This window comes from Cydia fagiglandana, chromosome 20 (genome assembly GCF_963556715.1).
Source record: "Cydia fagiglandana chromosome 20, ilCydFagi1.1, whole genome shotgun sequence".
Classification (NCBI taxonomy): Eukaryota; Metazoa; Arthropoda; class Insecta; order Lepidoptera; family Tortricidae; genus Cydia; species Cydia fagiglandana.
The window spans coordinates 2790222-2842786 of NC_085951.1; the positions used below are offsets into that span (position 1 = coordinate 2790222).

Here is a 52565-nt window from a genome sequence, read left to right on the forward strand (position 1 = left end):
AGTTTAAAAGCGTGAACCCCGTCAATTTAAAACTATAATATTTGAAGTAGTCGAGTAATGCTTGAAGATCCAATTACCAATTAATTATGATCTCCAGCACCCTCAAACACTTGAGCTAAATTGTAACAAAGTTGTTAACAAAGACATAAGACATTGAGGATTGTTAAAACATTTGCTGTGTTCAATTTGTGTCTATGGCTATGCTTTAGAAATATCGATCAGTAGGTACGCTCAGTGCCTTTGAAGCGATCTCGACATTAGAATGCTATTTTATTTTTAATCCCTTGTTCTGTACATCCGGTCCCTTGGGTTCACCTTGCATAGTACTTACATACACAAGTTATTTTAAAAGAAGTGGGATCTAATTGACTACATTTATTTAACATGGCTGACATGTTTAAAGGTATCGAGGTGTAGGGCCTCCGGTGATACAGAGGACAACGAACATAATTTACTTAATTGGTTGGAAAAGAATATCAAGACAGAGAAAGAAACATTGGGTCTATACGTCTGGTTTAAAAAACTACTCATAGTGAACTAGTGATTTTGTGTACCTACTATGACATAATTTACTTACAAACATAATTTTACGTTTGTACAACGTATCTTTCACTTTTTAGACACAGTAAATTAGTACAACAAACTAGTTTACAAAGCAGGATTTGAATTCAGTGATCACTTTTTTGATATCGGTGGTCAAAAAATCCACCGAAACCAGGGAAATCAACACCAGCGATATCAAAATTAATCGCTTTTTAGTAATTACAGAAATAGCATGAACGATACAGAGGAGATGTAATAATGGTGGATTTACGTACTTTCGATGACTTCTTAATCACTTACATAACGATAATTGCACTAAAACTTTCGGAGTAAATTGCACCACCGATCTCAAAAAAACATAGGACCAAACCCAGCGAAGGACGGAGAAACGTTTAAAAAATCACTTTATTGTACTGTGACTGTACCTCTACTTTATTCAACGGTTAAGGCACAACTAAAGCATACTATGTTTGAGACACTGAGTTCCTGGTCTACAACTTTGAAGGAGTACTGACATGTTTTGCAAATTACACCGATATCAGTCACTAGCCCGGGACACATCGTAAATTTGGTTTTATTCAATGTGTTGAGCAAACACATTATTGTGATATAAAGAATATGATAAGCTAACTAATACCCTATGCGTGAATACCCATAATAACTCCGATCTAATGCCCCATCTTAAGTAATAATTTTTTGTTTCATAAAATCTGGGTGCGGGACACGCCCACCGAACATCATTTGACCGTAGTTATGCAGAAAACAACCAACTCAATTTTTTTATCAATGCAGAAAGCAACCAAAGCTACTGAGTTAGGGTGTAAGTCACTTTGACAAAAATAAAAAGTTGGTCGCTTTCTGCAGAACTACGGTCATTTTTGGCATTTGAATTTCTTTTTCTTGTATTATTTAAATAATAAATAAATAATTTAATAGTGTCCCAGACAGAATATAAGTTGAAGATCATGCCTAAATTAATTCAGATTTATTGAACAGTAAATTCAATCAATTACTGCCCCGGACACGTAAAAACGGCCCTCCTGAGAAATGCCCTTATTTATTCTGTGCTATTGCAGAAGACTGGTACTGGTACACCAGTACAGTTGACTGAAATAGAGCGCTACCATTGTTTGTTTGGTCACACACGAGGTCTACAGCTCATAGAGCTACTATTTATTTATTTAAGGTCAAATGAAACCACCAACATCAACATTAAACGTCTTTATTTCTCAAATATCTAGTTAATGCCCTTTTCCAAACCCGATATCTTATAATAACGCTATAGAAGCCTACAGCCGCTAAGGACCTAACTCTAAATGCAAGCGCTTCGATGCCTTCGATAGCCGGTGATTTAACCTTTTGGACGCCAATGACCGATACATCCGCACCGCACGTTCAACGCCAAGGGCCGATTAAACGGTCACAGACCACAGAGCAACATAGACCTACGTGCATATGCATAAAGTTCAATTTAAGTTTTGACATTTCGGTGACGTGGTGTCCGCGTGACATCTTTTGTTTTTGACACGGCGCCGGCGTCGAAAAGGTAAAACCTGAAAAACGAATATATTAGTGAAATGATCCAACAGTGTTGGATATTTTCATTCGGCAGTGTTGGATATTTTAATTCATCCATGAGATATAATACAGTTTTCGAAATTAAAGTTTCATGAGACATATTTTAAATTATTTATACAACGGTTACACTCACTTGTATTTTTCACAGACATGTTTCGGGCCTCAGGCTCTATATATTATATATTTTCTAAATATTTTATAATACAGTTTGTCCCGATCTGCGACAATTTTGAAATTAACCATTACATTTATGACTTATTACCAAGGAAATTTTCATCAATTCCTCATCAAACTTTGAACTAGTATTAAAACGCCATGCCAAATATCGTGATACATTAACGCATTTTCTTTCGAGAATATAACGAAAGAAAAGCTATGTGATATTCATCAAGAATTCCCAAACAAAGCTTAGAATTGATTTCTTTGTTAAATAACAAACTTACATACATTTATTTTAATATTCGGTTTTGAAAAAGGGCGTAAATATGTTATACCAATCAACATGGACCGATAATGACAATAACATACAAGTAAATATTACTATTATTGTCTGCAATAATGACTCATTGCTATGTTATGCAGGGTCGGTGTGGGGAATTCAGTTTTCTTCACATTTCAGAAGAAAACCAATTCTTACTCCTACTTACTTTACACAAATAATTTAGGCGTTTTCCCAACAGTATAAGTCTAAACTTTACTCAAACATTTTCTAGGTTTCGGATAAATCTACCTTACGTTGGCTCCAAACGTTAACAAATTCAATTAATTAATGATGACAATTCTGTAAGTTGGAAGCCACCTATCGCAGTTTTGAGTAGCAAATTATCGATGTTTACTCTATTAGAAGTAATTTAAATTTAATTTATGGAAAATTACCTGGATGTCATGTTTTCCATCTTGCTCAATGATGAGTAGATCCTACTCAAAAGTAAAATAAACTTCTTCATACCGACCCCGATATTTCAATAATTATCAAATTTAAGGTAATCTCGAGTAGCTTTGTTATTTCATTAACAGGACATCAGGTGTTGTTCAGGATTGTGCAACATTATTGGAAAAATTGGTTGATCAGTTGGACTTCTCGAGTCAGTTTAGTTTTACCATGCAACGCATTTGTTTTACCATTAACCTTTTCGCAGCCACCTCAATGAAGTAATAAAGCGTCATCAAAGCCATGTCAAAAATTGCACGACTTGATATGAAGTCGTGGCGTGTGAGGCAAGAAATGTACTGACTTTATAACAAAGTCAATGGCGGCGAAAAGGTTAAAGTTAGGAAGAGATCTTTGAAGGATTCTTTGTAAATGCAGTAGAAATGAGCACACGTTTTACAGTCAATAGGACTTCCATAGGTACTATGATGCAAAGTTTACACTATTATAATGCAAGGTATGGTTAGTGTGTTGAAAATAATGAATGTTAATAAATAATAGAAAGGATTAAAATAAAAATAAATTATCAAAACGAGCTTATGTCTTTATTAAATGTCTATTCGTAAAATAATCTAAAAATAGCATCACAATTATGATAATCGACGGTAAAGAACGTAAAACCGCTTACAAATAAATCGAATTAAACAACATAATACGAAATTAACAAATTTAGAAAACCCCGACGTAAACTTTAATACTGAAAATGCAATGAGATTCGATAATTTCATATAGTTTGCACAAGTTCTTTAACCTACATAAATTGGACTTATTCAAGGCATTGGACACTGAACTTGGGCACTCACACAAAAATCCAAGATAATTATATCAAACTTTTTTATTCTCTAAAGGGATATATATTATAGGGCTATTCAAGTATTCATGATCCCTTTCACTTCATTATATATTTTTGTTTGAAAAAGTAAGTAAGTTTCCATTTGCATTAAAGTAAAGATGGTGTGCCCCGAGGAGGTAACTTAGGACACATATTGTATATATGCAAAAGTTATGATTTGCAGCATACCTACTGCTTTCAACTTTTCAACCATATAATATTATATTTCTTGTACGTGGAGCCCTGTTGTTATATTTATAGGTGTTATGTTATATTTATAAGTATCCTTTACGGGTTCAAATACTTGTGCTAAATATGTCATTACTTACGTCGAGGCCGATATTTCGATTGTAATCATATGGCTTTGCAACTTAACAATATTTTTACAAAGCAAAATAAAAACAAATAATTTCAAATAAAATTGAACCTAAATCAATGAAGTAGGAACTGATTTGAGGTGGCAATAGGAGAATATAAAAGTGCTCTGCAAATAATAAAATTTGCAAGCCTTTCGTGCCTTAGATATCGCCTTAAATATGGGTTATAACAGCGAACAAATCGTAAAACTTAAAACAAGCATGTTTTTCGTTTTTTGCCACCATTTTTGTACAAAGATGTAACTTTTCCTATTCCTAACAGTAGTTTTAAATATCGAATCCAGCTCAAGAAACTTAAGACCACTTGTAGCTTACAATCTTTAAAAGAAATGTAGCATCGCTTGCATATAACCCATATTATCGGAAAATAGGACAATTCATTGGGCCAGCTATCTATATTAGGTACATAATTTACATAATAAATAACATGAAAATTCAGATTTCTAACTTAGTTTATAAACTGGAACACAATGAAATGCATTCGTATTCGATTTAAGTAAATAGTTGTTCAAACGCGACATTGATATAGCCTAATATTGCAAAGAAACTTACAACTGCGCGCTACTTTAACAGATGGCGCCACTTACCGGTGGTAATATTAAATCCTTTTCTGATAAAAAGAGGGTCGGTAAAAGCAAATGTGGCGCGAAAAATCCCAATTACATGAATGCTAAACAACATTTTAATGTTATCGAGAGATTTGAGAAATTAATATTAAAGTAGCTCAACTCAATAAAGCAGTCCTCATGATTCACAAACGGCACCAACAATAAACAAGAAAAAACTAAACACATTTACAATACGAGGAGAGTTATCTGTTAAAATAAATTATAATAAAACAATAAGTTAAACAGTTAGTCAACTTTATCAAAACTGCAACACGCAGCATATATTATACGACACTATATATAGAGTTGTAGTTTTGACAAAATTAAATCAAAATATAATCATAATGGACGCAGGCCAAAATCATTCTTAATTTTTGGGGTTTTGAAAATAGCTTATTTCGGATTTTGTGAGACAGAACTCTTTAAGAGTATCTGAGCTGAGGTATAATTTAAATTGTAAGTAATACCAAAAGGAAACAAGCCATTTAAAAAATCACTTCTCATTTTCCATCATTTTCTACGTAATTCGTTATTGTCTAAATAATAAGTTTAACATCTCCGATATACTAGTAACATACAGACACACTTTTAGGTGATATCTTAAGGCAAGTAACTTACTATACATGTATAAATATATATTAACAAAATAACAATGTATTTTACATGATATAAATTTGTATAGTATATAAATCGGTTTTAACAATTCTTCTAATTTGATAAACATACATATTATACGATGCTTTTGATTTTATATAAAGGGATACAATTTATATTTATCATACATATAAATAAGATATCAAATAATAGATATGTATATAAACAGTTATTTTCTTTATTTTATCAAAGATACAGGCCTTAATATGTCACCAAAGTTTATACATGCACCAGACTCGTGAGTGTTATTGTAAAACGTTGCTTGAGACCGAGTCATAATATCTAAAATCATATGAACCATCATACAAAAGAAATGGAACAAATTTCAATGACAATCATTCAAATTAAACACAGTAACAAGGACTCTAAGAGCCAGTAATAGGACACATAATTGATTGCATTTGTAAAACTCCTATAAATATAGCACAGAAACAACGCCGATTTTGTAATTACAACTGCCTGTAAATAAGACATGTACAACTATTTAAGTTCATTTGGACTTTGTTTCGACTACGTAAAGTCGATTACCCTTCCTATTACAATAAATTAAGCATTAAAATAAATACTATTAATTTCCTATTAGGTATGACAAGCGGGGTACATTCACTTTTGTAACAACATTAAATTTGATCCATTTCGACGTAAACTTTATTTTACAGATATCCTCGTGTACTGCTGAATTGACCCGTTCACACATTGACATTAAAGGTGATATTCGAAAATACTGACCGTTTCCATTACGTTGACTAGTAACATTATATCTCAAAAACCGTACCGCCGGTGTCGAGCCGCCATTTTTCTACACTTTCTAACGCGTTGAATTATTTTAATCGTGAGTGAGATGCACAAGTCAATATCTAAGTATCTCACTTGAGTTCTCGGTAGGCAAACGTCAAACCTTTAAAAAAATCACGGTAACTTTTATGGGGTTAAAACCGTCCTTTACTTATAGATGGCGCTAGTAGTTTTGCCACCTGCAACTATGTTTTCACTACAGATGTCACCACTGTTATATTCGTAGGAGCCAATGTTGCCAACTATAATACAAGTTTAGTTACGTTGACGTTTAAGCCTCTCATAGACATTCCAACCGGCCAGTATCCTAAACCACCTTCACAACAAACCCGATGATCCATATCACAATCCGCTCCGAGTTACACTACTTTCAACTCGAACCGAAACACTCCGCAAAGGAAATTAGACTACAGCACAAGGTGTTAAGGTGGTTTTTACACCGGCTTGTAGTTGCCGACGGGCTTGTAGAACATCTGTCCGGTGAGGAGGCGGCGCGCGATCTCCTTGAGGAGGAGGCGTTTCTCCTTCTTGATCTTGGAGAGGAAGCCGCGGTTCTCGTTGGCGCGCCGCGACAGGTACGGTAGCACCTCGTTCACGGGCCCGTACGGCACGTACTTGTACGCCGAGTAGCCGGCTTGACCTGGAAAAATTAAATCATTGTAAATGGAATGTCTCATACACAATGATATACAGTATCCGGCGATAAAAAATTGGATATCGGTCTTTGGAAAGAGACGATTGGCCTTTTACATCGATTTCCTAACACTGGTTACCATTCATCGATCACCGAAGTACAACGAGTGACAATCATCACACAGGTAGGTTGGACAACGCTTAGCGAAGCCGAAATTAGCAGTCTCTTTCCAAAGACCAATCATCATCATCAAAATTTAACAGCATAGCTCTGGTCAGTGGAGTATGCGCCAAAGACCAATATGCAATCTGCACGCCAGGAATCTTCATCTCATCTCACACAATCAGTGCTCACTGCCTATCATGTAGGCTTCAACCATGGCATGCCACTGAGCACGATCTTTAGCTCTTCTCCAATCCCTGCTTACTACCTTGCGAATGTCATAGTCAAAAACTCACCTAGCGGGAAGGTGACATGGTCGCACATGCCGAACAGCTGTCCGAAACAGACCACCTTGTCGCCGGGCCGGATCCCGTGCTGCTGCATCAGCTCGATGGCGTAGCGGACCGTGTCCTCGTTGTGGCTCGCCACCATGATACCCAGCTGGGACGCCTTGCCCTCGCGGCCCTGGGGAAGATAACATTACAGATCCGTGAAAATACGATGGAAAATAATTATGCACTACATCTGTAAGATGGTTTATGATTGATGTGCATGACATTTAGGTAATTTTCTACGTAAGTTTAACTAATATATACTTCAGACCAGGGGCCGGAAACCGGTATTTGCTCCATACAAAAATACCGGTATTATTACGTTCGGTTTCGTTCTTTGGTTTATTATTTCATTTTTAGTGAGACAATCTAATAATACGAAGTTGTTACCTAAATATATGACTCAGTCCTTCGTACAAGGCATATAATAATTCAAAATATTGGGCTATTTCGGGGTTTTAAAATAATACCGATTCCGAGCCCTGCTTCAGACTATCTAACTCTCGGAGTAATTAACAATGGAGCCGCCATTAACAGGCGTCCCCCTCTGTCGAAAATAGGCGGCCAATGGTCAACCATATGTATGGACTGACGTTTATCTGACATGACGTACCTATACATTTGATGTGCCCCTCCCCCGCAAAAAACGGCAGACTATTTTGTACCGAAAATTTTAGACATGGCGTCTCCATTGGTTATTTCCTCTAAGATCTAACTAGTCCAGGGGCCGTAGATCATCATCGAAAAATTAAAATGTCTGGTGATCATTTTCATACGTTACTGAAAACATCCACATTTACAACTATTTCTTTGTATCCTCCAATGGGAAAAACTAATCAGAGTTTTGTATATAATTAGGCCTTTTTTGAAAAATAAATAGAAGATCTTTGTTAATCCTAGTAAGCACGCAGTATGTACGTCGCAATATTTACTCTTGACTCTTACAAATGTCAAGTTTTTGATAGTGGAACTCACCTTGACCCTGGAAAGGATCTCCTTGAGACACTTGTGGAAGGACACCGTGGTAGCCTCCACGCTCTCACAGGTGGGGTCCTCGTAACCCATCGCCGCAGCTCGCGCGCGCTCCTGTTTACATATTCAAACAACGTTAATAACTGTCATTTCGTAATATTGTAGGCTACGGTCACTTCTTACCACGGGCCTAGTATGCTTACTTGCCACCAAAATATTAGTATAAAAAATGACTTCTAAAGAGTAATCTTGTGGCCTGAATCGGAAACATACCTATACTGTGCACATGTACATTGCCAAAGCAAATGCTACCATCTACCGTTCTCATAGGTACGTTCCTGGTGCATAGTAGGTTATGCCATCTTGTGGGCTACATCGGAAGCATACGCCAAAAATCTGAAGGCTCCTATGCTGCCCCCTATAGTTCATGCTCGCTCCCTATAGAATAATTTCTCAATTTGACTATCAAGTCACACTTTATTGCAGTTATAATGTCTTAGAATAGATGCCGCTACGTGCCTTTTTATATACCGTGTGAAATAGGGAATTGAAATCAAAAAATCACCGAGGAATCCGAGGATCGAATAATCGTCGATATCGCTCAGTTTTTAAGAGCATTCGGAGCGATATTCTGAAAGGTGACATTGGTGACAGATTCTGTATTCTATTTTTCGTTGAATTAAAAATTGTGATTTCGCCTACGTCTTTGCATAGTACATTTAGGTAGAAAAGTTGTGGTACCTGCTCGATGTAAGCGCCGCGGACAAGCTTGGCGCCCCAGTAGAAGTTCTGCCGCTCGGCCTGCTCCAGGTCGGTGAGGATCTCGTTGTAGGTGTTCTTCAGGTAGGTCTGGTACGTGTTGAACACGAGGAACTTGTCCTACAACACGATTACCAAATAAATAATAAATACATGTTATAGGAAAAAGGACATAGATGGATAGATGGGCTAACATAGCCACCAAGTGGATGCCGACGAAGAAGCGTGGGCGGGGCACGCCCAGGCGGAGCTGGAGAGCCGACTTTGACGCCTTCCTTAACAACTGGCTGGAGGAAGCGCTAAATCGAGAGTCATGGAGAACCAGGGGAGAGGCCTTTGCCCAGCAGTGGGACACACAAATAGGCTAAGAAAAAAAAGGACATTTGTACACACATTGACTAAGCCCCACAGTAGCTCAATAAGGCTTCTCTCAAGATAACTCGTCAAAAGATTGTCCATTGGACGCTCGTCACTGGGACCGTGCACTTACTACTACGTTTTGAAAACTAAAGGCAGTATAAGATAATATCCCTTAACTGTTTTGGGTTCACTAACCCTTCGTATATCTAAGCACAGATCAGTGCGCACAAAATTAAATCCTGTGTTTAATATAATAGGTTTAAATTCGTTTGCACTGATCAGTGCTTATACATACGTAAGGCTAGACGTACATCGACATTATCGACCGGGATACAAGTTTGACACCTATTAGCCGCTATCTTCAGTTAGGTACCCGTGAACAAGGTGCATGTAACTGCGTCGAAATATCGGGAGCTCGAAAGCAATACAAAAGGTAATCACGGGCCATATCCCGGTCGATATAAGTCTAAGATAATATACCTTGTTGTACCGACGCATCATCTCGAGGCAGATGCGACTGATGGCCGGCTGGAAGTATGTCTGTTCGGCGTCGATCATAATTCGCACGTCGGCGTCGTTCGCGGTCTGGATGATGTGGTTCAGCCGCCGGAGCATGTTCCGGAACATCTCCTCTTCCTGAAATATCAAGGGGAATTTTAACCAAAGGTACCTATACAAGTTACTTACTTTGTTCTAAATGTAAAATAATAAGATTAATAAGGCTCGCTCTGGTTCTTTCCTTGTCCAATAAATATCACTGGCCATTCAGCGGGGTAATGCCGCCAGTATTTTTGGCACATTTGATCCAGGAGACAATCAGAGTGAAGGGGAATATTTTATTTGTTAAGTTAGTTTTACTCATTCTTAGGTTTATTTTAGTTTATAATTTGTATGTTTAATCTATAATCTAAATGTTTTTAATAATTACTTTGAAAGAGAAATAAAAATAAAGCTTATACATAAGGCTCGTGACTAGACGTGCTTTAGAAAGTATTCTGCTAGTAGGCGCTGGAGGTATGTCTGTTCCGAAAATTTCACTCACGGACTATTTCACAAATATACATTCTCATAATAAGGGGGAGGCCTATGTTCAGCAGTGGACGTCTAATGGCTGAGATTATGATGATGATGATGATGATATATTCTCATTCAGAATCATAATTAGACAGAGTTACACACAAGAAAGTACATAATTTATGTATTTCAGGTCCCCAGTCGCGTTATTAAGCGCTCGATAATGTTGTTCGTTGTTGTTGTTCCATAACTTTGTCGTGGATACTTATAGAGTAAAAAACAATTAAATACGAGTTAAAGGAAACTTTGGGCAGTAAGTTATTCCGGCCGTCCTGCGTCTGATCCATATTGAGGATACTACACTCGCGAGGAAAAAAAATCGACTCAACTTGCAGGTCTGGATTTCCCGCTCCATATATTTTTACCTATTGGAAATGTAGCTCAACGAAAAATTTCAGCCAATTCTGTTCTCATTACCAAGAAAAATGAAGGTAACGTGTGTGGGATAAGAATGATAGAGAAACACACCTTAGGCAGGATCTGTGAGATGAGCCGTCTCATCTGGCCGGTCTTAGGGTCCGGTACACGGAACGAGTCCGACAGACCCATATCCTTGTCCAGGATTCCCGACCAGGGGAACAAATGCACGATGCTGTAAAATAAATAAAAGTCATATAAACACAAGCTATTAGTAGATATAGAACAGGATACACAAGGCGAGCATGAGCTGATACAGAGGAATGTATGATTATTGGATATTGTAAAACTACTTTTGGCATTATTTTTAGCTATGAACACTTACTATAGTTCTTTTTTTTAGCATTAGAAAGAAGGAGCGAACTTGACATGTCTTTTAATTGAAAAAAGCTTTTTAATAATCAATAACTATTACTTATGAAAGCAGAAGTATATAAAATGATCGTATTAGATTCATAAATTGTCACATATTTACCGTGACTTATTTTTAAAAAGTGTTTTTCAATTAAGACACGTCAAGATTGTTTACCTTATTTCTAATGCTAACAAAAACGAACTATAAATTGCAAGTAAGGTTTGACGTTAGGTTCGAATTAAGTTGTTCATTGTGACAAGGACTTACACACTTAAACAGGTATGCTACGGGTGAAGAATTCGATAGTGAACTAATTTGCAGTTTGCCTTGATAAACAGAAAAAAAAAATCGAAGCAAAACCGATGGCTGCATATTTTATATCAAATTCAGACATTCAACCATTGTTCTTTATTCCGTTGTACCAACTAGCACGTTTACGAACTTAGGCAAAATACTACTTAGTCCCCAAAAGTGGATTTCTGGTGAAATAACGCATACCTAAACAGGAATCAGTTTCCAACTAAACCCAAAATTAAATAGGGCATGATGTATTAAAAAAACTAGCGCCATCTATTTGTACCTAGCAGTAAACGATAGTTTAGCGACAACGCTTACGAGTTACGACAATAGGTGGCGCCACTGACCGGTCCCACGGGAATATGTGCAGCACGCTGGAATAACACACCTTTATATACTCTCAGGCCAGACCGATAGGTGTCGCTGCAAATTTCTTTAGTTATCTACTGTTAATAACGTCCTATAAAAGAGTTGTAAAAATAAAACCAACTATTAGAACACTTTGCTGTGTTACAAACAATGAAGGTTGGTTCTTTTATTATCTTTTGCTGAGCGAATCAAATCCAAATCACATTCGCTAACATTTCGCTTTCAGACAAAATACCATCATTATTCTTTTGAACGATTACGAATTCACAATAGAACGAGAATACAGAGAACCATTATCCGTGCCAATGTCACAAATAGTCAAATAACGAACAGCAGTTACTTAGTAGGTCGAACAATGTAGGTGTCATTAAAAAATGACAAGCCAAGCGAAAATACACCTTAAGTCATTAACACGGAAAGGTCACAGGGATGTATCGTAAATTTTACTTCATACATTAAGTAAAGATAAGAAATCCTAGATGATTATTGGAAAATTATGTAGAAATTACAAGAATCAAAGAACAGGAAAAGATATCCCGCCGCGAGAAAAATCCTATGCGCCACTTGCACCATTCCACTAACCCGGGGTTAACCGGATAAACCTGGAGTTAACACGGTTACCAGTACTATTTGACACAGGGTTAACAGTTTAACCGCTTAACCCCGGGTTAGTGGGATGGCGCAAGAGGCGCTAAGCAAGCTAACACACACGAGATATTGCTGAAATATGGTTAAGATAAGAGGTAAGTTATTCTTCGATCGAATAATATTGTAATGCAGTGAAAGTTTTAGAAATCTGCTTTGTGCTACCTGTAGATACGATTGATCACAAGTTGTTGAACATTTCAACAGCTTACCATATTTGAAATTTGAATATTTTATAAAAATGCACCAAAATATTACAGCAATTTTCAAGGTAAACTGTAACTAATAGAAACAAGCTGGCTATATAATAACAAGATTTATCAGTTTTGGCAGCGTCACACCACACAAACTGACATTTCTCATGTAGTCATGTACATACAGGGTGATTCATGAGACGTGAGCAGGACTAATCCTGCACACTCAGTAACTGATAATTGACCGATCACCGTCGTATTTAGGTGAAACAACCACACTTTTTCCTATTTTTTTACTTTTTGGCGAAGGCAAATTTAATTCTCTACAATCATGGTCACCCTACAAGACCTAATTAATAAACATAACCTCTTTAACCGTAATGACAGCATTATGATTACGAAGAAAATAAACTGTCAAACTTGAGTGAGATACGAGTTTTCAAAAGTAACCAGACCGTGATGACATTAAATTTGACACAGAATATCGATAGTTTACTATTCTAATTGTAGGGTGACCATGCATGTCGTAAATAAATTAATAACTTTTTTTTTTCAACACGACTAGAAAATTAACGTTAACCTCACTAATACTGATACGAAAGAGTTGCTTATTATAATTTACGAAATGCGCAGTGTTAGTCCTGCTCACGTCTCCTGAATCACTCTGTATGTTGTCATGTGATTGAGATGAGCTAGACATACGAGTAGACAGCTGAAAGCTATTAATGTTGTAGTTTTTGTTGGACTGTCCTTTCGAGAGTCCCCTTGAGGGGAGGGAGGGAGGGGGGAACATTCTGGCGATCATGAAAGACCCTTGATTCATGTAATTTTTGTTCAATTCTACGCAGAAATGGAAAAAGATGTTCTACTCGTATTATATTTTTTCAGATTAAGGTTTGTCTACGACAATTACAGGTGCCAATTCAAGAGTCACACCCTCTCGTTTGGCAACGGTACAAAGAAATATAGACTTCTATACTATACCGAAACCCGTCTGTGGAAAGCACACATCTACTATTAAAATATTATATAACTTGGCATTCTTTAAAAGACATAGGTACACGTACCTTTTTGTAATGTAAAACCTATTAGAACCAGCCAGGGGGCCGATTTTTGAATTCCGATCGCTTGATTTCGGCAATCGAAAATCGGTGGAAACCGGAGAAATGCTAATTTTTGAAATAGCTGTAGAAAGCAAGCTATAGAAATTGAGAATCCAGTGGTTTTGACCACTCGTTTTCAATTCTATTAGTAGAATTGAAATGCCTAGTAGTGGAGATATTATTGAACGAAATACACGAAATCGAGCGGTCGAAATTCAAAAATCGGGCCTCAGAATCGACTGGACTCTGGATATTATTGTTAATGGCAAACGGTTGTTTGATCGAACGTTAGGTACGTGACCCCTTTGATGTTTCCACTCCCAGCCAAATCTTACAACGGGTGACTTCTTTGGCAGTCCGATCCAATTTGTCACCAAAAATGACAAGGGACAAATCGATATTGCTAGTATATTTTAATTAGAACTAATGACACACACGTTAACACGTGTAGGTTACTACCTACATAATACTTCGATTATATTCTGACCGTCGCTTTTAGTAGAAGTAGTAGATTTGTACAAAAAGACATATTCAAAATAACATACCGCAAAAATATGTGACACGTTCTTATTTGGAGCGCAATAAGAGCGCGTCATATATTTTTGCGGCCCTAGTTGTGTAAGATACTATTGCTGATCACTGTACAATTAGTAAGAAGTACAAAGGCGAACTGATCCCTTCGAGGGATCTCTTCCACTGCGAATATCGCCATTGGTGTTCAAATTTGCTACAAACTAGTAACTTGAAAGAGAAACTCCATTGATTATTTTAAGTACGAATTAAAAGGAATTTATCATTAGAAAGATCTCCACAAAAGTAAGATTGAACATTAATTTATTGCACGGCTCAATAAAACAAACAATATAGACAAAAACAATTGATAAAAGATAGAGAAAACCAATCGCTAGATAGAGAAGAACAAATAGCCTGTTCCATACAATTTTTCGGTGACGAAATCATTGCTGCTAGTCAAAAAAGAGTAGTAGTTGCAAAGACCAAATCTCTGCGGCTGACATCTGCCGAGTTCTTTCTATTCTTTCTAACCCAAAAAATGGTAAATTATTCCTTTTTGTCCATGTCACTAACAAAGAAAAAGGCGTCCATTGGAAGGCCGCCAGGGTGAATCAGTGTACTGCGAACAACTGAAATAGTTTCAGCGTTTTTGGCAGACGTGTGAACCGACAGTTATGCAACGGTTATGCGACAGAGGTCGGGATATCCGACGCAAGGCTAATATTAATGGAAGAGTTCTTTACAATAGACTTTCGTATATAATCCTACGTATTTATGACAACCCAGATTGAAAGGGGTTCATTTAGAAAACAAGTATAAAATCTCAATTATTTTTTCACCACACCAGCTCGGAAAGGCTTACTTTGCACTTCGAAAACGAATAGCAAAGTTGCATTTTATCCACATGTGAGGCAAAGTAATCAAATGCAAATTTTGAGTTGTTTTCTTATGTTTGCTGGTAGAATTGACTTTAAAATAATAATTTTGGATGGTAAATATTTAATAACATTCATTTGGATTTGATTTTGTTTGATATTTTACATTTAATATTTGCTTCGGGTTGGTGTGGTGAAAAATTTTGTGTTTCACTCGGGGGCAAATTTTGTTTAACCCTCGTGCTTTGAAACCCTCGCAACACTCAAGATTCCATTTTTCGAACCACTCGCTACGCTCGTGGTTCAATTTTGGAATCTTTCGCTTGCTCGGGTATCAATATTAGCACGAGCGGTTAAACAACAACTTTGCCCCCGAGTGAAACAAATAACTATTAAAGTACAAGAGTAAGGTAAAGAATAAGATATATTTTTATGTTTTACGGGGCATTACCCTTCGAAGTTTTCTGACATAAACTCCTGTATTTCTCTTCTCTTCTCCTGTATTTCATGTATATATTCCTACGTATTTAAGACAACGCAGTTTGAAAGAGGTCCAGAATACAAGAATACAGAATACAAGTAAGAAAGAGGTATGGTAAGAGGAGAATACAAGTATAAAATCTCAATTACTTTTGTTACCATCTTCCAACTTACAGACTACAATCAAAAAGTACAAAAGTAAGGTAAAGAATAAGATATATTTTTTTTATGTTTTTTGACTCAAACTCCTGTATAGAGATCCAGAGAGCTAAAAAGCCAGAGGGCTCCATCTTCACTTGCTTGATGCTCATTTGTAGGCATAGATACTCACGTGTAACATGGCGTAATAGCATATGTTTTATAGGCTCTTCAAGCTTGGAACTGTGATCTCCAAGGTAGTAAAATGGTCTATGGTAATTAGGATTACTCATACTGTAAGACACCTACCCCTCTTTGTCCGAGGTCATCTGCTTCATGAACTCCTGGACCTCTGGCTTGGAGCTGTGGTCCCCGAAGTCCCGCTGCAGGTCCTCAATGGCCTATGGTAAGCAGGATTACTCATACTGTAAGACACCTACCCCTCTTTGTCCGAGGTCATCTGCTTCATGAACTCCTGGACCTCTGGCTTGGCGCTGTGGTCCCCGAAGTACCACTGCAGGCCCTAAATGGCTATGGTAAGTAGGATTACTCATACTGTAAGACACCTACCCCTCTTTGTCCGAGGTCATCTGTTTCATGAACTCCTGGACCTCTGGCTTGGAGCTGTGGTCCCCGAAGTACCGCTGCAGGTCCTCGATGGTCTTGTGGTGGGTGAGCACGTTGCCCATGCCGCCGACGATCTGCTGCATGTAGTTGCGCGCGCGCATGATCACTTCGGACAGTTGCAACTGGAACATTAGACGGAAGATTTAACATTCGTAATTATATCCAACCCAACTCATCCCAACCCCAAACCCAACTGGCTGGTTGGGGGAATACCCAACTGGCGCGAAGTGGCGCAGAATAGGGCAATGTGGCGCTCTCTTGTGTCAGAGCCAAAGCTCCTCTTTGGGTAACTGAGCCAGTGATGTATGTATGTATGTAATTATGAAAGAGACAAACGCCACATTGCAGGCTAGCATGCAGTGGGCCCAAGACAGAGCGGCTTGAAGAGCACTGGTGAAAAGTGTCCACATTCGTCACGTCCCTCAGCCATGAGGATAAGACAAGGAAGAATTATGAAAAATGCGTTCAGTCAAGGAATTTGATTTCTATATATGCAACTGCGGATAGCGACAAAATATGAGATCTAGAAAGAATATGCAGCGGATTTTATATTGATTGTCACTATGGCAATGAAGTGGCCCAGAATTCAAATTCCTAGATTATGCCTAATCTGATTACAACCTCCACACGCGATATAGTTCACATAGAAGTCGTGAAAATATTCAACTCCATTTATGTCCTAAAGGGGCCCACAGATTACCAGTTCGCCGGACGATTTCAGCCTGTCGGTTGTACGGAGTTGTAAAATTTTGCGTTTAACTGACAGGCCATCAGTAAGGCTGGTAATCAGAGAGCCCCTTTAGAGTTTGAGTTGAGGGGTCTTCATCAGCAGTCCTTCATAATGGTACTTTTCAATAGCAAATACTTGAAGAGTTATCTTGTTTTATTCCTAGGATTTCATAATCATATCCTGACTCATCAGACAATCTAACCAACTGTGAAGTCAATATATACTTTTTAAGTTTTTTTCCATAATCAGTAAATCTGTTTTTTTCCTACCTTCGAAATCTTGATGTCTGTTAAAAAGATTTCGACTTCCTGCCGGTTCTGTACGGATATGATGGTGGTTCTTGTCTACATGACAGCGTGACAAAACGGTGTCCGTCACTTTCTATCCCACGGTGTTAAAGTGACAATTATTTTATCACGTGGATAAAGATGGATAATGCTAACCATAATACACCGGCTGACGAAAGAACTACATATTTTGATGTTGGCACAACTCACCAGCAACTGAGGTCTTCCCAGCGCGGTCAACTTGACCGCCATGAGGCCGGTGCTTTTCGTGGTGTCTGAAAATAACAAAAACATTAGTATTCATGACAAACGACAAAATATACACTATCTTATTATCAATATCAACTTATTAACTACTCGTAGTAAGGAGAATAGTACTTATATGGTTTATGATGGCAGGTATTCTCCCTATTATTACCTATATATTTATGACAATGAAAATTACACTAAATTACTTTATTAGGTTAGGTATCGACTTAACTATCTACTTAAACATATGAATGAGAAGTACATTTGTAAGTAGTGATACAAATGAAAACTAAACAATTGAATAGTCTAAAATTTAATACTTTGCGCATGAATACCATGGAAAATATTATTATTCTCACAAGAAATGAACCCACGACCGAGGGTCGTGTCGAACGACCCAGGTGTCCGGACACTCCGGACTTAGCCCATACTACCACGTCCACGCTATTCATGTTCAAACTATAGATCCAGTCTTGCAATAATATCTGACCAAAAAAACTCTACAATGAAAAAAAATCTATAGCTCTGATGCGATGGTATCAGAAATATACGCGCTCGCCGAGCAAGATATTTTTTTATACCACATCGGTGGCAAACAAGCATACGGCGCGCCTGATGGTAAGCAGTCACCGTAGCCTATGGACGCCTGGAACTTCAGAGGTGAGGTGAGGTATTATTGCAGTGGACTGTACGTTGCAAGAACAATGAAATAAATTACGGTACAGTTTACGTCAAATCCCACAGCTTCGATAGGTTCATCGTTGAAACGTTCTTCGTAATCTACATGGGAACAGTAAATTTTATATTATATCTGTTATTCATAAACTGCCTAAAAGCCTTAAGCTATTATTGGTTTCGAGGAATACGGAAGGGAGTCGGCATTCGCACTATTTCCCCTCTGCCGAGGTACAAGATCAACTGTCCAATTCATCCTCTTGAGGAACGCCTCATGTTCCTCTCGCACGCCGCCTTTTTGAGGTAGAAGTACATTCTCGCACTGTGCTCCTTTACGGCAGTACGCAAACCACTACTGTTGCCCTCCTTTCTCCTCCCTCCTTGTCCCACCCATGACTAGTGGAAGGAGTGTGAAAGAGACTCACCGGCCACAGCTTCGATACTCTTGAGGAACGCCTCCATGTTCCTCTCGCACGCCGCCTCGTTGAGGTAGAAGTACATTCTCGCACTGTGTTCCTTTACGGCAGTACGCAAACCACTACTGTGGCCCACCTTCCTCCTCCCTCCTTGTCCCACCCATGACTAGTTGAAGCAGTGTGAAAGGGACTCACCGGCCACAGCTTCGATACTCTTGAGGAACGCCTCCATGTTCCTCTCGCACGCCGCCTCCTTGAGGTAGAAGTACATTCTCGCACTGTGCTCCTTTACGGCAGTACGCAAACCACTACTGTTGCCCACCTTCCTCCTCCCTCCTTGTCCCACCCATGACTAGTCGAAGGGGTGTGAAAGAGACTCACCGGCCACAGCTTCGATACTCTTGAGGAACGCCTCCATGTTCCTCTCGCACGCCGCCTCGTTGAGGTAGAAGTACGTGCGCGCACTGTGCACTTTGTACCGGCGGTCGGCGAAGCGCTGCTCCACATGGTACTGCTTCAGCTGTCCCTCTTCCTCTTTATCTCCGCTTTGGGAGATTGAAGCGCTGGAAAGAGAAAGGATGTCAGTTGAAGAATAAACAAATGAGACTCATTCGTTGTCTATGCTTATTGATAAGGGATGGATATGTATAGACCTCTTCCTCTTTATCTCCGCTTTGGGAGATTGAAGCGCTGGAAAGAGATGCCATATAAAAATTAGGTTAAATTTACTGTAGTATTAAGTTTTAGTTAAGTACTTACATTGCTATGTACCCTAACAGGGTTCATGTGAACACTAGCTGTAAAATGCTCTTTGTAAGACCTTATGTAACACATGATTATAAATGCAATAAATGAATTATGAATTATGAATTATGAGAAAGAATGTCAGTTGAAGAATAAACAAATGTGACTCGTTCATTGTCTATGCTTATTAATAGGGGATGGATATGTATAGGTAGACGTTTTTAAAGGGTCCAATGTTATTTAACTATAGTCTGTCAAGTCATTTCCGTTAGTTGAAAAAAGCGGCAGATTAAAAAAATGTAGGCGTGAAAGGTAATCGTCCCATAGAAAATTTGAATTTTGCGCCTTTTGCTACAGATAAATTTGTATGACCGGCTATAGATAAGAATCACCTTTTCTGGTATACGCTGCGTTTAGAAATCACTAGGTAATCGCTTGCAAAAAAAACACATTGTGTCTCAACTCCTCTAAAAATTCCCTACGTTAATTACAATAAGAACCATTTTATTATCTATACTGTATAGGTACCTATACCTACTTTTTATTACTTCGAATTTACATTAACTAACTTTTTATAGGTACTTTATTAGTTACAGGGTTCTTTGAAGATGTCGTCTATTAAAAAATTATAAATGATCCGTATGAACTTATAAATTTTCGTCACATTCTTCATACACGTGTTACTCAGTTCGTGTACTTTCTTAAAATAGACCAGCTATAAGAACGGCAACCACACAAAAGTACGCGAATTAAATTGTGTTACATGTGCCTAATAAAATATAGGTTTAAATGGATACAATTATGAACCATATCCCCTTGAGATAAATGCCAAAAAATCACTCTCACTGCCAATCGTTATAGAAATAGGAAGCAATCTAATCGAAGAATCTCTATACATACGAACATAAGATGCATAAAATTTGGCAAATCGCCAGAACAATTCGTGACAAACCAATTTAAACTCACACGAACCAGTTACAAAGTCTAATTTAGGTTGTTAACAATCCAATAGTCTAGCACGCTCTAGCCAATTTCGTGTTAAAGCAATTTCTAATCTGCCGAACAAGTCATAAGGTGTATTTTAGACTGTATATGTATTTTAGTCTAGAAAGAAACGGCGGGCAAGTGGGTCACCCTAATATGACGGACGTTTTTGGCACGAGCTAGAAGTAGATTACTTTCTCTAAGACATTGTAATTGTAGTACCTATTAATAATATGTCAATGGCCTCTCGATTACCTAAATATAAATCTCTTTCCCTTTCTAACAAGTATTGTGTGACGGAGAGGGATTCCACGATTAGCTATCATAAGTCTTGAAACTGTGTGCAAAAAATACGGACAGTAAAACGGTTAGTTACACTCCCATGACCCGCTAGACTAACGCTTACGCTTTCAACTTCGTTCATCCGTAGTTATTTTTTGCTGGCGGCTCAACGAAAAAGCAGTAAGTAGGTACACGTGTTACTAGTGTAGCTATAGATAGGTACTCATTTCTGTTATAATATATCAGTCATGGTTTAATTCTATGACCTCCAAAGCTCGCAAAGAAGTGAAGTAACGCGCACACGATAGGCGTGGCGTCCAAAGGGTTAATATCAATTACTATGATTTATAAGTAATGGTCTGTAGCTAGGGTTGCCAGATCAAAAGGCGCTATTATCGAGAAAAATATCAAGTTTTCGGGATTTTGGGACTTAAGTCGGGAAAAAAGAAACATTCAAATTAAGTAATTGTATTAAAAACAACGATATTTTACATTATTGGCACTACGTCATCTGCTCTGCCCAATCCCTCGCTTCGGAACTTGAAATTATTGTTTTATAACGTGAAGCTGTTTTTCGGGACAGTTTTCACTTTGTTGGGAATCGGGGATACATGCTAAAAATCGGAAGAATCCCGCCAAATCCCGACCATCTGGCAACCCTATCTGTAGCTGTCTGGCAGTACATAGTCACTTTCATTTCAATACATATTTTCTGAACTTGACATTTGCATCAAACAAATCATATAATAAGATGCATTACATATGTTTCAATGCAAAAATATGTTTATGAGCTCTTACGAAATCATTGGAAAATTTTATAACTGATATGCAGTGTTGGCTGCCGGCAATAGCCGTTTTACTTAAATTTTATTTAAATTTAACAATCTACATTAAAAAAATACTAAATTTAGACACAGTGTCATACAAATATTACATCGCTTAATGAGGATTTCTGCGATCGAGTTTTTCACTAGATGGCAGCACCGTGCCGAGAGGTATTTTTGACAGCTGCTGTTAAAAAGACCTCTCACGGCACGGTGCTGCCATCTAGTGAAAAAATCGATCGAGGAAACCGTCATTGATCATTGTCTCCTTTAGCTCTTAGCGATCTTTCCCATAGCTTTTAGCGACATTGGCCATGTGCGGATCAGATTTCTGGCACGACACATGTTAGTTCACTAATGTAGGCTATTGCGAACAGGATAGTATTCCGTCAGATACGTTTGATTGTATCATCATTTTATCTAAATGCAAGAATTATAACGGGGAGTCAAAACGACGGTCAGACGTCTTCTATTAAAGTATCAGCACTAAGAAGCCAAATATCAAATCAGTCATTGGCGGCCAATTCTCACGATCAATCAGTTGCACGATGTACGGACATGGGAGATGACGTCCGTTACTCATTTGTAGAAGCCGTACAAACAGCAATACTCCTAACTGTATACTGCCGTATTCGAACTTCAAGATATTCACAAGAGACGACACGTACTAGATCCATTCTAGATACGTTATAGTTTAGATATCAACTAGTTCTCTTTTGCAGCGCAATTCGGGCAACCAATGTCACTTTTACGTTAGATAGAGTAAGATATCTAAAATATGTGAATTGGATCTCTAAGTCATATCCTGATGTCGAAATCGTTCAAGAGTATCTCCAGAATCGCGCAAATGTCAAATTTGACAGGTTAGATCTTAAACATATCGTTATCGTATCTTGGTGATGTCTAAAAGATATCTAATAGATATCTACTTCAAAATCCGAATCGGGCCCACAGTGAAGTGTAAAAATATGGGCGTAAAAATATGTCCGATAGCTCTTATGTTAGCAAATTAAGAACTATGGGACATAATTTTGAGTAAGTTGTCTACACCCATATTTTTACACTTGACTGTACATCGGCAGACCTTATTACAATAGGCATAGGGTCCACCTATGCACAGTTAACAGTGTGGGCGATGGTCCTGTGTTAAACATCAGCCCGATTCAGATTTCACTTGTTATGGTTTTGAATTTGTTTTGACACGATCGTCTTTGTCATTGGCGCGCATCTCGCACGTGCAAGCGAGGTTAAAGGTCGTGTCAAAACCAAATCAAAACCATGACAGATTAATAATCTGAATCGGGCCTCATCAGTGGCGGCGCGTCAAACATATCCATAGGCAAGCCGGGGCTAATTTGGATTACATATTTCCTTTACAACTCTGCTCAAATGTCCAAAAACAGGTAAGCCGGTGGGAATCGGCTTTTAAGGACGCGCCGCTACTGGGCCTCATTGTATTGAGTCGTTGTAAAATTGATGCTAGGTACATAGCTGCTCAATGTCACGGGCATTACCCCTCAGTGGGTATCATTAAGATACCATAAACTTCTCATTATAATATCGTGTACTTACAAATTTTCAAAATGAAACAACACCGTTAAAAGTAGTATTATGATAAAAGTAAAATCCCTACTAATTTTAAATGCGAATGTAACTCTGTGTGTCTGTTTGTCTGTTACCTCTTCACGCTTAAACCGTTGAACCAATTTAGATGAAATTTAGTTGAAGATATTTTGAGTCGCGTCGCGGGAAAGGCTATCACATAGATTGTATCGTGGAAATCATCATTCAAAATTTCTGTAAATTAGAATAATCGATTTCTATCCAAGAAGAATTAAAAGGAATAACGGTGTAAAAAAATTAAACATAGCTAACTAAACTTAATGATAATGATAATACCGATAATTATTTGTAAGTGTATTGGCAAACTAAACAGTTACTCGCTAGCATTCGCTAAGTAACTGCTAAATCACATTACAATAATTACAAACGTAGCCTCGCTAATTAGCTAAAAGAAAACTAATTACCAACACTACAAGCTGAAAGGCGTTAAAAATGAGTCAATTACTTTTTGAAATAGAATCTACTCGAACACTAGAGATGAATTCAAAATGGCGGCTAAAAAGAAAAGAAACAAAAGAAAAAACCCGGCAACTGCAATGTCTTGGAGGCTCCGGGGGCCGTTTTTTAGCAATTCTTGTAAGCGAAAACTTGTCGTACTGCTTCTGAAATAATGGAAGAGGACGCTTAAGATCTAGATCTAACTATATAACACCCCTGGTTATATATTTCACTGGCACCACCCTTGTGTGATAACACTCTTGGGATTGGGGTTATATCCTCCCCGTAGCCCTTGTAACCTGTGATTTCGCGCCTCCAGTATTTATACAACCTACTATCTAACTAACGTATCACAAAACTTAGGGCATTTTAAAATTAAAGTAATAAAATACGTAATTTATTTATAAATAAATTATTTCATAGCCTTATTTTTAGATTTCTTAGTTATATGTGTTAATACTGCACATAGCACAATGAGCGTAATCTATGTTGTATAGATGAATTTAGGTAAATACCTATACCTTAGTATATTAATAACTCAATCAGCTTTTATTATTATTATAAGTACCTAACTTCACTCGTATGAGGATAATTTTGTAACCAAACTCGTGGTTCAAACTGATGAGAATGAACAAGGAAAAATAGCATACAATGTATGTGTACCTAATGGTTTTTAAAATAATAATTTCTCATAAATACCTAGTTACGTAACTAGGTCAGGTACCTAGTTACGTAACTAGGTATTTATGAGTTAAATCTAACCGTCGTTAAATAATACCGATATCAGGATATCACGCTTGTTTATGTAATTTTAATTATTTGTACTAAAACAATACCCTAATTACAGTTATAATGGAAATAAATAGACGCGGTTATTGACCTATTTTATATCGTTTATCGTTCTAGGAAAAACAATCGTCGCTCTTACACACATTTGTGAGAACGAATGTGATAGATGTTAAATATATCCACAACGATAAATGACAAATATTACGCGGGTTATTCCAAACAGTAGCAAACCGCAGGCGAGTAGAAACTACTTATACGTTATCAGAAACTGAAATAAAGATCTTCCCGAGCGTCTATTGGAATAACATATTGGCGTTATAAAAAACAAAAGAAACCGAGAGAGATGGCCGTTACAACAGTTCGCGTTTCATGATTGTCAGCCGAAGGCCGTCTCTTAAGTACGGGCGCTCAACTATTTTAGAATCACGATTCCATTGTGGCGTAGCTACACATACGTACGTACAACACATACATATACATACGTGTTAACCGGCGTGTCTTTGACAAGCGAAAATAATGAGAAAATTGCGGGCGGGTGACGGTCGGACGCTACATACTTGCGCGAATGAAGAGTTATGAGGACAATCCACTGAAATTGTTGTATAAGTATTTGTTTGAAACAGGGTATGTGTTTGGATATAATAATGGTTGCTACAAATTAATAGTACATTATTGCAGAGGCCGGGAAAGGGCAATTCGAGGATGAGTTTCAACAAAGTAGACGAATCCACAAATTGCTATTCCTGCCGAGGCATATAGTGCTAAAATAGCATATGTATTACGAACTGACGAAAGCAAAATTCTACAACACATTGCAAACGCACAGCTCGTTCAAACAACAAACATAATGTTATCTGTCACCACATTTGGGGTATTAGTTATTCCATACGAGGTTGTGCACAAATCACGCGAGGTGTTGTCGGCTACTTTTTGACTAGAAAAATACACGTGAGGTCCTTATAGGTACCCCCTCCCCCAACAACGTGATCTGTCGTGATAATTTCGTGACCCCACCCCCTCTATCGAACCTCGTTGTGATTTGTGCACAAGCCCTAACCAGTAGGGCTACCGCCAATACCGAAAATCGTCAATTGCGGGGATTTTTCTCTGTCACTCTAATTACGCCTTCATTGGAATAAAAGAGAAAGATCCCCGCAATTTGCGAATTTCGGTTTTCGCGGTAGCCGCTCAGCTAGCATACGTAATAGTGTGAGTGACAGCTGCGTTACGTTCGCTACGGAGCGTTAGCGATTGGCATGTTGTCTACGGGGCCTACCGCGAACCACGTTCGACTTGTTGCCTCTCTGTCGCACTTGTAAATTCGTACCCAAGTGTGACAGGGAGGCAACACGTCGAACGTGGTTCGCGGTAGGCCCTTTGAGTCGACTGCATGCATCCGTATACATATCAGAGCATAAAAAACGACTGAGAAGTTGACAGATTATTTTGTGTTTCTATTGGTATCCCTATTGGTTTAATAAGGGATAGACGCTACGGGATGATGAAAGAGATAGAACTAGTTTACCTGACTTCTCGCTTCTCCGCCTCCTCCTGGGAGAGGTCCTCTTCGACGGAGTAGTCGAGGATCGACTTGACGCCGAATGATCGCAGTCTGGAAATGGAAACAGGAACTTTAGAATGACATACACTAACCTGCTAAAGAAGGGAAAAGAATCCCTACATAACAGATGTAGTGCATATTACAATTAATTAAGCAATTAGCAAAGCCTACCCATCTATGTTTTAAGGGAGTTCCCTCTGCCAACAAACTGTCCTGTAGTTTGGCAGAAGAAAAAAAAATCTGTAATAGGGTTTATTTCATTTGAATAAATGTTTTTTTTCCATCGTATTTTCACGGAAACGTACGAACGTGTCTTGCTATTACAGTCAGTCTCGGTACAAAAAGTACTGAGGTTGACTGAAGTAGCATGACAAATACGAACGTTTCCGAGAAAAAATGATGGAAAACAATTATAATTACGTTACGGATGACATCCGTAACAATTTTAGTCATATCACCTTTAACTGGCTTGGCTTGGCTGAAGGCTTAGAAATAAATGAAAAGTGGAAAAAATTACTGTCACGGGCGAGGCTCGAACTCGAGACTCTGGATCACTAGCCCATCGCTCTGCCATATGAGCTACCGAGACATACGAGCATTCGAGGACAGCGAATATTTCCATCACCATATATGCCTTAGGGAGGCGCCCTAGCGACATCTACCGTAAACTTCATGTAGCACAGGGGGTCGAAAGTTGACGCTTTGTAAACTTTGACGCTTTGTGTTTTGTTGCCTGTTGCCGGATGGCAGAAAAACTATTTAGTGGCCCGATTGTTGGAATATTTAATAATATGTATGTATGTGTATGGGTGGAGCTATATTTATAATATGTTTGCTACCAATTATGAGTAGTATGATAGACGTACAAGGGCTGAGATATTTACCTGTCGAGCGTGGGTCGGATCTTATTCTGGTCTTCGCCAGCGACGAATTGCCCGTAGAACGTGGCTTTCATTATCATCTCGAAGAGCTTCTTCCCGACCACTTGCCGCATCCGTTTCATCAGCTGCACAAACAGACACATTGTTAAATACATATATTACAATAAAGTCAAAAATACAATAGGGAAATTAGAGATTGTTTGTTAAATTCAAACGTACAACTGCAGATACATTATGGTCACGCTTACCTGACGTGACATGACACGATACACCTTACTATTTTTTTCACACAGCTTGGGTACGCTGAGACGATGACAATTCCCTATTGATCCTCGCGTTATCCCGGCATTATCCCGGGAGCCTGGAGTCTGCTTGATAACTAATCTCATGATTTGACTTAAGCACTAGTTTTTACGAAAGCGACTGCCATCTGACCTTCCAACCCAGAGGGGAAACTATGCCTTATTGGGATTAGTCCGGTTTCCTCACGATTTTTTCCTTCACCGAAAAGCGACTGGCAAATATCAAATGATATTTCGTACATAAGTTCCGAAAAACTCATTGGTACGAGCCGGGGTTTGAACCCGCCACCTCCGGATTGAAAGTCGCTCGCTCTTACCGCTAGCTTCTGCCGCCGCCGCTTGTTTCAGAGGGGCTACCGCCAAAACCGAAATTCGCAAATTGCGGGGATCTTTCTCTTTTACTCCAATGAAGGCGTAATTAGAGCGACAGAGAAAAATGCCCGCAATTTGCGAATTTCGATTTTCGCGGTTATAACCCTGAGACACTGCCTGTTAGCAGGCGTGGCTCACTCCGCGATTTCGTCACTTTGCTACAGGTAGCTAAAAGTACATCCATTCGACCCCAATTTTGGGGTTTGCCATAAGTGGCGCTGTCGCCACCTAGCGGCCATATCTGTGCTGATCGTGACAGACGCGTTTTGTTAGAGAGTGAGTCTTCTGTAAGTACCTAGTACTATTATTTATTCTGTGCTGTTAGTAAGAGAAATGCGCAATAAGCGCAACCATAATGTGTCTGCAGCTTATTAATATTAATAAAATTATTTTAGGTAGCAGTTTAACAAAAACAGTTATGAATGGTTCACGGTTAGATTCACTAGACTTATCACTTACTTATCGACCAGTACGGATATGATGGTCATTCTGGTCTACGTGACAGCGTGATAAAACGGTGTCCGTCACTTTCTAACCCACGGTGTTAAAAAGTGACACTTGTTTTATCACGTGGATAAAGATGGATAAAACTATCCATAATACGCCGGCTGGATATGGATCTTCAGTTACCCGTGAACAAGATGCATGTGTATTGTGTACTCACGGGCCATATCCCGGTCGATATAATTCCAGTTTATCAAAGTTTTTTTACAGTCTTTAGGCCTAATTCACACATTGATTAGGTACTTTAGGTAGTGTTAAATGTGATTTCATACATTTGCTACTTGCGTTTAGTAGAAAATGTATCTCGCACTTAACACTAATCAATAAGTAAATCGGACATATGAACTCGCAGACTAATCATAATCAATATAAAGTAAAGTACATACAGACATTGTAACAATTTAATTGTTATAATTATTGTATGGTCTGAAAATAAGCAGGAGTAGGCGTAAATTTCGCTTTAAATCAATTCAACACGTAAGCGTGTTGAAGTTGGCATGTATGCATTTGCATTTGCACGTGATTTACACGCTCAACGCGGCTTAATAATTAAGCAACCATGTGTTACCAACGGCGTTCACAGTCAAGTTCAATGTCAACCGTATAAGATGTAATAAGTGCGTATACTTACTGGGCTATTTAAAGTGCAAAAGCGGTTTCTTTTTCAAATTGAAACCCTTTATATCGAACACTTGATTACTTGAAACGTTAAATATTTTATGCTTTTGATCTATTTCGTGATCGGACCTTCTTAATAATCTAGAAATGGCGGTGACTTTCAAACTTACATGTCTTCGTATTGGTAATTACTTGAAGTAAAGTCGATAGTCTTTTTAATTCTGGCTGTAAGTTCATCAGCCTTTTTAAGGGGTTTATTGTTTTTCAGGACTTTTTATGGTGAGAGGGTCAGAGAGAAAAGTAAACATGTTTATTTCTCTGTCCCTCTTAGCAACAAGAAAGTGCACGGCGGAAAGATAGATGTAATAACCCCTTTAGATTTCATGCGATACGAACTACCTAATAGGTACCTATTGTAATTTGAAGCCTAACCAGTAATATATGATCATTGTCAAGAGGACGCTGTTATTCTCATGTAGACAGGCCGCGTAGCCAAGATGCCAATCGCTTACGCTCCGTAGCGATCGAAAGGCAACTGTCATTGTCGCGCTAATATGGAAGAGTGATAGAGAGACATAATGCTTTTCGTTGTCGAAGCGATAGCGATTGTAACCTTGGCTAGGCCGGCTGTTCAGTTATAGTATGAAAAAAATAGTTCCAGCGAAATTCCGCAACATGATCGTGAAGAACATGAAGAAGCGGGTATTTAGGGTTCTCAAGGGTCGGCAACGCTTAAGTGCAGTCCTGTGGTGTTGCTTATGTCCATGGGCGACGATGACCGCTTCCCATCAGGCGGCTCGTCTGCTCGTTTGCTGACTATTACATAAAAAAAAAAATGACGCGTGATCATATATTCCTGTTGGGCTTTAATTTGCTCAAAGCAAAGCCCATCTCAGCCGACATCAACTGAGAAATTTTCTCAGAAGCTGTAACACGAGAGTAAAATATAACACAGGTTAGGCTTCCTTGTCACCCATGTTACCAAGCGGCATCGCAGCCAAGTCAATGTCAATGGCAGAGCTGACGTCCTCCGAATGTCCTTAGTTTAAGCTATTTATAGTATTACCTAATAAGCTTGAATAGGATACCTCAATCCGGTCATGAGACTCGGTGGCCTTGCAGCGGAAGATTAGTTTTTAAACTTAGGTATATCTAACGCAACTGGTCGGCTCAAAAATTTAAATGATGTCTCGCGTGAGCGTAATTCTTCAACTTATATTTCCTCAACCATAATATCTATCCTTCTTTCCAGTAGCTCAATGAATGACGAGTATACAAATACGTAAGAGCGCCCACAGAACGCTATCAAGGGCGAGCAGATTTTCCGAGATTTCCAAACAATAATCACCTCATTTACTATGAGTCTCGTGATGCCAGAACATCGCATAGCAACGTCAAACAGCTGTGGCACGTGGTATGTACTATGTATACCTAATGAAAATTAGTGGATATTTAAGAGTAACAAAACTAAGGAAATATATAGAGGAAAATTTGGGTGATTATAATTACCGGCATATCTACCAATATTTTAAACATAGGTACAATAATTTGCAATAATTCGGAACTATGTTGCTCTGTTCGCTGTAGTCATCGCTTCGCCATTTTGAAAAATTACCAAAAACGGAATAAAACAGGTAATATTTTTTCCCAAGCTGAAACCGAGATCTTCGCTAACGCTCGGTTAATAACAACGGTACTACTTACCGTACGATATAAATCAAACTAGTTAAAGAACTAGGCATCAACAATACGTCACATTCCATAGACGCAAGTAGGCACGGTATTGGCAAAAACAATGTCAGGGGCACGGCCGTTGATTTGATTCATCAGTTTCGGCAAGGCCGGTGGGAGATTGAACTATACGTACCTATTAGCTATATCTGCGTACATCGATCTAAAAATCGATCGATTTTTTTTTTAAGAAATGTAGGTACCATTACCCACTCTGTTTGTACACAGGTGAACCTTATGCCTTTTGTAATAAGGTCCACCGATGTACAGTTAGAAGTGTTGACGTTTGTACATGTACAGTTTGGGCAATGCCCAGATCAGATTCAACAACTTGTTACGCCTTTGATCGTATTTTGATACGACTTTGAATAATACGACTGATTGTTTGGTCATCATGCTAAATTAAGTCAAAGTCAAGAGAGAGAAAGAGCGTCAAGGTGGTATCAAAACCAGTTCAAAACCTTAACAAATTGTTGATTTAGAATCAACCTCACGGTATGTACAGTCGCCATCAGATATATCGGAGCGGCCGAGGTGTTCACAATATCTGAACACGCGCTCTAACGCCTTGACAATAGAGGCGTGTTCAGATATTTGTGAGCACCTTGGCCGCTCCGATATATCTGATGGCGACTGTACACGCAGACCGTTAGATAATGAATAGGTATCTAAACATTGGCCAGACCGCCATTTAAATAAAAGAGAAGAAGAAGGTATCTAAATTTTTATGTAGTGAATTGCAGTAGTGAAATCGTAAAATAGTTGATTAATTATGTATTTGTATGCGGCTAAATCAGCCTGCGGGAAATACCGTACGAGTACACGCGGGTTTTTCTTTTTCAACCGTTGGAAATAGAACCCATCTGCTTTTAACTGATGAAATTAAAAGCAATCCCTGACTATTGTATTGTTATAATTTATAATGCAATGGGTCCCATAAAGATCCTTAAAACAAACCCAATCGATTGACACCATTAATAACAACTTGTCATGTGATCTATTAAAATACCTAACCCTTTTCAGGAAAACGGCACAAATTACCCTAAATATACTTTGGGACGCCCTACAAAAAATATAAGTCATAATTTCCTATTTCTTGGTCGCTCTACAAATCTACGTACTTAGTCCCGCAAGTGTGCGGTCCCCACAAGGAAGGGTTTTGGGTCCGCTACCGTGTAATGCCACTAAAGCTTTTACAATGATTGAAAAGGGGACAGTTTCGTATTTTGTGAGTCTGTATTTCCAGTTTTGCAACTCAAAAAGACATAAGTCGAATGTTGTTTTCCATTTTAATATCTATATTTTACACATGATGTATCGTTGTCTAGACTGTAGTGTCTAGTAGTCTAAGTTTATTTATGCCATAAAATTTATCTATTCTTATAAAGTACCTATAATTCGAACCATAAATAGCTTCTTAGTCATCACAGAAAGAATACAGAAGATTGTTCTGGCAACAAAGAACGCAAGCTCTGTTGGGAGGTCACGTTTTTCGCATATGTATTACATATACGTATAATTACATATTACGTCCGCTACTACGTCACCCGGCCTTCGTTGCGTAACGGGCATCTAACGACCGGAACTACGTCACATCGTACATTACTCTCTTAACAGCAAGCTCAACTGCGAAATGACTCCTAAAACCAGCCATGTATGACTATAATTCGTTGATATCGCGATTTTAGATTCTGGAATTCGACGCACAATCTCGCCACCAATTTAGACATTAGCGGGATTCGTGTTTAGCTAGCAAGCGACTGCTGTGGTCTGATAGGACCTTAACGACTTTGAAACAAGAATCAAATTAGCATAAATTGTGGAGTATAAAGTTGCCGACGCAAAATTCCATCTCCTGAAATGTTATTCTTATTACAAAACGAAGTTTAAGATGAACCAGTGTAAGTGTGCTTTCCGATTATGCTTACGTAGGATCACGAGATTACAGACTTTGCGTGAGCGTTCGACATACCATTTTAGTCTTTATTATTTACGAATTAAAGTTTACATTTAATAGCAGGTCAATTTATGACTTTCCCCCAGTTTGCATAAAACCGGTTTATTAGTTTTTTTCACGCAGCCAAGTTCATTGACACGAGAATTGTATAGTTGGCTCGAGGTCCTTCATGGTGAGTGGACATTCAGTACCTATCCATTGACAAGTCTTTTGTATCTCTACGAACTTCAAACTCGAAAATTTGTAGAAAAAATAAACTTCTTCGACAATCAGAATGAATCAAAAATAGGTAGGTATATTTATACGGGTACGCTGCATAATCAATTCACAGTGGGAAATTGAGAAAGATAAGACCCTGGTCATCACTTAAAGACTGTTGAATTGACTGCCAATATACAATACACTATACTTATTATCATCGGAGTTAATAGGATCCATTCCCTCTGTTTCATGATCTGATCATTTCCTCTGTTTTTGTTCGCATACTTAATAATGCTACATATATTTGTCGCAGAATGGCCTGGATCATCAGATTATTGTCTATTTGTGGGCATTGTAATGGCTAATTAGTCCTAGGGTTCCTCGAGATAATAAAACAGTCTAGACTCAACTGAGACAATATCTTCTTCTTCTTCCTCGCGTTATCCCGGCATTTTACCACGGCTCACATAGGAGCCTGGGGTCCGCTTGACAACTAATCCCATGATTTGACGTAGGCACTAGTTTTTACGAAAGCGACTGCCATCTGACCTTCCAACCCAGAGGGGAAACTAGGCCTTATTGGGATTAGTCCGGTTTCCTCACGATGTTTTCCTTCACCGAAAAGCGACTAGTAAATATCAAATGATATTTCGTACATAAGTTAACAAAAACTCATTGGTACGAACCGGGGTTTGAACCCGCGACCTCCGGATTGCAAGTCGCACGCTCTTACCGCTAGGCCACCAGCGCTTCAACTGCTCAACTGAGACAATATAATTGCACGAAAGTCAATAAACAACATACAACGTCTTTGTATTACCAAATCTCTAATCAAAATCACTAATAAGGTAATCAGAACTAATAATTCGGAAATCAATGCGTCTACACGTGTCAAGGGTCGATATAGGAACTGTCGCAGGGCACCGCCCGCGCGCCGGCGCTGGCGCAGCACTTGAGATTAGGTGACGGCATCAGGCTTGACCCGTGGTTTGTGCATTGGGTTCCCGACATATAAATTAAACAACCTAAAATTTAACTGTCCGCAGCACTACACAATTTAAACTGTCACTTATTAAACGCTTCAGTCTCTTAACAACGAAAAAACGTATCTATTTCTGGAGGACAAGAACCACCTGTACAGTAGGTCAAAAGGGAGGTAAAAGTAAAACTCGATGCGAGCCAGCAAACATGTTTAAAAATATTTGACCGACGGGACATTAGCTAGTCGGTTTAAATAGTTAAAAGAAAGATCTCATTTTAGCATTCATATTATATTTAAGGGCTATTAGGAGCGTATTAATGTGGCCAGTGATTTTAAGAAAAATCACGAAGCTTTTCAATGTAATTTTATATTGACAGTTACATAGCCGACAATAACTTATGACATATATTAACAAAACAAGACATACTTACTAAGAAACATATTTAACTGACCATGTATTTATACCTATTTTTTTAATTGTAATCTTTTTAGGGTTCCGTACCCAAAGGGTAAAACGGGACCCTATTACTAAGACTTCGCTGTCCGTCCGTCCGTCTGTCCGTCTGTCTGTCACCAGGCTGTATCTCACGAACCGTGATAGCTAGACAGTTGAAATTTTCACAGATGATGTATTTCTGGTTGCCGCTATAACAACAAATACTAAAAACAGAATAAAATAAAGATTTAAGTGGGGCTCCCATACTGCAAACGTGATTTTTGACCAAAGTTAAGCAACGTCGGGCGTGGTCAGTACTTGGATGGGTGACCGTTTTCTTTTTGCATTTTTGCTTTATGGTACGGAACCCTTCGTGCGCGAGTCCGACTCGCACTTGCCCGGTTTTTTTTGTAACATCCCCCGTTGGGTCGATAGGTACAGTCACAGTTACACAACGAAGGCCGCAAAAATATCTGACACGATCCTATTTGTAGAGCCATAAGAGCGCGTCACATATTTTTGCGGCCTTCGAAGAGTAACATATTATTGCAGGTGACTGTACCTATAGTTAGTTGAGCAGGCCTGCCAAGGATCTACACAGGCGCCTATTTTTAAGATGGCGGATGATCCGTGCAGAATGGGCACAAAACAACTAGGTACCTCATTTGGCCGCGACCATCAGTCATGGGGATATGAGGAAAAAGAAAAAATATGATAAAAGAAACACCAATTTTGCCGTCTTGCCCAACTGACGACAGACCACTGATGGCTCCTCTATACGATGGGCCAGCGCCGGCCACTCCAAGGGACACATTTATGCGTTAGATGGAGCAAGTGATATTGCTATCTCATTCTACCGCATGGCTGCGTCCCTTGGAGAGGCCGGCGCGGCGCTGGCCCATCGTGTAGAGGAGCCATGACGTACACCTGCCTACGCTGGCATTGAACAAAATGAGACATTAGTTTGAGCAGTTTACGTAATTAGTCAAGAAATGTCACTCGCCGGACGGACATTGCAACCTTGCTGAAGCAATATCAGCGAAAATACCCATTTCAGTGTGTCACCAAGACAAAAATTGTGCAATAAAGCGCCAGTAGAGCCAAGGGGGTACCCAAGTCAATGGAAAACACTAATCCTCTTCTGAATTTTTCTCATTTTGTGGAACGTGGTGGATAGAAACGGATGGAAGCAAAGGATATTCTAATTAGGGCCTACCGACTTTCGGTACGTTGTGGTTACATTTTATATAACAGATATTTATATAAATGACTTTCGCCCAATTAACTAAAATGTAACAAGTTATTGTCGTAAAAAACAACCAATACATTTCCTTTGCAGGAAAACTCCCAAATCTACCCACTTTGTTATGAAAGGCACGTCAACAACAACAAAGTTATTTTTAGACAAACTATTAAAGTTCCTGCAATCCATCAAGATCAAGATAATATAAAAGTGATAACGCTACCCCATATGAATGTATACCATAACATAGATTATAGAACAATTAAAAGGCCTAAAGTATCTAATTAATATTCTTAGACCTAACCATAACATAGACAGATACAGCTGGTTGTGTTGTGTTCTAAATTATATGTAGGTATTCGTATGTAGGTATGAAATGTGCGTTGCGTCTGCCGCTATTGAAAGAAATTTTGGATTTGTTGTATTAGGTAAAACAGATGTTTGGTTGCGCGCTGCTTTTAGATGCCGGCGTGATTATGTAGTTATTATCTTAATCGAATTTTAGAATACTAAGTACAAGATTTGGTAAGCGGTAGACTTTTAATAGACATGTACCTATTTACATAAGTTATATTATACATATTAGTGTTAAATGTAAGCTAGCTATTTATTTTCATTCATTAGCCCGTGTAAATTTAAAGATCACACGTGTCACGTGTATCGCAAAAAAAGAACCACATTTTCTTTCGAACTGCCAAAATCCGGATTTTTCGTGTTTTAAATTATCACTCCTCGTGCCAGATACTCGTACCTTGGCACAAAGAATTTGTCAGTCACGAACAATTTGTGCTAATTTTACTTGGTTACTATAGTCTATTTAAATGACAATTTTAGTGTTCACAATATAATCTCGTGCATTGCATACAATCACAAGGACATCATACATCAAAGTTTATTCATAAAGTGGTCAAGCACTTTAAATTTGCAGCTGGGTATACCTACATGACTTAATATTGAGTGTTTTAAATTATTATCTAGAACGGACGATGATTAAGGAAAACCAAAACTAATGTTAATAGGTACCGTAGAGTTTCGTATCTTCGCCTGTGTTTTGGCACTTTTCTCAAAAAATCTCTCAAGTTTGAAAGGATTTTAATCCGTTAAGGCGAAAAAACGTTTTTTAGTATTCCTAACTATCAGTATACACCACTAAAACTTTGAATTTCTTTGGTTAAGTTGGTAATAAATGGCCCCAAAGGCAATAGGCGATGTTTGGGTATTTTTCCCAATCTTCGCCTATGGCATGCCTTGCCGCTAATACTTACTTTTCTGTGACCTACACATGTTAAGCCGTATCTCCTTGGAATGTGCTAATATACTATAAACCTTAACTACACCAGACTAGGCATATATTTAAAAAACGGGGTAGTAGGCGAAGTTTGGTAACAGTCTGAAGTTGTTTTCATACATTTTCTATAATGAAGCTAGGGCTGGCAAAAATTAACCAACATGCCAAATAAAGGAGAGTAATGGTTTATAAGTAAAAAAAATAATTATTTTTAACAAAATTGTTTAATTGTTGCAAAATTGTTGTTATTATCGTAATTGACATCAAATCAACCTTATTTACACAAAGTGAGACATAAAAATGCCTATTTGGCACCTACTCAATATCAGTAAGAGAAGAAATAAACATTTGCATAAAGCATAAACTAAAATAACCAAACATAAGAGAATATTTAAATTTGGAAACAAATAATGTCATCCACCAATGAATGTGGTACAAAAAATTTGTCAACCCTAGGCGTAGGCGAAATTTGGCAACAAAATGGATGCAAAGTACCCTCACCAACGTTTTATCCAATTGTGACTTCTAAACGTAAGCTAGCCATTAAATAATAGTTTCATATGAAAAAGAGATAGTTATAGGATATAATCATGTAAAAAGTTTAACATTACCGGGTCCGTATCACCGTTTAAAACTGAAGTTAAAACACTGGTTTAAAAAAACATGTGGTCGGCGTCGCGACAAAACCTCACTAAAGGTCAAATGTGTGAAGTTAGCCGCAGAATGTTCGAAGAATCTTGACACCCGTAAAAAATACTTTGTATTTAGCAGTTTTATGTAAGGCTTACATTAGAAACATTTTGTTAATGGCAACATATGTCAAACTAGGCGAAATTAGGTAGCGCAGGCAAAGATACGAAACTCTACGGTATTAAAAACTTGAATGATATAGGTATGATAAAAAAAAGAACTGTAAGTAGGTAATAAAATAAAACTATGGAAACGGATATTATACGGGTGATACCCGTTGACCACGAACGCTGTAAAGAGTGTATTAAAGGGATCGAAACGTCGGGATGAATTTAAAATTCATTTATCACGATATAATTAGCTAGTTTTTCACCCCCGACGCAAAATGAGGGGTGTTATATGTTTGACGCCAAAGTCTGTCTGTCTGTCTGTGTCATCGTAGCTCTTCAACGGATGGACCGATTTCGATACTTTTGGGATATAGCGTAGATGTTTCTTTTAAATTTTTAATTTATTAGTTAAAAATTCATCATACGCGATATAATCTAACCGTTCGATAATCCGTTATCAGTTTTATTTCATGAGTAACTGTCGCGGTAACTGAAGATAATATTAACTATAATAAAAACCATAAATCTATGCTATAATATAATGCACTTGATGTCATAGGCACACATTATCAATATTATAATATTTATAATCCTCTTCTTCCTCGCGTTATCCCGGCTTTTTGCCACGGCTCATAGGAGCATCCCAACAATACGTAGGCACTAGTTTTTACGAAAGCGACTGCTATCTGACCTTCCAACCCAGAGGGGAAACTAGGCATTATCTGGTATTAGTCCGGTTTCCTCACGATGTTTTCCTTCACAGAAAAGCGACTGGTAAATATCAAATGATCTTTCGTACTTAAGTTCGGAAAAACTCATTGGTAAGTACGAGCATATAGAACTGTCAGAACTGAAGACAATATTTACTGTAAAAAAACCGTAAATCAATCCTATAATGCACTTCATGTCACATCAGGCACACATTATCAATATTATAATGATCATTTTACGACTATCACGATATCGGAGGCATTGTTACATTCAATACACTGGGCTGATTTCCCATTCATGAATCGCGAGAATCACTTCAGATTATATGACTGTTGTCAACAGATTTTACAATAATTTACCAAGACAATGAGTTGTGTAGTGACGTTATATTTAAGAGTACTTGAGCTGTTACACATGGGTTTTCTGTTACAATTGAAAGGTTTGTAGTGTATAAAATAAGTAATCAACGTCGTTATCTTCAACTAGATATTTTATTGGAAAATAGTTAAGTAAAGCCCCTCATGTCGTATACATGTACTACACGTAGTAGTCTAGTCAGGTGGATACACCATTATCTGAAACTTATAACGTTAGGTTTGTAGACTCATTATTTATTTTGCTAATTAATTTAAATAATCCATTCTTACTTATCTACTTGTAGTTGAACTGTAATTGTAAACGTCAATTTATTATAGGTAATGTGGTTTTTGAACGCTACACTACATTCGTCTATGAAAGAGGGGCTTTACTTTTTTTCTATCCTAACTATAGAGTTAAGATTTTCCCGATTATCCAGAGTGGAAATTCCTGGAAAATCGAGCTATTTGAAGTTTATTGTATGTACCTATAAGCAAATTACTAGTTTTACTGTTAACATTAACACGAAACGTTCGATTCGATTGACCCCGTTCTCTCTTTCCATTCATAAGAAATGGCTATTACTAAACGCTGGTCGGGACGACGTTAGTAATTTAGTCGAGTAGACTAGTAAATGATTTAGTCGAGTCATTCTAGTTTTTTAGGGAGTAAAACCTTTCAACCAATTCAATGCAACGTAAGACGCCCTAACCTCTAGCCAACACATCAAAAATTGCCAATACAAATGCAATTTTGATTTGTAAAAATAAAGATTGAAATTAAAATGGAACGGGAGACCTTTTTATAGTCCTCTGGGCGGCTAGATGATACGTGTATTGAAGTTACCTACTAGTCATTTTCAGATTAATGATTTTTCTTTATTGTCTTCCGATCCTCGGATATTTATACAGGGAGGTGCATTCGTAAATAGAAGTTACACTGTAGAGCCTTTTAAGTTAGGGTGCATTAGGTACCTTTTTTTTGGGAGACCGAAACATTTTTACTTTTAATAATTTGGTAAAACAGTAGTTTTATATACCATACCATAAGTTGGTAGTGTAAATATTCGATATATATACAGTATATCATTTAGTTTTTACTAAAGTTAAGTAGGTAGTAGGTATGGTAATTGAACTAGTTGTAAGTATATTTTGGATTGCTATCACTTTATTTGTCTCTTCTCTTCATCTTAAGTCTAATCATTGAGTATTTTGATATTGTGAATGGTAAGTTGATAACAAATGTGTATAACTACCCTCAAATAGGTAGTACTATTTTGGCGTTTGTAAAAGGAATTTATACATAAAATGTTCGTCACCAATTCTAAAATATATGCCAATCGTATAAGGTAAAGGGCCCCTGTTTCGGCAGGTTAAGGCTCTTGAGAGTGCGTTGAGAGTTTGTATACTTTTTTTTAATATTACTAAGCATATCAATACCTTGAAAGCTTTGAATAAGTTATATTAGATCTTTGTTAATAATTTAATGTTTAAACTGTAGGGTTTTAGTTGAAACTTTTTTTTATATGAATTTTTTCGTGAAGCTCTTATTTGGCTCCCATTTCGTGATACAAATTTAGGTCAGCTCCTAAGTTCGTGAATTCGTGTCCCCTGTTTCGGTATAAAGTTTTCTTAGAGTAATTGGTGATAATTTGCTGATAATCATTTTAAGTTTTTAACGGTTTTACCTACTTACGAATAATTGTAAGGTCAAATTAAAAATAATATAAAAAAAATAATTTAATTGAGAGCTAGCTTAAAGTTTTTTGTACTCGTCGACTTTAATGGTTGAGTTAAGACTTTGGAAACCATATGGGTACTTGAATACTTGATTAAAAGGCAAACTATATAAATAAAAAATAATTTTTTTTATAATTAAAAAAAAATTAAAATAAAAAATATTTCCAAAAAATAATTTATTATCTTATACGTTAAATATTACACAAATTAAATCAAATAAATTGAATAATAAATAAAATTGTGCTAGTAGCTAATATGAGAATATACGTGGAATATACCTTAAATTTTTTAACTCGGGGTCACATTCAAACTCGTTTTATGAGAATTCTAGTGAAAAAAACGTATACCGAATTTCGCTCATACGAAACTTCATGAAATACATTAATTATTTCCTAATTAATTTTTTTAATTATCTTCGTTGTTATATTTAAAAACAAGCACTCAAAATGTAACTAGAAAATCCTTGATTCGGTAGTGGCACGAAATAGGAGACACACGACAAATAAAATGACCGCTATTTCGTGAGTCGATTTAATGCAATTTTAAGTTATTTCTATGCATATATTCAATCTTTTTTCTTATCAAATCAATTACTAAGGAACCCACGGAAACACTCCCAAAAACTTTTATTCGAATGGGTTTAGCTTTTCCTTCCTATAAGCTTAACAAGTGAGAGCGCGCACCTTACGCTTAAAAAAAGTGCACTCATACAACACAGCTGTTCGCGGCCGTCTGACAGTTTCGACCGTCGTGTTACTCTCAGTTTAATCACTAAAATATTGGTTATTATTTTATTGAAGAGATTAAATAATACAGATTTTTTTCATATGTATAATTTGAATAAAAAATATTTGAATTCCTTATTATTTGCGCCAGAAACTAAACTAACGAAATAACGTACTATCACGAACTTGGGGCCGTTTACCTTATCTACTAAATCAATGCTAGAAAGACTGTTTTACATTAAAGTTGTTTTATACTGTGTTCAAAGGAAGTTTAGTGTTGAATGTTTCGTCAAAACCATCATCGTATCTTCACAACGTTACAGCCCCTGCCATCTAAAGATTCTAAAGCCCTTATAGGAGGACCTAATTCAAAATCCATCTGAATATGGCAGATTATTTGAAAAGTTATATCCATAACGACTTGAGAGGCCTTCAAAAGTGTATACAGACTGATTGACAATGGCTTTACATAACAATAGGCGGCCACGTGGACCCGTCCGCTAAAACATCAGTCTTTCAATGGACTTCGTGAAACCCTGCACACGTCACACCTTATACAAGTTACCGTTAACTTGGCCATTCAACGTCTTACGTAAACCTGGTCCCCATGTCAAGACTGAGGAGTGAGGACGCATGCGCTTTTCTACCGATCAAAAATCCATTCATTCCCGTAACATCACTGCCTAGCAATCCTGGTAATACCCAATCCTAACGATCGATCGGCAATAAACACCGCAAACTAACTGCATATGCCATTGAACTTGCATAAAATGCATTCGTTTTTCTGAATCGCATAGTAACTGAAGCCGGTGATCGCATAGTAGCTGAAGCTTACGTAACTTACCATGTCGTTGTTTTCAACGAGCCAGTTGACCGAGCAAATCTGGTAGACGAGGTACGCCCGCACCAGCTCGCTCGTCTTCTTGCTCTTGAAGGCATCTTTAGGGCTGCTGAAGGAAAGGTCGAGTTCGTCGCGCATTGGCGGCGGCGCCGAGCCGAGGGCGCGGGCGCCCCGGGGCGCGTTGACGGCTAATCGTCTGAGCAGAGCCATGGTGGAGCCCCGCGCACTTCACTGAACACACGCGCGTACTCCGCGGCCGACACCTGACAACTGGCTACTGACACTGACGTGCGCTCGATACGCGTCGACTGCCGGCGCGCGCAGCCCGTTCCAATTATAAATCCCACGGAGGTGTGTCAACGGCGAGCTACGCCATTGGCCGTCTGGCCTGTATCGCGAAAAAAATAAACTGTTATTGTTAAAACACCATGGAGTTCTAACTTCCTATGCGGTAAAATAAACCAGGAAATTAAACGGCCGCATGAACTCTAACCTCAAAATTATTACGTAACGTGCCCATAACCTCAATCTTTTCGGGAATTACGTAAACGGGTTCAAGAACCGGTCACACCGGACGGGATGCACTCGACGTCTGGAATTGCTGGTGCGAAATAAATCTAATTACCCGTGTGGTCTAGACCGATCGATCATTCACATCGGCGTTAGAGATTTTCTACAATTAGATTAGGTTCATAAGCTTTTTTTTCAAAAAATAAATGAATAAATTTATTATACCCTTGAGTTCTGGCGTAGTTAGATAAAAAGACACATTTTTCAAATCGAACCAGGTAGGTGAGGCTTAGAAGGCGGAGAATAAGGCCCCGCCGGTAACATGGCTTGCTGTTCAAAAATAACAGTTGCATTCATTCCGGACTGCAGTTCATACCGGAGATCCGACGTCCGATTCTTTCCTCTCTCCTTCTTCTTCTTCCTGGCGTTATCCCGGCATTTTGCCACGGCTCATGGGAGCCTGGGGTCCGCTTGACAACTAATCCCATGATTTGACATAGGCACTAGTTTTTACGAACTGACCTTCCCACCCAGAGTGGAAACTAGGCCTTATTGGTATTAGTCCGGTTTCCTCACGATGTTTTCCTTCACCGCAAAGCGACTGGCAAATATCAAATGATATTTCGTACATAAGTTCCGAAAAAGTCATTGGTACGAGCCGGGGTTTGAACCCGCGACCTCCGGATTGAAAGATCCGATTCTTTCCTCTATCCTGCTAATATAAACTACGGCTTTCGTTTAGACCTAAGTACTCGTTTAGTAAAGTCAGAGCGGAAAAGCAGTCTTAAATGTAAATGAGGTACATAAACCATAATTGACATAAACTTTTGACATGCGCACGGAAAGTGCTCTTTCCCGCACTAGTATAGGAAAGTAGAACCATATGACCATATGTACTGTAATAGTACATTGTGCAACATCGGGCGTAAGTTGAATATTGCAAACGAGAGTAAAACTCGAGTTTGTAATATTATTACGCCCCGAGTTACACACAATGTTTTTCATCACACTTGCGATACAAAAATTAAGTATAAAGACAAAAAACTGTTAATTATGGCACTAGAAACTTCATTACTCCCTAGGGTGAACGCGTTTTCTATAACTCTCGCTAAACCTGCGTGCAATTCCACATTTACTGAGCGAGTGTGATGAAAAAGGTTTTTGCGCTTCTGATGAGATCATACACGTAGTCATAACATGGACATGATTGAAGCACATTGTTATTGTGGTGTAAAATTTATACAATACCTTATGTAGGTATATAACATAATATAACTTAAGATCAATGTGGCTAATTTTGTCATAGGGGCTAGATTCCATCCACTAGCGTATATTTTTTGCAAAAAAAATGCTTTAGAGTTTAGACCAAGTTTAGACTGCTGAAACTAAAAGCAATTGCCACTTTGTCGATGAAAATATCAATTTTGTTCTTTGTTCCAGAAAAACGCAAATTGATGGAAAGACGGAATGGTCCCTATGACGGAATTAGCCACATTGACTTTATTTCATTTTCTGTCCACGAGAACAATATTAGTTACCTACACCCTTAACAGGGGAAAATACTGTAAATACAGAGTGCAGCACTAGCTTATCGTAAACAATAGAGTAATTTATACATTTTGGCAAGTTTTCACAGATAATAAAATATGACATTGATGCGAAAACGCGAAACTTTGTTACCTGCCTCTTTATCGCTCAAATATGCAAATACAAACAAATGATGATGAAAGGCCAGGTCAAGAGCACCCTAAACCGGCGAGCGTGTATGAGGAATGTTATAAATGTGAAGGAAGCGAAAGAGGTATGTCAGGATCGTAGCAAGTGGAAATCCGTGGTCTCTGCCTACCCCTCCGGGAAATAGGCGTGATTATATGTATGTATGTATGTAAACAAATGATGGATTGTAGTAGTGGCACCCCCTACACAGAGTTTTGCGTTATATTCCTTATTGGGGCTATATTCAGAAATGAAAGTGTAATGCCAATATAGTACCCTACAAAATAGGTCTACCTACTCCATACTTCACTCGGTTAGCAAAGTGGATAGCTTAGTTATGGGACTTAATTCAGGTGTTTAATTTTTACTTAACATTTTATCATGCCTCAAGCAAGCGTTAAGTAGTGTATTATTGTTATTTCGAGTTCAAAAATTTAATTTCATTTCAATTTTACTTTTCTCTCTGCAGTTATTATGTGTGTTAACATTATGTACCTACTCATTAATAAACCTCCAGGTCTGTTTCTATACTACATTGTACTAAAAATCCATTTGTATTATGTGTCTGTTTGTGTTCTAAATAACTCAAAAAAAAAACCGGGCAAGTGCGAGTCGGACTCGCGCACGAAGGGTTCCGTACCATAATGCAAAAAAAAAAAACAAAAAAAAGCAAAAAGAAAACGGTCACCCATCCAAGTACTGACCCCTCCCGACGTTGCTTAACTTTGGTCAAAAATCACGTTTGTTGTATGGGAGCCCCATTTAAATCTTTATTTATTCTGTTTTTAGTATTTGTTGTTATAGCGGCAACAGAAATACATCATCTGTGAAAATTTCAACTGTCTAGCTATCACGGTTCGTGAGATACAGCCTGGTGACAGACGGACGGACGGACGGACGGACAGCGAAGTCTTAGTAATAGGGTCCCGTTTTACCCTTTGGGTACGGAACCCTAAAAACAGCGTGATTAGCTCTAATAGTCAATGACTCAATGACTAATAATTTGTTATGATTAAAATCAAGACCTAATCCCAAAAAACCGTTTACTCATTCATAATACGTAAAAGCGAACACTTATAGTGTGTTTTGGATTACCCAAACACTCCAACTGAAGTGCGCAGTAGTTATCTGTGTGACTAAAAGCAATCACTTCAATTCACGGGAAAGTAATTGAGATTAGTGTTATTTATAGTACAATCAGCAACAGTCCTAACTGTACAGTCGCCATCAGATATATCGGAGCGGCCAGGGTGCTCACAAATATCTGAACACGCCTCTATTGCCAGGGCGTTAGAGTGCGTGTTCAGATATTGTGAACACCTTGGCCGCTCCGATATATCTGATGGCGACTGTATATCGGTGGACCTTATTACATAAGGTATAAGGTCCACCGATGTAGTTAACAAGGCGATGGTGATAACAAAATTTCCTTCCGTAGCTTTGATACTGGAAAGCACATAGAAAATTTATTTCCTGTTAAACTGAAAGACTAGATCAAGGTAGATGCATTGGTCTAGTGACGGCAAAAATACCTATACTGCAAAACGTAATTCAAGACCAAAAAAAGTGAGACCATGTTGCCATTGAAATAATTTGTTTCTAAAATTGTAAATTCCTTTTGATAAATAATCACGCTAAGATAATTTATTCATTAGTTATTTTACTCCTACTATTTAAAAAAGTACTTTTATTTATTTATTTGTACATACAAGACGCGCTAGTAAAAAAGTGGCAACATTTCTTACTTTTTTTGGTCTTGAATTACGTTTTGCAGTATAGAAACACAGATTACACCTATTAGGTTGAGCATGTAAGACCTCTCGCGGTTACCACTATGGTATTTTTCAAACATCGTGGGTACGCTGACATCACATTACAATGTTGCGAGATTTTGCGTTTTAAGGTTATAATTGTTATAAATTGTATGGAGAACACATCCGTCCGTAAGTACCTAAGCAGTTTGAAAAATAATACACATATTATGCCTACGGAAAATTTTCATATTTGTGAAATTTCCACTTTTTTTTTGTTTTTTCTGAAAATTCGGAATTTTGTAAATGAATCGAAATTGTTCATTTCCAAAAATTTTACTTCGATTGTTTCTGAGAACTTTCCAATTTAATTGGAAACATTTCGCAACTTGACGCAACCATACATTGGCGTCCCATACTAAAGAGATAAGGATAACACTAATTTCTACAAGGGCCTACAAATAAAACAACACAATTTATATATCATGTATACATAGATACTTTTATTTGAAAAATACTTCGTGTAGCTAAACTAATCACATATGGCATTCTACATCCCAAAGACTGTATTTTTACAAAAAAAAATCACTTATCGCAAATAAATATAGCAGCTTAGATCACCGAACCTACCCGCGACACACTACTACTTATATACACCATCAATTTAGAATTTATAATCTTTAATCGATCAAGCCAAATATATACAATGGTAAAATAATCGATCTAATAAGCTGTATTATACTAGATTGCTGTATCACTTCAAATAAATGAAACATTTAAAAAACCTTCAACACAACGAAACGGATGAACCGATTTCGATCTAAGAACCAGCACTAGGAAAACCTGCGATAAAACGCATCTAAATCGGTTTACCCGTTTAAGAGCTACGGTGCCACAGACAGATACACATACTTAGCGGACAAACTTCTAACGCCCCTCTTTTTGTGTCGGGGGTAAACAAAATGATACAAAAGGTCTTGAACCATACTGACTTGTTTAGGCCAATGGTTGACTGGTAGAGAAGGCTCAAGACATTAAGTCCGCCTAATTCCTGATTGTTTTCTAGCATTGTACAATAAAAGTTTAAAAATCAAATAAATAATGGCCTGAAATAAATAAGTAGAGTAATGAACCCTTTACCCCAGGTTATTTTCCTTATTTCATTGTGAAATAAACATTGTCGTAATATGGCATCGTGCAAGTTACCTTTGCCTTTCTTAACAAGTCTATATTGCAACTCATATAGTAGTTATAGTAATACTACGAGTTGAATAAAAGCAAAACACCCAACTTTTAATTAAGTATCCATTTATTTTGCACTAGCCCGTTTTGCTGTGGAAATATCCCATTTTCAAATATCGACGATATTCTTTTATTTAATAGGCTAATTTAAAACAGAAGAATCATATTCTAGCCAAATGCATCACAAATAATACAGCAATCCAGTACAATATCTCGCACAAAACATCAGAATACAATGTCAGTTACACATAATAATTATTACAAGCTAGCTATTGCTCTTTTGTGGTGTTCTTCCTCACAGTATAACAGTGATGTACATGTATTCTACTATTATTTCTCTCATTATAAACTTGTACAGTGAAATAATATTAGAGGTGCCATCTATGTACTGTCATTAACACTTTCGCTGCGGCAATTTGTTATAAAGCAGTTAAACATACCGCATCGGACCGAATCAATCCGTTGCCGCAGCGAACGTGTTAACGGTGGTTATAATTAGAACCTTTAGTTGCCCAGAAGCCAATAAAAAGGCCTTCCATTCCATTGTATTTTGAATCATTATATTATGAGAAATCAAATTGCATTTGTCATGTTTTGTTTTGCTTTGTGGGCGGTTAGAGTTAAAATATTTTAATCACATAACTCAATACTCATGTACAGGCCGTTTTGAGTACTTAGTCTATGTAGTCCATCTACGAGACATATAAAGACTTCAAATAGAAACAAGATGTTTCGGAAGTTTATATATAGATGGCACCTCTGAATATTGTCACACTGTAACAGTAGTTACAAACATAAAGTATTGCATTGTACTTATAATGTGCTACAGAATCACTTACACATATTATGAACCTTTGACTTGTCTTCTCATAAAGTCCGTGTTACAAAACAAACGGATATGTTCCTTTTTTCGGGTAGGACAGTAGAAGATTTCACTAGTTATGACGTCCTAGTAACTTTCGTTTTGAAAAACATTTTTTCTACGTTATATTAACGTATTAATTATACAATTTTTCAAAAGTTTAAGACATCCTTAAAACTGAAATATTTTGAGTTACACACAGATTTGAAGGCTCATCTCCCAAACTCTGTAAATAATTAAGCTTTTTCTTGTGTTGGCTCAATTTCATAACGATCCGTTAGATATTAAACTTATCGGGTCATTATAAAACTAAGAAATGATAATAAACCCTAAGTAAACGTAAAATAGCACTTTCGAGTACATAAATTCGCCTCAATAACTGGCAAGGACATAATAACACATCATGTATGCCTATCGATATAGCATATAAACATATTTCTATATATTCGTGATAATCTTCAATAAAAAAGGAATCTAGTGACGCTTACGTAGTTATTCGCCGTTGTATTTAAGTGACTGTTTTAACTGTAAGCGCCAAGTCTGGCAAATCAATTTCGTCAGTAAGGAGCAAATTTGCCGCCTTTTTTCTACTGACAAAATTGGTTTGGCAGACCTAATTCCATTATCGCGTATTATACATAGTTGTATACATAATTCAACATAACGATTTAATAAAACAATAAAAATCAGAATGTCAGCGAAAAGCATTGCCTTATAAATCTTACAATAATAATTTTAAGTTGACTATGTTACTCGACCACTAAAGGCACCATTGGGTACTGGTAGTGAAATCGGCGGCCGTTATTGTGGTCAATAATAGTGGTAAAACAAACACGTCTATATATCGTACATACGCCTAGTTATGATCTTAATGATACTTACTATTATACTACGACTAATATGTACAAGTTTTATGATAAAAATGATATACATAGAGCCATACTATCACACGTGGTAGAAGGATAATTTTGACACAAATATAAACTTTTAGGTTAGAACTTAAACTATAAAAGTACAAGTAAAGGTGACTGATTAAATAACTGGTGCTAAACTTGCTATACAACACAATAAAAACTTGAAAATGTATAATTGTTTTACCTATACAGTTAAAGCAAAAGGGCCCATATAGAGGTTATAAATATTATGCATCAATAGTAGGTAACATGTAAGTTTTTGTTTAAATTATTTAAAATAAAATACAACACTCGATGGCAAGGCAGATTTCTAAATAACCTTTAAGAAAACGAGTTTTTTTTTATGGATGACTTAATTTGTCTTAAATATAAATGAAATAGGTGTTTGCCTAGGTAATACCGTATTTCTTAACACCAGTCATTCGATCAGAATTTTGTAAATGCAGTTCCGAATGAAGATGACGCAATATTTGCGTAAAAAGCTACCTATCGTAGTAACTACGTGGCCTTAGTAAAGTCAGAAACATATACGTTTATTGCCAAAGTTGATGTATGGCCGCAGTACTCGAGTATAATATTATGTCAATAATATTCAAATGTGACGTTATCTATAAAAGGGACCTTATTGTCTATGGCACTTACGTACTATGCTCCGATGTAAATACAATGCCGCGCGACGCTGTGCGGCGTAAGCGCCATCGACAATAAGGTCCCTTTTCATAAATAATGCCCCAAATATATTAAGAGAAAAGCAGTAGTTTTTTATTACGACTTTATCTTGTAACGTCAACCAAAATCTCTACTTATTGGTTATTTAAACCTAAAATCTTTTGCAATATCACTTTTGTGAATTGAAAGGCGGACAGTTATAGCTAAAATATCATGCTCTGTTTCGATAATTTGAATAATACATGCCGGGAACCCGCTCGGCGGGTTCTCTGTTCGTAGTCGCCGTTCTCTACAAAACGGCAAAACGCTGGCATCGGGTACGAACGTAGTGCTACGAAAACTTTGGCAGTGAATGTGATAAATAACTCCTGAATGAGGTCAAAGGATATTGGAATTTAAAAAGCCACCAGTAGAATATTTCGTAACTCGCAACAGTATTTCAAAAAGAAAAATGCTAGCATATTGCATGAAATCATGAGATAAATAAACCAAATCTACAAAAGTAGACTTCTTGAGATTCATTATACCATCAAAATTATTAATAACGATTATTATTTTTATAATATGAGTAAGTAAATAAATAAATGTATTGTTTTTCACAAATAATGGTGACATTTGTTTAGTTTCATTAAATAATTATCTTTCGCTCGCACTTTCCTTCTATCCTCTTATTTTTACCGATTTCAAAAGGAACTTTCATAGTTATTAAGTATTCAAATGTATATATTTAATACGATTTAAATACAGCCATTATTTTAAGTCAAACCTTATGATACTTGAAAAAATATTGTCATACAATGTGCCGCTGCCACAAAAGATAAGAATTATGTCATTCTGAGCGTTCATATTAAATAATAAGTATTGAATAATGCATTGATGTAAACATTCTTTTCTACTTCCCTAAATCTCAAAGCTGACCTACATATTTTAACGCTTGACAACCGGCCCGATTCCAAGATTAAGATACGTCAATTAATAGATCTAGAATCGATATGGATTAGATGTGTCAGTGTCAAATGTTACGTTTCTTCAAACAAAAACATCACTTTTGAGACTGACACATCAAATCCATATCGTTTCTAGATCTATTAATTGATGTATCTTAAAGTTCCAATCGGACAGAACGTCTTATCTGACAAAATAATCAAAGGAAAAAGATGCATGATGTTGCCAAATGTATTGAGCATATATGTACCTATTGCGAGAATTATTACCAACCACATAGTTAACTGACCATTTCCATGTATAGCAACCAAAATTTTTTATACCACGTCGGTGGCAAACAAGCATACGGCCCGCCTGATGGTAAGCAGTCACCGTAGCCTATGGACACCTGCAACTTGAGAGGTGTTACATGCGCGTTGCCGACCCTTTAAAAAGATGCACACTCCTTTTTTAAAGAACCCCATACTGTAAACCCTCGGGATAACCTCGGCAGGGAGCTCATTCCACAACTGGAGCGTCTCAAAATTCCTCTTAATTCCTCTTATGTTAGTACTATCAGAAAATAATGTCTCGAAACGTCGACTGGCTAGGTTTTCATAGGGGTATCTATTAAGTTTTAATAGTGGCGGATTTGTAGTCTGCCGCCCTAGGCCCCAGGCCCTGTAGCCGCGTCTTTCTCGGCTCGGGACTTATTGACTACATTTCGAGTTATTTCTTATCACAATTTAGAGAACTTTTTGTCACAATTTGCCGCCCCTAATATTATGCCGCCCGTCTACATGGCCTTAGGGCGAATCCGCCACTGAGTTTCAATAATTATCATCCTTTGAACGCCACACCTATCGTGCGCGGCGCGTCATCGTGAACCTTATTAGAATGCACGAAGGTTGATATTGGGTTGTAGCCGCGCGCGTCAGTTGACGTCATTGGCCCAAAAGGTTAGTTTAACACAGAATATAACCCGGCAACCTTCAAATCAAGAGTGAACAGGCACCTTCTGGGCGAGCTCGCTATCGTAGGTCACGTCTACGCCTCGGCTAGTCTGTGGCCATGAGTAAGCCCATTCATAATAAAAAAAAGATTACAATTCAAAAAATAGGTATAAATACATGGTCAGTTAAATATGTTTCTTAGTATGTCTTGTTTTGTTAATATATGTCATAAGTTATTGTCGGCTATGTAACTGTCAATATAAAATTACATTGAAAAGCTTCGTGATTTTTCTTAAAATCACTGGCCACACTATAACGCTCCTAATAGCACTTAAATATATGAATGTTAAAATCCTTCGACACCGAACCACGCGTATATGTACAAAGCTGTTAACCCCCTTCAAAACTGTACAAAAATAATGATAGGACACACAATAATGTATTTCTCTTCGTATATACATGAGCTAACCAATACGATTGGTGTTACCAATTTAGTGATAATTCTAATATTTTATTAATTTTTAAAACTATAGTATAAAATTTGACTCCACACAACATATATTCTGCTATGTAAATAAATGGAAAATTATGTTGATATTTGAAATGTGTGTCGCTCCCGGATAAAAGGGACCCTACTCCGACAGCCTCAGCTCACCATTATTACCGATGTAAGCGCCGCACTAAGGTTCCTTTTTCGAAAGAATGACACAAGTGGTAAAATGACGACACACGTATATAGTTTGACATATATATAGGCACAAATGAACAGTACGGGTGCCTTACATAAAGCTTCATTACACTACCACTACTTAAAAAGTAGGCGAGGGATTTTTAGTCCTACAATCTCTTACTAAACACTTTCCTTAACATTCGATTTATAACCTTATTTCTTTCGGTATAAGGTCGCAAATTCATTCTCGTAAAAATTTGGCCATTAGTTTCCACTGGACAAGGCCAGAGATTGTGCGTTTTAACTGAACCATGTTTTAGTGAATAATATCATAGAAGAGCGTTTTAAAAATAACTGAAATCCTGATCCTTACAAATCTGGACTTTCTTGTGTTCATGGCAGCATTCTCCATTCAAAAATTAAATTAAATAAAGGTGTCC

General features: G+C 37.6%; 1 protein-coding gene across 2 annotated transcripts; it reads right to left on the reverse strand.

Annotated features, from left to right (window-relative positions):
* Window positions 1-1749: 1749 nt before the first annotated feature.
* On the reverse strand, window positions 1750-42224 carry LOC134674344 (proline dehydrogenase 1, mitochondrial). Of its 2 annotated transcripts, XM_063532393.1 has the most exons (13): window positions 41918-42224; window positions 27111-27232; window positions 26191-26277; window positions 19363-19544; window positions 17852-17916; window positions 16609-16746; window positions 16307-16347; window positions 11080-11203; window positions 10018-10173; window positions 9160-9297; window positions 8422-8532; window positions 7411-7579; window positions 1750-6958 (listed from the first exon to the last, which is right to left on the reverse strand). In XM_063532393.1, exons 1-13 carry the CDS (start codon window positions 42122-42124, stop codon window positions 6753-6755), a joined length of 1746 nt encoding a protein of 581 aa, XP_063388463.1. In that variant the 5' UTR covers window positions 42125-42224; the 3' UTR covers window positions 1750-6752. The 2 variants fall into 2 exon arrangements, with proteins under 2 accessions (XP_063388463.1, XP_063388464.1); XM_063532394.1 differs by lacking the exon at window positions 16307-16347 and having other exon boundaries at window positions 16568-16746.
* Window positions 42225-52565: the final 10341 nt, after the last annotated feature.

Excerpts from the sequence above, each read along its gene's own strand:
- LOC134674344 (XM_063532393.1), bottom strand. The coding sequence starts at position 42,124 with ATGGCTCTGCTCAGACGATTAGCCGTCAACGCGCCCCGGGGCGCCCGC. Across the intron at positions 19,545-26,190 it reads GCGGAGAAGCGAGAAGTCAG|CGCTTCAATCTCCCAAAGCG; the intron begins GTAAACTAGTTC and ends TTCTCTTTCCAG. Across the intron at positions 11,204-16,306 it reads ATGACCTCGGACAAAGAGGG|CATCGTGCATTTGTTCCCCT; the intron begins GTAGGTGTCTTA and ends TTTATTTTACAG.